General features: G+C 46.2%; 2 protein-coding genes across 5 annotated transcripts; one reads left to right on the top strand and one right to left on the bottom strand.

The window, feature by feature from the left end:
- Positions 1-11,766: 11,766 nt before the first annotated feature.
- On the top strand, positions 11,767-18,035 carry LOC135551482 (tetraspanin-3-like). Of its 2 annotated transcripts, XM_064982700.1 has the most exons (7): positions 11,767-11,977; positions 13,710-13,901; positions 14,017-14,091; positions 14,230-14,331; positions 14,454-14,606; positions 15,437-15,520; positions 16,484-18,035. In XM_064982700.1, exons 1-7 carry the CDS (start codon positions 11,915-11,917, stop codon positions 16,574-16,576), a joined length of 762 nt encoding a protein of 253 aa, XP_064838772.1. In that variant the 5' UTR covers positions 11,767-11,914; the 3' UTR covers positions 16,577-18,035. The 2 variants fall into 2 exon arrangements, with proteins under 2 accessions (XP_064838772.1, XP_064838777.1); XM_064982705.1 differs by lacking the exon at positions 14,017-14,091.
- Positions 17,683-44,207, bottom strand: LOC135551464 (proline-serine-threonine phosphatase-interacting protein 1-like). 3 transcript variants are annotated; one of them, XM_064982682.1, is made up of 15 exons: positions 44,149-44,186; positions 43,964-44,041; positions 40,751-40,851; positions 40,518-40,592; positions 36,740-36,774; positions 36,555-36,661; positions 36,385-36,447; positions 30,604-30,702; positions 22,693-22,738; positions 22,398-22,477; positions 21,311-21,409; positions 20,989-21,085; positions 20,660-20,756; positions 20,183-20,414; positions 17,683-19,569 (listed from the first exon to the last, which is right to left on the bottom strand). In XM_064982682.1, the coding sequence occupies exons 2-15, from the start codon at positions 43,994-43,996 to the stop codon at positions 19,438-19,440; spliced, it is 1,296 nt and encodes a 431-aa protein (XP_064838754.1). In that variant the 5' UTR covers positions 43,997-44,041; positions 44,149-44,186; the 3' UTR covers positions 17,683-19,437. The 3 variants fall into 3 exon arrangements, with proteins under 3 accessions (XP_064838754.1, XP_064838749.1, XP_064838760.1); XM_064982677.1 differs by having other exon boundaries at positions 43,964-44,207; XM_064982688.1 differs by having other exon boundaries at positions 20,183-20,384; positions 43,964-44,206.
- Between the last annotated feature and the right edge of the window lie 26,909 nt (positions 44,208-71,116).

Genomic DNA, 71,116 nt, shown 5'->3' with positions numbered 1-71,116 from the left:
GGGGAGAATGGCCCTAGCCCTCACCCTCCGATCCAACAGGTTCCAGACGTGCTCAATGGGATTGAGATCTGGGCTCTTCGCCGGCCATGGCAGAACACTGTGTGATGACCCTCCCACTCTGTCTGGTATATTCTTTCCCTTTGCTCTTGTTTTCCTTATTAGGATTTCGGCGGACGGAGCTGGGAGGGTTGTCAGCGACATGGGACACACCTGGGCCCGGGTGTGTCCCGGGATAAATACACCTCTTCCCCATTCATTGAGGAGACTCTCCATGCAGACACACTGTTAGATTTTGGTTGTGTCCGTTTTGTTTGTTTGACTTAAATGTAAATGTAAATGTTTGCTTTGGCACCTTTCAACACCCCTCATTATCACATCTATGCACGCAACCACTCACTTACACTACTGATTACTGACACACACCATTGTTAATTGTATTTACGTTACTTCAGTTAATAAATATGTTTGCTATTCCTCATCTCCACATTGTCTCCCTTTTTGTTATGGACTTTGAGCCGGTTTGTGATAAGTGGGGGCTCTATCCAGGTTCCTGTAAACTGACAGTGTGGGGTTTAAGTAGTTTATGGACATTTACCGCACATAGCATCTAATACATGTAGATGTTATGAACAAATGGTGGCCAATAGCCACATTTCCCCATCTCACACTATGGGTGCTTGATCATTCAGTAAGGTCTGCACCCAGGATCTGCTCACTCCCACCACACATCTGCCACTTCAGTTCAGACCCACTTCAAATTTTCTGTTCACGCTTAAAAACACAGCTGAGAACACACCTGTTTAGGATTCCTTTTAAATAACCCAATGACGTTCTCTCTGATGTCTTTGTGTCCTCACCTGTCTGACTCCTCCCTCGTGTCTGATGTCTGATGTTCTATTGTTTTGCCTCTGTATTCGTCAGTTATCTCTCCACTGCTCTGTAACCAGGGTTGGGGTCAATTCCATTTACATTCCAGTCAATTCAGAAAGTAAGTCAAATGGGAATTTCAGAGTATTTCCTGAATTGACTGGAATGGACCCCTACCCTGGTCTGTACTGTCTGATGTTTGAACTCTTCATTTTTTAAATCATTATGTTAGGTGACCTCCTATGTCACAAATAAATGCCATATCCTCAGCACCCAATGTCTGAAAAGCATTCCTACAACCCAAGCCTATGTACATGCATGACACCTCTGAGGAAATGCTTTTACATTTAATTAGGCTGTCTCTTCAGAATGATATGCTAAATCTCAAATTGTCATCGTGATGTCATTTGTGGATACAGTAAACAAATAAACAAACAATCAACCGTTTGAATGGTCAGATGAGGTAACACCCACCCATGTATAGGCTACAGTGTAGCACATCATATCATAGTCTTAATTGTATTTCGCAATGAACAGTTGATTGAATCGAAATGTGATTATCTTTCCGTGACCAATAGCTCGCAGCCTCGCACACATCGCACCGAATGTGTATCTCGGGTTTGTCTGCTGATCGTCCCGTGTGCTGTGTTTTGACCAACCACTGTAGACGTCTGACTGCCCTCATTTTTCAAGCGGTTCCACAGGTAACATCGGTGCGCACTGCTTTCGCAAATTACGTTCCGAGGTGTTAAGTACTCTCCGCCAGCAAACGCTATTGGTGTGTCTGAGCCCTAAGAAGGACATAACTGTAATGTTTTCAGTGTTGGTCATTGAGTAAGTAGTAGGCGGCATCCCCAGTTAGAGTATGACGTGCTAGTCCAGCCCGCCGGCCCCCAACACCAGATCTCCACTGACATATGCTCCTTCTCTCCTTGGGGAAGAGAGATTGAATTTATCATCTCAATGGCCTTTCCTTGCTTCCCACTCACTCCAATACACAAGTCCCAGTTTTGCCTTCCTTGCGTGGTAGATGATACACAGTGATCTGTCTCCTCTAACAGTCACATACACATCTGCTGACATGTGTAGCTGGAGGCTGATAGGATATTAACCAGGTTAATGATGAGGAGGGCAACAGGCAGACAGACAGCCGAGGAAGCAGTCATTTGCTCTCATGGACGCACTAATGTTGATTGGGTGGACAGCTTCTTTATGAAGAAAGTAAACCATGTCCTTATATCACTTGATAGTGACACAGATATCACATTCATATATATAACTCAAAGATATCCTGTATGAAGCCAATTTTATTTGCTTTTGGAGTTGTTTTGAGGAAATCGTAATTTTGCAAAATTGGGTTGGCAGATGTTTTGTTTTTCTAAATTTACAGGGAGATATGAAATGGTTCAAATGTATTTTGGGGCAGTAACTCCCAGCACCACAAACTACCTAAACTTGTTAGTGTGTGTTAACCCTCTTCTGAATGGTTTAAATTACCCCCACAATAAAATTATACTGAAGGAACAGCCATTGCAAGGCTGATGGTGAGAGAGAATGAATCATTACACTTCTGTTTGTGACATTGGTATGATGAGTAGACTGATTCCAATATAACAACAATTGTTCCTGGTTGAAATGTATGTTTGTAAAACAAAGATTATAGCATATTCCTGGACAATTTGAATGAAATAGTAACAGTTTCTCTTGTTAGATAGGTCAAGATTTCCCGCCCTAAACGGATTTAAAAAAATACATTTGCTCTGAATACCAATGAAACTCTTGGTGAAAGTTAGAGACTTGTTATCACGATGCACAAATGCATTTGTCTCCCAGCTTATAATACCTATGGCTGACTGATAGATGGATCTAGGTAGCATTTAATAGCTCAATAAAGGAAAGGCGTTAGGCAAGGGTTATAGCCCACGTCCTCAGAGATAATGTAGACACTAAGGTATTCATCTGTCTAATTTCAAACCCTTGATGTTGGCTGTCAGGTAGAGGTAATGAATCAGTTTTATAATGCAAACTCACGAGACCATACCGGTATGTGGTTTTAACCATTTGAATATAATCAACACATAAACCCCAGTGGATCTGAGAAAGACATTGGGAACTGCGTGCTTTGAGAAACACACAATCCTCTCACAGGAGTTTTGTGTGTGTGTGTGCATCAATATTTTGTCTCCTATTGTGCAGAAATTGATGCAAGTCAAAGCTAACAACTGAGGGTGTATACTGTCACCTTCTGGTATGAATGATCATTTTCCTGTCTGTTTTTATAATCTTTTACTGCTTACTCACTGCCTATCAATTTTTATACCCTCATTTATGGTAGCTATTAGTATAGGCCTTGTATGTGTGTACTATGTACAGTGTGCGTGTGTGTGTGTGTGTCATATTTTGTGTTTGATTGATATATTTTGATAATTAAAAGCTACTAGGCATGTTGGAGTTAATTGAAACTAATCTGTCATCTATTTTAACAAAACAAGTTATACATTGTATCAATTCATAATGATAAAGTATCCAACAGTTTATTGTCTGCAGGTACTGCTGGATATTGGCAGGTCTTTATTTGCAGATGATGGCACCTTATGGAAGAGGGGAAGATATGTATCATACATAGTCAGGAAAGTACAGGAAGAAATTGATGAGGTAGAGCGGTGGGAATTAATGTGGGGATTCAGGTTCTCTGTAGAGAAACTCAGACAATGTTCTTTACCAGGAGGAAAGTGGGAGATGAGGTTGTACGGGAGAGAACTGGAGAGTGTGGGGGTCTTCAGGTTCCTTGGGGTATACTTTGACACTAGACTGACCTGGGTAGAACACATTGAGAGAGTGGTGGGAAAGTGTAAGAAGGTGCTGAATGTGATGCACTGTCTGACAGGGATGGAATGGGGGGCTGTGTATTCCTCACTGAGGACCATGTATGTTGCATTGATTCCATCTGTAATAGACTTTGAGCATATGGTTCGGCAGCCCGGACCTCACTGAAAAGATGTCATACAGGCACTAGGACTCAGAATATGTAGTTGGGCGTTTTGGACCTCCCCAGTGTCAGGTGGAGATGAGGGAGTTGCCATTACAGATTAGGAGACAGCAGCTGACAATTAACGATTGGCTCAACCTACAGGGACATGGGGTGTCTCATCCTGTGAAAGGGATGCTACAGGCATGCTGGGAACATGAACTTTGGGTGGTGGGTAGTTATTCCCTCTGTAAGGCAATCGAACAGGCAAAACGTCAGTACAGAGACAAAGTGGAGTCGCAATTCAACGGCTCAGACAGGAGACGTATGTGGCAGGATCTACAGACAATCACGGATTACAAAGGGAAAACCAGCCACACCGACGACTTGCTCTCAGACAAGCTAAGCTAGTTTTGGCAAGTCGGTTAGGACATCTACTTTGTGTAATTTTTACAACAATCGTTTACAGATTATTTCACTTATAATTCACTGTATCACAATTCCAGTGGGTCAGAATTTTACATTTACATTTTTACATTTAAGTCATTTAGCAGACGCTCTTATCCAGAGCGACTTACAAATTGGTGAATTCACCTTCTGACATCCAGTGGAACAGCCACTTTACAATAGTGCATCTAAATCATTAAGGGGGGGGGTGGTGAGAAGGATTACTTATCCTATCCTAGGTATTCCTTGAAGAGGTGGGGTTTCAGGTGTCTCCGGAAGGTGGTGATTGACTCCGCTGTCCTGGCGTCGTGAGGGAGTTTGTTCCACCATTGGGGGGCCAGAGCAGCGAACAGTTTTGACTGGGCTGAGCGGGAACTGTACTTCCTCAATGGTAGGGAGGCGAGCAGGCCAGAGGTGGATGAACGCAGTGCCCTTGCTTGGGTGTAGGGCCTGATCAGAGCCTGGAGGTACTGCGGTGCCGTTCCCCTCACAGCTCCGTAGGCAAGCACCATGGTCTTGTAGCGGATGCGAGCTTCAACTGGAAGCCAGTGGAGAGAGCGGAGGAGCGGGGTGACGTGAGAGAACTTGGGAAGGTTGAACACCAGACGGGCTGCGGCGTTCTGGATGAGTTGTAGGGGTTTAATGGCACAGGCAGGGAGCCCAGCCAACAGCGAGTTGCAGTAATCCAGACGGGAGATGACAAGTGCCTGGATTAGGACCTGCGCCGCTTCCTGTGTGAGGCAGGGTCGTACTCTGCGGATGTTGTAGAGCATGAACCTACAGGAACGGGCCACCGCCATGATGTTGGTTGAGAACGACAGGGTGTTGTCCAGGATCACGCCAAGGTTCTTAGCGCTCTGGGAGGAGGACACAATGGAGTTGTCAACCGTGATGGCGAGATCATGGAACGGGCAGTCCTTCCCCGGGAGGAAGAGCAGCTCCGTCTTGCCGAGGTTCAGCTTGAGGTGGTGATCCGTCATCCACACTGATATGTCTGCCAGACATGCAGAGATGCGATTCGCCACCTGGTCATCAGAAGGGGGAAAGGAGAAGATTAATTGTGTGTCGTCTGCATAGCAATGATAGGAGAGACCATGTGAGGTTATGACAGAGCCAAGTGACTTGGTGTATAGCGAGAATAGGAGAGGGCCTAGAACAGAGCCCTGGGGGACACCAGTGGTGAGAGCGCGTGGCGAGGAGACAGATTCTCGCCACGCCACCTGGTAGGAGCGACCTGTCAGGTAGGACGCAATCCAAGCGTGGGCCGCGCCGGAGATGCCCAACTCGGAGAGGGTGGAGAGGAGGATCTGATGGTTCACAGTATCGAAGGCAGCCGATAGGTCTAGAAGGATGAGAGCAGAGGAGAGAGAGTTAGCTTTAGCAGTGCGGAGCGCCTCCGTGATACAGAAAAGAGCAGTCTCAGTTGAATGACTAGTCTTGAAACCTGACTGATTTGGATCAAGAAGGTCATTCTGAGAGAGATAGCGGGAGAGCTGGCCAAGGACGGCACGTTCAAGAGTTTTGGAGAGAAAAGAAAGAAGAGATACTGGTCTGTAGTTGTTGACATCGGAGGGATCGAGTGTAGGTTTTTTCAGAAGGGGTGCAACTCTCGCTCTCTTGAAGACGGAAGGGACGTAGCCAGCGGTCAGGGATGAGTTGATGAGCGAGGTGAGGTAAGGGAGAAGGTCTCCGGAAATGGTCTGGAGAAGAGAGGAGGGGATAGGGTCAAGCGGGCAGGTTGTTGGGCGGCCGGCCGTCACAAGAAGCGAGATTTCATCTGGAGAGAGAGGGGAGAAAGAGGTCAGAGCACAGGGTAGGGCAGTGTGAGCAGAACCAGCGGTGTCGTTTGACTTAGCAAACGAGGATCGGATGTCGTCGACCTTCTTTTCAAAATGGTTGACGAAGTCATCTGCAGAGAGGGAGGAGGGGGGGGAGGGGGAGGGGGAGGAGGATTCAGGAGGGAGGAGAAGGTGGCAAAGAGCTTCCTAGGGTTAGAGGCAGATGCTTGGAATTTAGAGTGGTAGAAAGTGGCTTTAGCAGCAGAGACAGAGGAGGAAAATGTAGAGAGGAGGGAGTGAAAGGATGCCAGGTCCGCAGGGAGGCGAGTTTTCCTCCATTTCCGCTCGGCTGCCCGGAGCTCTGTTCTGTGAGCTCGCAATGAGTCATCGAGCCACGGAGCGGGAGGGGAGGACCGAGCCGGCCTGGAGGATAGGGGACATAGAGAGTCAAAGGATGCAGAAAGGGAAGAGAGGAGGGTTGAGGAGGCAGAATCAGGAGAAAGGTTGGAGAAGGTATGAGCAGAGGGAAGAGATGATAGGATGGAAGAGGAGAGAGTAGCGGGGGAGAGAGAGCGAAGGTTGGGACGGCGCGATACCATCCGAGTAGGGGCAGTGAGGGAAGTGTTGGATGAGAGCGAGAGGGAAAAGGATACAAGGTAGTGGTCGGAGACTTGGAGGGGAGTTGCAATGAGGTTAGTGGAAGAACAGCATCTAGTAAAGATGAGGTCGAGCGTATTGCCTGCCTTGTGAGTAGGGGGGAAGGTGAGAGGGTGAGGTCAAAAGAGGAGAGGAGTGGAAAGAAGGAGGCAGAGAGGAATGAGTCAAAGGTAGACGTGGGGAGGTTAAAGTCGCCCAGGACTGTGAGAGGTGAGCCGTCCTCAGGAAAGGAGCTTATCAAGGCATCAAGCTCATTGATGAACTCTCAGAGGGAACCTGGAGGGCGATAAATGATAAGGATGTTAAGCTTGAAAGGGCTGGTAACTGTGACAGCATGGAATTCAAAGGAGGCGATAGATAGATGGGTAAGGGGAGAGAGAGAGAATGACCACTTGGGAGAGATGAGGATCCCGGTGCCACCACCCCGCTGACCAGAAGCTCTCTTACATACACTATGTTGACTGTGCCTTTAAACAACTTGGAAACAACTTGGAAAATTCCAGAAAAGGATGTCATGACTTTAGAAGCTTCTGATAGGCTAATTGACATCATTTGAGTCAATTGGAGGTGTACCTGTGGATGTATTTCAAGGCCTACCTTCAAACCCAGTGCCTCTTTGCTTGACATCATGGGAAAATCAAAAGAAATCAGCCAAGACCTCAGAAAAAAAATTGTCGACCTCCACAAGCCTGGTTCATCTTTGGGAGCAATTTCCAAATGCATGAAGGTACCACGTTCATCTGTACAAACAATAGTACACAAGTATAAACACCATGTGACCACACAGCCGTTATCTATATCCACAGTAATATGAGTCCTATATCGACATAACCTGAAAAGCCGCTCAGCAAGGAAGAAGGCACTGCCCCTAAACCACCATAAAAAAGCCAGACTACAGTTTGCAACTGCACATGGGGATAAAGATTGTACTTTTTGGAGAAATGTCCTCTGGTCTGATGAAACAAAAATAGAACTGTTTGGCCATAATGATCATCCATCGTTATGTTTGGAGGAAAAAAGGGGAGGCTTGCAAGCGGAATAACACCACCCCAAACGTGAAGCACTGGGGTGGCAGCATCATGTTGTGGGGGTGCTTTGCTGCAGAAGGGACTGGTGCACTTCACAAAATAGATGGCATCATGAGGTAGGAAAATTATGTGGATATATTGAAGCAACATCACAAGACATCAGTCAGGAAGTTAAAGCTTGGTCGCAAATGTGTCTTCCAAATGAACAATGACCCCAAGCATACTTTCAAAGTTGTGGCAAAATGGCTTAAGGACAACAAAGTCAAGGTGTTGGAGTGGCCATCACAAAGCCCTGACCTCAATTCTATAGAAATTGTGTGGGCAGAACTGAAAAAGCGTGTGCGATCAATGAGACCTACAATCCTGACTCCATTATGCCAGCTCTGTCAGGAGGAATGGGCCAAAATTCACCCAACTTATTGTTGGAAGCTTGTGGAAGGCTACGCGACATGTTTGACCCAAGTTAAACAATTTAAAGGTGATGTTACCAAATACTAATTGAGTGTATGTAAACTTCTGACCCACTGGGAATATGATGAAAGAAATAAGCTGAAATAAATAAATCTTTCTACTATTATTTTGACATTTCACATTCTTAAATAGAGTGGTGATCCAAACTGAACTAAGACAGAGAATAGAATTTTTTACTACCATTAAATAATAGGAATTGTGAAAATCTGAGTTTAAATGTATGCGGCTAAGGTGTATGTAAACTTCCGACTTCAACTGTACACATAAATATACGGATGAGCAATGACAGAGCGGCATAGCCAAGATGCAATAGATGGTATAAAATACAGTATATACTTCTGTACATATGTGGTGTGAGTAATGCAAGATATGTAAACATTATTAAAGTGACCAGTGATCCATTTATTAAAGTGGCCAATGATTTCAAGTCTGTATGTAAGCAGTAGCCTCTCTGTGTTAGTGACGGCTGTTTAACAGTCTGGTGGCCTTGAGATAGAAGCTGTTTTTCAGTATCTCGGTCCCAGCTTTGATGCACCTGTACTGACCTCGCCTTCTGGATGATAGCGGGGTGAACAGACAGTGGCTCAGGTGGTTGTTGTTCTTGATGATCTTTTTGGCCTTCCTGTGACATCGGGTGCTGTAGGTGTCCTGGAGGGCAGGTAGTTTTCCCCCGGTGATGCGCACCACCCTCTGGAGAGACTTGCGGTTGTAGGAGGTGCAGTTGCCGTACCAGGCGGTGATGCAGCCCGACAGGATGCTCTCAATTGTGCATCTGTAAAAGTTTGAGGGTTTAAGGTAACAAGCCAAATTTCTTCAGCCTCCTGAGGATGAAGAGGCACTGTTGAGCCTTGCTCACCACACTGTCTGTGTGGGTGTACCACTTCAGTTTGTCTGTGATGTGTACACCAAGGAACTTAACTTTCAACCTTTTCCACTGCTGTCCTGTCGATGAGGATAGGGGAGGTGCTCCCTCTGCTGTTTCCTGAAGTCCATGATCACCTCTTTTGTTTTGTTGACGTTGAGTGAGAGGTTGTTTTGCTAACACCACACTCCGAGTGCTCTCACCTCCCTGTTGGTTGTCTTGGTGTTGTTTGTAATCAAGCCAAGTACTGTTGTGTCGTCTGCAAACTTGATGATTGAGTTGGAGGCAACGCTGTCATTGGTGAACAAGGAGTAAGGAGGGGGCTGAGCACGCACCCTTGTGGGGCCCCAGTGTTGAGGATCAGCGAAGTGGAGATGTTGTTTCCTACCTTCACCACCTGGGGGCGGCCCGTCAGGAAGTCCAGGACCCAATTGCACAGGGATGGAGTTGAGACCCAGGGCCTCGAGCTTAATGATGAGCTTGGAGGGTACTATGTTGTTGAATGCTGAGCTATAGTCAATGAACAGCTTTCTTATTTGTCTAAATGGTTTAGGGCAGTGTGCAGTGTTAAGGCAATTGCATCGTCAGTGGACCTATTGGTGCGGTATGCAAATTGAAGTGGGTTTAGGGTGACAGATAAGGTGGAGGTCATATGATCCTTGACTAGCCTCTCAAAGCACTTCATAATGGCAGAAGTGAGTGCTACGGGGCGATAGTCATTTAGTTCAGTTACCTTTGCCTACTTGGGTACAGGAACAATGGTGGGCATCTTGAAGCATGTGGGGACACCAGACTGGGTTAGGGAGAGATTGAATATGGCCGTAAACACACCAGCCAGCTGGTCTGCACATGCTCTGAGGACACGGCTAGTCATGCCATCTGGGGCGGCAGCCTTGCGAGGGTTAACACGTTTAAATGTCTTACTCACGTTGGCCACGGAGAAGCAGAGCCCACAGTCCTTGGTAGCGGGCCGCATCAGTGGCACTGTATTATCCTCAAAGCAGGCAAAGAAGGTGTTTAGTTTCTGGAAGCAAGATGTCGGTGTCCGTGACATGGCTGGTTTATTTTTGTAGGTCAAGATTGTCTGTAGACCCTGCCACATACGTCTCGTGTCTGAGCTGTTGAATTGCGACTCCACTTTGTCTCTAAACTGACATTTTGCTTGTTTGATACCTTGTGGGGGGAATAACTACACTGTTTGTTTTCGGCTATAATCCCAGTTATGGTTAAATGCCGTGGTTTGTGCTTTCAGTTTTGCTCGAATTCCGCCATCTATCCAAGGTTTCTGGTTAGAGTAGGTTTTCAATAGTCACAGTGGGTACAACATCTCCTATACACTTCCTTATAAACTCACTCACCGAATCAGCATATACGTTGATATTATTCTCTGAGGCCACCCGTAACATGTCCCAGTCCGCATGATCAATACAATCTTGAAGCGTGGTTTCCGATTGGTCAGACCAGCGTTGAATAGTTCTTAACACAGGTACATCCTGTTTGAGTTTTTGCCTAAAGGAAGGGAGCAGCAAAATGTAGTCGTGGTCAGATTTGCCAAAAGGAGGGCGCGCCTTGTATACATTGCGGAAGTTGGAGTAGCAGTGATCCAGAGTTTTGCCAGTGCGAGTACTACAGTCAATATGCTGATAGAATTTAGGAAGCCTTGTTCTCAAATTTTCTTTGTTAAAATCCACAGCAACAATAAATGCAGCCTCAGGATATATGGTTTCCAGTTTGCATAAAGTCCAGTGAAGTTCCTTGAGGGCCTTCGTGGTATCGGCTAGATATACACGGCTGTGACCATAACCGAGGAGAATTCTCTTGGGAGATAATACAGTCAGTATTTGACTATGAGGAATTCTAGGTAAGGTGAACAAAAGGACTTGAATTCCTGTGTTGTTACAATTACACCATGAATCGTTAATCATGAAACACCCCCCGCCCTTCTTCTTCCCGGAGAGATGTTTATTCCCGTCGGCGCGACGTACAAAGAATCCAGGTGGCATTATCGACTCCTACAGCATATCCCAAGCAAATCAAGTTTCTGTGAAACAGAGTATGTTACAATCCCTGATGTCTCTCTGGAAAGCAACCCTTGCCCTAATGTAATCTACCTTATTATCTAGAGACTGGACATTAGCGAGTAATATACTTGGAAGCGGTGGGTGGTGTGCGCGCCTCAGAAGTCTGACCATAGGATCGCTCCGTCTCCCTCTTCTCTGGTGGCGTTGTTTTGGGTCAGCCTCTGGAATCAGCTCAAATTCCCTGGGTAGTTCATACAAAGGGTCCGGGTTCTTGGTCGTGGTGCTGGTAAATTGATGCCACTATGATATCTTATAGTTCTTCCTGGCTGTATGTAATAACACTTAAGATTTTCTGAGCTAACAAAGTAAGAAATAATACAAAAAAAAACTAAATACTACAACATTTCCTAAGGACTAGAAATGAGGCAGCCCTCTCTGTCAGCACCATTTTTTAAAACATTAGATACAGTATAATTATTTTTATTTTTTATTGGAGAAACAGGGTTGGCAGGTAGGATTTATGTAGGATTCCACTCCCTCACACTTCAGTGCAGTAGGTGGCAGTAATGACCCATAACAGTGGATGCCATCCGCCGATAAACCCCACAGAAGAAGTTTGCCGTCGGGTTGTTTTGACGATCTCATCTGCACACGTGACATATCCGCTCGTTTGGCGATTTTGTAGAAGGCAGTGGGGCAGAACCTACCACTGCACTGAGGTATAATAAGAACGGACAGGACAGCCATTTTATTATCATAACAACATCCATGATCCATCCGAAATTCCAGTAACATATTTGGATTCCAGCGCAACCATGGGCCAGTGTGGGATTACTTCATCAAAGACAGTCCTGGTGTTTCTGAATCTAATATTCTGGGTAAAATATCACGAACTTGTTTCAAAACACGTATTTGACGCTAGGTAGTCAAGGTTGGGAACAGAAATTGCTAACGTTAGCTGCAGCAAAGGGAGGCGTCTGCTAACATTAGCTAGCTCACGTTAATTCTCTACTAAATGAATATGTGGAGCTTTCCAACCATCTTGCCTAGGTTGTTTTTAAAATATACATTATTTCTGAAATTTATACTTTGCTGTTATTGCAAGCACGGGTAGAACAAGGACAGGTAGCCAGCAGATCCGACCCGTTGGTGGATAGGACAGCATTCCTGTGTATAGAAGACACTTTCCGTAAATGGCTGCTGTTGCCACATGCTAGCTAACATGAGGAAGAGAACGACTACTAGTTTTAATTATACAATCTTCTCAGTGTAACAGTTGGGAAATGTGACAATTCAGAGTACAACGCATTTCCCATCTATGGATTAAAGTACATTTAACGAGTCATATCCCGGGCCGGTTTTGCGGTGTCAGAGACTAATGCAGCTGTGAGCAAGCGTGTCGGATCTGCTGGCTAGCGCCGGACAGGCATTTGCCATTGTTGTTAGCTCTAGCTTTTAGCTTGCTAACCGTCTGACATTTACTGCTGCAATTTGTTGCATGAAAACCAGCGAGATTTAATGAGAGAGTGCATAACGGTAGGCAAGACTATATGCACGATTGTAGTTTGTGCCAGTCAGTTTAGCATAAAACGTACCACCACAGAGAACAATGACAAACATATTTGTTATCACTGTGAGAAACCTAGCTAGCCTGCTAGCTAACGCCTAGCCATGCGCCGATGTCCCCGGCATTTCATTGCAGTATCAGTGTTTTAACAAGTTAGGCCTAAACAATATGAAATACTATCACCCAATCTCATCTGATAGTAGCCTGACGACTCACTAAATTATTACGCTGCTCTGTCGTTCGCGATATACTTTAATTACCGAGAAGAAATTAACGGGCGTAGAGTTTGGTCCGGCAGCATCTGATAGTGCTTGGTAATACAGTGTGCTGTCGCCCCACTTTACATGACTGAGGATTCCCTTTTTCTCTCCTTTTTTTTCAATTGTAATATAATAGCAAAAAAACATAGGACATCACTACACGTGTATATTTCTCTGAATAAACATTAAATAGCATTAAAGTAAAAATAATAAACAAATAAAAATTCCTATACATGAATTGCCAGTGACAACAGTTATAAACGTTAAAGTAGCTCAAATTAAATAGAATGTCAGGGGTTACAATTGTAAGAATACATCGTTTTTTAAAATATTGACTAATTGTAGATATTTTATTAAATATTGGATTTCAAAAAAAAAAGTGCATTAAGAGACAGATTTCAAGTAGTTTTTTTAATTTGAATAATAAGATATTACCTCATTGTAAATACATGGGTCATATTAATGAAATACAAAAAATGTAATTACTTAACTCCAGAGTCACACTTTATCACAAAAATGGCATATGTCTAAATTCTTAGACTTAAGAGGACAAGTTATTGCAAGGGTATATTTTGTGCAAGTTTTTAGTGAAACTGAGTATACCCTTGCTACACACCAGCAGCTAGTCAGTGACCACATACCAACATTGTTTTAACAAACACACATAAAGACATGTCTGTCTGCACACAATATTGGGGTTTCTTTCTGATAAGCAAAAAAACTTTGGATGTTACATACCACACTCTTTCTTGCCCTGTCTCCCTCTCACTGCCCCCTCTCTAGGCTGCAGCTGGAATTCTGTGTTACATTGGAGCCTATGTGTTCATCACATATGATGACTATGACCACTTCTTTGAGGATGTGTACACCTTGATCCCAGCGTCCATTATAATAGCAGTCGGAACTCTGCTGTTTATCATTGGGCTGATTGGATGCTGTGCCACAATACGGGAAAGCTCCTGCGGACTAACTGCTGTATGTATTGAAAAGCACATGGATACAAATGTCATTTGTATAATGCAAGTGAATGTAATTTCTTATCTTTGGACTAGATATTGAATTGATCATATATCTTCTCTTTGCTCTGCAGTTTACTGTCATTCTCCTGCTGGTGTTTGTCACAGAAGTTGTTGTGGTTGTTATTGGCTATATCTACAGAGCTAGGGTTAGTATTGGCCTACTGTCTAGTGTCTTATCACACAAAAGCAATAGAAAAGGGTGAATGGGAATGCAGTTTGTTAGAATTTAATATGAATGTTACAATTCTTACACAGATGACATTGACGTTGTTGCTTGTACTCAGGTGGAAGATCAGGTGAACCACTCCATTCAGAAGGTGTATGATGAATACAATGGCACCAACACAGATGCCCCCAGCCGAGCCATCGACTATGTGCAGAGACAGGTGAGAACAACGCCACTGGATTTATTATTTAAAAAAAAATATGACTATAGGTGAGTTTGCAGGTGCCTATAGAAGTCTCACTCTCTCTCCCCATCTCTCTCCTACCCTCTCCCCCGTCATAGCTCCACTGCTGTGGCATTCACAACTACTCTGACTGGAGGAATACTCGCTGGTTCAAGGAGTCCAGAAACAACAGTGTTCCAGTCAGCTGCTGTAAACCCAACATCAGCAACTGTACTGGAACCATGAGCCGGCCTGGCGACCTCTACCCAGAGGTAAGGGAGAACACGCACACCCAAGAGTGAAAGTAAATATGGTCTATAATTGGCCCTTTGTAGCTCAGTTGGTAGAGCATGGTGCTTTTTACACCAAGGTAGTGGGTTTGAATCCCAGGACCACACCAACGTAAAATGTATGCACGCATGACTGTAAGTCACTTTGGATAAAAGTGTCAGCTAAGTTGCATTTATTACAAATCCCATTGGCTATGAATGGTGATTGGTTCAGGTTGTCTTTCAATTGCATCATATCTCTACTATGCCTGGTTGTCTTGAAATTGCTCTCTCACTAGTGAGCTTACAGCATTGTATCAACTGGTACCGGCCCACAAGCTTTCCTGCGCCAGTGAGTCTGAATAGTGTTTACTGTATTTTAAAGAGAATTTACAGACGTCATACAAGTCCACCAAGGAGGAATATTTAGATGAAGTCCTTTTGCTTCCCTCTTCCTCCTAATCTAATGTCTAGTCAAGTCGCTTACAAATGCTGGATACCGTGCAAATCAAGTTAGCTAGATGGCTAACTAGCTACCGTACCAAGGATGGAGGCACAGAATGTCTTTTTAAATTAACACTGAAACAGGATATTGTGCAAGGAGCCAACGTTCACTTCGTAGGCCCTCATTTCTCCTTGCATTTTATTGTAGTCACTTGCATGTGGTATCAATGAATTGTCAGTGGGCACTCCTAGAACACCATTACCTAACACATGACGGCATTCACATGGGAATCTATTTGATTTGGTTGGACATTCGACCCGCACATGTCTTTCCTAAAGAAAATACTGACATACACACACGTTTTTAATATTTGTCTTTTTTCCTCTAGGGCTGTGAAGCTCTTGTTGTGAAAAAGCTGAAAGAAATCATGATGTATGTCATTTGGGCTGCTCTGACCTTCGCTGCAATACAGGTAAACAAGATCGAATCTCCGAGTTGACAAGGTAAAAATCTGTGGTTCTTCCCCCGAACAAGGCAGTTAACCCACTGTTCCTAGGCCGATATTTGAGTCCTTCTGTAATAACATCTGAACCATGTGTACCAGGTGCATGTTAACTAGAGCTGCAGTAATGTCCTCCTGCAGTGGGAGTCTCTAGCCTAGTCGGCTGCTGCTGCTGAGAAGCTGACCTGATTGTGTCAAATTGCTTTTTCAATGTTTCAACCCTACCTTACGGGGACATCACAACAAGAGTTCTGCTGACCAGTCACTTCCCTTCTCCTTATGAGGATAACTTGATGTATTTGTGGAGTCACTGGATCTATAGTAATTATGAAATGGATGTTCAAATGCAGTCTCATGAGTCATAACAATGTAGAACGCTTCAGGTATCCCAAACAGCCACGGTTGCCTCTGTAATGGGGGAGATCAGGAAGAAACATATCCACCAAATAGGAGTAAAGTGGTAGAAAACTCAAGGTTGAAGCACTCTAGTGGGTTTTAATATAGTGAGCCTTTATTCTCCAGGCATGAAGAGCATTTAAAAACCAGCCCTGACGAAGGCATGTGTCACATTGTGCAGGTGTTAATGCTCAATGTACCCGGTTAATGAAGACTAGAGTGCCTCGACCTGTGTTTTATTTCTACCTTTTTTGTAGGTATGATTCTTCTGGTTCTCCTTTTTGTTCGCCTTCATTCGAAGAACTTCACTTCACACACCAAGTTCTCTTCAAATAATCGAATCACGTGTGATGGCATGGCACAAGGCTGGGACAGAAACCCTGCACTACTGTCGCTCTAGGAGCAGGACTCCTGGAAATTCTAGTCTTTCACAACAAGACTGAGTAGCTGGCCAGTGCACGTGAAATTTTATTCTGGGTGCAGCGATGATGATGATGCTAACTATGCGTATTTTTGTACTCCTCCATCTGCCCGTAGATGCTGGGGATGCTGTGTGCCTGTGTGGTGCTGTGCAGGAGGGGGCACGACCCGGCCTATGAGCTACTGGTCACTGGCGCAACCTACGCATGAGGAGGACACAGGCCCCGCCCGCACCAAGGGCTCCACCAATAAGAATGAAGAAAAGAAGCCTCACCTGACATGTCCACAATTTGTAGTTTTCAGCAGTAGTAAGCTCATGCACACCTTGCACAGGATAACTATTGGTATACACTGGTGAGGGGGGGGGTCTGTAAAAATAATTATTTATTGAACATGCTTTGTAACTTTATTTTAATTTTAAATGTTGTTTTTTAGACACTATGGAACACCTAAGGCCAAAGATGTTAAATGGTGAATTGATATTGTTTTTCTTTTGCTCAAGAAATGCAGCCTTGCCTATTTTCTTTTCCCTTTTGGGGCACAAGGGATGATTAGGGGCTCTTTATAGAAGAACTACTGCTCAGTGCAATATGTAGAATGTACTCCTGTCTCATGTGTCATTTTGCACCATGACTAGAGCTCTGGAGGTATTTAATGAATATTTAATCATGTGAATATTAGTACCTTTTATCTATGAGGGACCCTGTAGTTTACCACTAAATTGTAAGTCAGTCAACCCGTCTCCATTCATAGGTAGTGTAGAGGGACTTTACCAGTGTTATCTAAGACCCATGTGTGGATAGAGCTTTGTGTTACAACTTGGTACATATGTAGGTGTTTTCCGACGCACACGTTCTAATACCAAGTATGAAAGGGAAGGGGTGAATCTCAATTGTATTTTCTTGATTCCTCTCTCCTTGCCTCCTTTTTAAAATGCATTGGAGGAGAAGATCCTAGTGGGGAAACCTCAGATCTGTGCATTGAGAAGCTGAGGAGGGAGGACATGAGGAATACAATTGAGATTCAACTCTGCCTGGGAATTTGATGTAAACCACCAAAGAATTGGGGCTGGGACTGAGGGAGTCGCGTTTGTTTTGTGTTTTTGTGGCATTGTGTATTATTTTTCAAACGGAAGTTGATATTTAGACTTGTAGCATTGTAGAAAATAATGTGAAACAAAATCATGTAAATACATTGGGGAGAGGAAAGAACTTTGATTGAAATAAACCTCCTAAATTTAAACTAAAACACGTTTTATTGTTCACTGATGAACTGAAGCGGCACTTCAATGTATCCAAACTAAGGAAACTTCAAAGTAAACATTACATTTTATTAATCAAATATCACATCAAATACAGTACAGCTGTTGGTCTTGATTCACATACTCTTCTACTTTCTCTTGTAGATCACTTCTCAGGTTGGTGTAGACCAGTGCAGTTATTTACAATTGATACAGTTTAAAGTTTGACTCGTTTTCTGTATGGTATCTGAGATTCTCTACAGTGCAGAGAAAGTATTTGCACCCTTATTTTTATGTTTTCATATTTTTGATACTGAATCTTTTCAGATCTTCAACCAAAACCTAATTTTAGATTAAAGGGCCGGAGATTACAAATGACGACATTAATATTTATTTTACTTATTTAATTAATAAAGTTATTCAATTCCCTGTGTGAAAAAGTAATTGCTCCCCAACGCTCAATAACTGTTTGTGCCACCTGTAGCTACAATGACTGCAACCAAATGCTTCCTGTAGTTGATCAGTCTCACATCGCTGTGGAGGAATGTTGGCCCACTCTTGCATGCAGTACTGCTTTAACTCAGTGACATTTGTGGGTTTTCAAGCATGAATTGCTTGTTTCAAGTCCTGCCACAACATCAAAATTGGGATTAGGTCTGGACTTTGACTAGGCAATTCCAAAACAAAAAAATGGGATCCATATCATCCAAAAAGTTGATTCGAGTTTGCAAAAAAGCACACGCATGATCATCAAGACTCTTGAATGTTCTATGGACAGATGAGTCAAAAGTATAACGTTTTGGATAACATGGGTTCCATTATGTCTAGCGAAATCCAACAGTCAGTCAACAGTAAGAACCTTGTACCCACTGTCAAGTATGGTAGTAGTGTGATGGTTTGGGTATGTTTTGCTGCCTCAGGACCTGGACGAGTTGACTAAATAGAAGGAACCATGAGTTCTGGTCTGTATCAGAATTCTACAGGAGAATGTCAGGCCATCTGTCTGTGAGCTGCATCTGGGTTATGCATCAAGACAACGATCCAAAACTCACAAGTCGACATGAAAAGAGCTAAAAAGCAACAAATGTGTTTTGGAATGGCCTAGTCAAAGTCCAAACCTAATCCCAATTGAGATGTTGTGGCAGGTCTTGAAACGAGAAGTTCATGCTTGAAAACCCACACGTCTCTGAGTTAAAGCAGTTCTGCATGGACGAGTGGGACAAAATTCCCCCACAGCAACGTGAGAGACTGATCAACAACGACAGGAAGCTTTTGGTTGGAGTCATTGCAGCTAAATGTGGCACAACTAGTTATTGAGTGTAAGGGGGCAATTACTTTTTCACACAGGGGCATAACTTTGTTTATGAAATAAATGAAATAAGTATACAATTGTTGTTATTTGTTCACTCAGGTTCCCTTTATCTAATATTTGGTTTTGGTTGAAAATCTGATAAAATTCAGTATAAAAAATGTGTAAAAGTAGAGAAAATCTGAAAGGGGGCGAATACTTTTTCACATCACTGTATGTATGCAGTAGGCCTGTTGGGTGAAAAGACTGACAATCTCTGGTGCAGCATAGCCTAATAGTTAATGGGGAACACACAGTCATGACTCATGTTCCAAGTCAGTTCAGTGAGTCATCTCTACTGCTGGAGAATCTATTACTCCGAAGTCTTGAACGAAGGATCAGAACATCTGAGTAAGAAGCAGAAAGGGGTTCTCATAGTAAGGTTTTGAAGACTACAGTATGTATGGGTGAGTGTGCATGAGTATGTGTGTGTGTGTGTGTGTGTCCATGCATGTCCATGCATGAATGTGTGTGTGACTATGTCTAGACTTTGGCCAGGTAGGAGCCAGGTACCAGCCCAACCTGTCCGTTTCTCTCCACTGTCCACCAGCCGTCTTCACTCTGTTCTATCACCAACACCACATCCCCTTTAGACACTGACAGCTCATCTGGGTCCTGGGAGCACAGGGAACACATTGTTAGTAACAGAAGTATGAAGATTTGAATTACAGTATGGCTCATATACAGTACATACATACAGTATAATACAGAGCAGTGGAATAGTTTATGTAAGCATGATCCATCAATATCTCAACTAGTTAGATTTCATGTCAGCCGCATCACAGAGTTTTGTAATGACGTCTGTAACTTGACACCTGTAACTGTGTGTGCAGGTTTCACCTGTAACTTGACACCTGTAACTGTGTGTGCAGGTTTCACCTGTAACTTGACACCTGTAACTGTGTGCAGGTTTCACCTGTAACTTGACACCTGTAACTGTGTGTGCAGGTTTCACCTGTAACTTGACACCTGTAACTGTGTGTGCAGGTTTCACCTGTAACTTGACACCTGTAACTGTGTGTGCAGGTTTCACCTGTAACTTGACACCTGTAACTGTGTGTGCAGGTTTCACCTGTAACTTGACACCTGTAACTGTGTGTGCAGGTTTCACCTGTAACTTGACACCTGTAACTGTGTGTGCAGGTTTCACCTGTAACTTGACACCTGTAACTGTGTGTGCAGGTTTCACCTGTAACTTGACACCTGTAACTGTGTGTGCAGGTTTCACCTGTGCAGAGTAGTCATAGAACACCATGAAGGTATCATCATCATCATCCTCATCAGTTGTCACTGCAGGCAGGGCAGCTGCAGCTGCAGACTGGAAGCCAGGTATGGATGCATACACTCCATCTGAACTCTCAGGCACTGTTTGACCAACAGGTGGCGCCGCTGGCTCGGAAGTTGAACCCTCACTCATACTCATCTTTGAACTAGAGTTTCGTGGCAGAAGATTGGAGATTCTGCACAAATATTTTTCATGTCACATTCTCAAATATATATGAATGTGTTGATGTATAGCTATGAGAATGTAGTGATACAATGTCCATATTAGAATTCCTATGCATTCAACTGTTATTCCAGTGTTACAAAGTGATAGAGCTTGTTTCACAGAAACACTATGGGGTGTTTCCTGGACACAATTTAGCCTACTCCTCGATTGTCTTCAGGAAACTGCCCCTACGAGTCCCAAGTTCTGCCAGCTGACCTTTTCCTGACCCCTCCCCCTCCGAAGCGAGCGCTGCTGTTGTTGTCGCCTGTTGGTGATGGCTCCCTCTCATAGTAGTTCTCAAACACAATGGGGTCTAGAGAGAAGAGGATGGAAGTCCACAGAAATTAAGCATAGCCAATAGAGGTGTATTGCATATAATATTTCAAATGGCAAATGTTATTCAGAGGAAAAGTTACACTTGAAAAGCAGAGACACACACAGTACAAACCCGTTATAATTACTCTAAGAAGTGTTCGCCATTGGTGCCAATGTTGACAGCAACCCTGGCCCTTCACGCCCTGTCCTGTAATTCAGTGAGCTTTTACCTGGTGGATTTGAACCTGTTGTCTTCATCTCTATGAAACAGTTGTTATCTGCTGTGATGTCACACGTCTCCAGAATATTCCTCACCTCCTCGTAAAACTGCAGAAAAACATTTCTCATATTCATGCTCAGTCTTCAAAGAGGCTTCATTGATTTAAAATTGTTCTGGTTGACAAATAGGATGCATTTTGGTTGATCACCAGATACATTGCACGTTAGGCAGTGTAGTACTGGTACTAATAGAGTTTAATGTAGACAGTAGTTCATGGACCCATCCATAACCCATTTGCCTATCGTCTGAAGTGTGGTCATTGTTGAGCTCACCTCGTCATCTTTGACACATTGCACAGAGAAGTGATTACAGTGGTCCCAGAGGGCACACCTCAGGATAGTGATGCGGTCCACCTCCTGCTGCTGAAACACCTGGAACAGCAGAGACACACATACAGTACAAACCCTTAACCATCTATCCCTATATATACACACTGAACAAAAATATACATGTAACGTAAAGAGTTGGTCCCATGTTTCATGAGATCCCAGAAATGTTCCAAACACACAAAAAAACGTATTTCTCTAAAATTTTGAGCACAAATTTGTTAACATCCCTGTTAGTGAGCATTTGTCCTTTGCCAAGATAATCCATCCACTTGACAGGTGTGGCATATCAAGAAGCTGATTAATTAGCATGCTTGTTACATAGGTGCACCTTGTGCCGGGGACAATAAAAGGCCACTCTAAAACGTGTAGTGTTCCACAGATCCATAGATTAGTGCCTAATCAATTTATTTAAATTGACTAATTTCCTTATATGAACTGTAACTCCGTAAAATAATTAAATTGTTGCATGTTACGTTTATATTTTTGTTAAGTAATCAATCTGGCTCAAAAGCGACTGCATATATTAAGGAGGCTAACCAGGCATAACCAGGCTCTAAATAGCTTTACAAGCTACTGTAATAGCGGATTCATCAGGCTTACCTGCTCAATCGGTAACATTCAATATTGTGCTTTGAGAGGCATAGACTACACTGTTAGAACAGAAAGGTGCTTTCTAGAACCTCAAAGGGATCTTCGGCTGACCTCATAGGATAACCTTTTTTGGTTCTGTGTAAAGGGTTCTACATGGAACCCAAAAGGGTTCTACCTAGAACCAAAAAAGCATCTTCAAAGGGTTCTCCTACGGGGAAAGCCGATAGAACCCTTTTAGGTTCTAGATAGCACCTTTTTGCTCTAACAGTGTAGTCTATTCTGGATGTATGTACATAAGCCACGGGGGGGGGGGGTGTTATACTGAGAAATGCAGGCCTACTCAGACATACTGCGGAAGGGGGCGTGGTGTGAGGTCGTAGTTGAGCTAATAACAGTTGTGGGTGTGAAAAGTTGTTGCTGTGTAACAGAGAGCTCTAACCTCACACGTGCCCTTGTGTGTTCCCTCCCAGTCCTGACGAACTTTCTCCAGCTGTTCTACGTTCAACATGTATTGTTTCTCTGTACAGGTGGGGCACAATAGAGGTTAGGGAATACTTTACATTTATTGCATCCTAAGCAGTCTTCTTTACTTGGATTACCATAATAAATACATTTAAATAATCAGATCAATGATAATAAATTCGTAATGGATTTACATATTCATTGATTCATTCATCCATTGATATTATCACCAATACAGAAAAGTACAGTATATTGTATGGTATGATTCAGACCTGCTTCAGCGACGGCTTGTCTGCATTGCTTGGCCTTGTGTTGTACCTGAGAAAGACAGCAGTAGAGGAACTGGTCATGCTCTGAATCAAAACGGGACTGCTCAACAAACAAATAAAAGAGACAGTTCTCCTTTAGAAGAAAATATCAGGATATGTTCTCTTTACCCTCCTGACTCTGTTCCTCTACAGACCTCCATTTTCAGAACGCACACAGAACAAGCATTTCTAGTAAATAGATAACTCAATTCCAGGAATTGCCAGCATTTCATTGGACCTTCAATTGTAAATTACTTGCATTATAACCAACCCATAGACTCACAGAACCAGTCTAGTTAACATAAAAAAAGAGGTGGGTAAACTCTGCTCGTTGGTCGTGGTGAAAACAGTAACACTTCCTATTCTTTCAATGAATTTTTCTGCAAAAGGTGGATGAACTGTTGGGCAAAAGAAAAAAGTGGGTAGACTGTGTTTAGTCGCGTTTTCCTCCACTATACCACTGTTTTACTTGTAGTAGGAAAAGAGTAGCAAAGGGAACTGTTTCATAGCCTTCTCTGATACTGAGAAATTGAGTTGCAGTAGCACAACAATAACGACAGTGCATTCGGAGAGTATTCAGAATTTCCACATTTTGTTACGTTACAGCCTCATTCTAAAATGTATTACATTGTTTTTTTGTGTCATCAATCTACACACAATACCCCATAATGACAAAGCAAAACAGGTTTTTACACTTTTTTGCAAATTTATAAAAAACATTTTCTTTTTAAATATTACATTTACATGACTATTCAGATCCTTTACTCAGGATTTTGTTGCAGCACCTTTGGTAGTGATCACAGACTCAGAGTCTTCTTGGGTATGACGCTACAAGCTTGGCACACTTGTATTTGGGGAGTTTCTCCCATTCTTCTCTGCAGATCCTCTCAAGCTCTGTCAGGTTAGATGGGGAGCATCGCTGTACAGCTATTTCCAGGTCTCTCCAGAGATGTTCGATTGGGTTCAAGTCCGGGCTCTGGCTGGGCCACTCAAGGACATTCAGAGACTTGTCCCGAAGCCACTCCTGCATTATCTTGGCTGTGGGCTTAGGATTGTCCTGTTCGAAGGTGAACCTTTGCCCCAGTCTGAGGTCCTGAGCACTCTGGAGCAGGTTATCATCAAGTATCTCTCTGTACTTTGCTCTGCCACTCGACCATAAAGGCCTGCTTGGGGGAGTGCTACAGAGCTGCTTGTCCTTCTGGAAGGTTCTCCCACCTCCACAGAGGAACTCTGGAGCTCTGTCAGCGTGACCATCGGGTTCTTGGTCACCTCCTTGACCAAGGCCTTTCTCCCTCGATTGCTCAGTTTGGCTGGGCGGCCAGCTCTAGCAAGAGTCTTGGTGGTTCCAAACTTCTTTCATTTAAGAAGGATGGAGGCCACTGTGTTCTTGGGGACCGTCAATGCTGCAGAAATGTTTTTGTACCCTTCCCCAGATCTGTGCCTCGACACAATCCTGTCTCAGAGCTCTATGGAAAAATCCTTCGACCTCATGGCTTGGCTTTTGCTCTGACATACACTGTCAACTGTGGGACCTTATATAGACAGGTGTGTGCCTTTCCAAATCATGTCCAATCAATCAATTGAATTTACCACAGGTGAACTCCAATCTAGTTGTAGGAACATCTCAATGGATGATCAACGGAAACATGATGCACTTGAGCACAATTTTGGGTCTCATAGCAAAGGGTCTGAATATTTATTAAAATAAGGTATTTCTATTGTTATTTTTAATACATTTGCAAACATTTTTTGCAAACTGTTTTCGCTTTGTCATTATGGGTTATTGTGTAGAGAATGAGGAGTAAAAAATATATATAATTGAATCAATTTTAGAATAAGGTTGTAACGTAACTAAATGTGGAAAAAGTGAAAGGGTTTGAATACTTTCTGAATGCACTGAATAACGAGGCGTATTACATGTGTATAATTGCAGGGTTGGCAGTGGTGTTACCTTCTCAGACTGTTTGGGGGCTGTGTGTGTGTATAGTTCCAAAGTTTGGGGAGGTGGTGTTACCTTCTCAGACTGTTTGGGGGCTGTGTGTGTGTATAGTTCCAGGGTTTGGGGAGGTGGTGTTACCTTCTCAGACTGTTTGGGGGCTGTGTGTGTGTATAGTTCCAGGGTTTGGGGAGGTGGTGTTACCTTCTCAGACTGTTTGGGGGCTGTGTGTGTGTATAGTTCCAGGGTTTGGGGAGGTGGTGTTATCTTCTCAGACTGTTTGGGGGCTGTGTGTGTGTATAGTTCCAAAGTTTGGGGAGGTGGTGTTACCTTCTCAGACTGGTTTGGGGTTGTGGCTGTGTGTGTGTATAGTTCCAGGGTTTGGGGTTGTGGCTGTGTGTGTGTATAGTTCCAGGGTTTGGGGTTGTGGCTGTGTGTGTGTATAGTTCCAGGGTTTGGGGAGGTGGCTGTGTGTGTGTATAGTTCCAAAGTTTGGGGAGGTGGTGTTACCTTCTCAGACTGGTTTGGGGTTGTGGCTGTGTGTGTGTATAGTTCCAGGGTTTGGGGAGGTGGTGTTACCTTCTCAGACTGTTTGGGGGCTGTGTGTGTGTGTATAGTTCCAGGGTTTGGTGAGGTGGTGTTACCTTCTCAGACTGTTTGGGGGCTGTGTGTGTGTATAGTTCCAGGGTTTGGGGAGGTGGTGTTACCTTCTCAGACTGTTTGGGGGCTGTGTGTGTGTATAGTTCCAGGGTTTGGGGAGGTGGTGTTATCTTCTCAGACTGTTTGGGGGCTGTGTGTGTGTATAGTTCCAGGGTTTGGTGTTGTGGCTGTGTGTGTGTATAGTTCCAGGGTTTGGGGTTGTGGCTGTGTGTGTGTATAGTTCCAGGGTTTGGGGTTGTGGCTGTGTGTGTGTATAGTTCCAAAGTTTGGGGAGGTGGTGTTACCTTCTCAGACTGGTTTGGGGGCTGTGTGTGTGTATAGTTCCAGGGTTTGGGGTTGTGGCTGTGTGTGTGTATAGTTCCAGGGTTTGGGGTTGTGGCTGTGTGTGTGTATAGTTCCAGGGTTTGGGGTTGTGGCTGTGTGTGTGTATAGTTCCAGGGTTTGGGGTTGTGGCTGTGTGTGTGTATAGTTCCAGGGTTTGGGGAGGTGGTGTTACCTTCTCAGACTGGTTTGGGGTTGTGGCTGTGTGTGTGTATAGTTCCAAAGTTTGGGGAGGTGGTGTTACCTTCTCAGACTGTTTGGGGGCTGTGTGTGTGTATAGTTCCAGGGTTTGGGGTTGTGGCTGTGTGTGTGTATAGTTCCAGGGTTTGGTGAGGTGGTGTTACCTTCTCAGACTGTTTGGGGGCTGTGTGTGTGTATAGTTCCAGGGTTTGGGGTTGTGGCTGTGTGTGTGTATAGTTCCAGGGTTTGGTGTTGTGGCTGTGTGTGTGTATAGTTCCAGGGTTTGGGGAGGTGGTGTTACCTTCTCAGACTGGTTTGGTGTTGTGGCTGTGTGTGTGTATAGTTCCAGGGTTTGGTGTTGTGGCTGTGTGTGTGTAATTCCAGGTATGGGGGATTACAATACTTTCTCAGACTGTTTGGGGGCTGTGTGTGTGTATAGTTCCAGGGTTTGGGGAGGTGGTGTTACCTTCTCAGACTGTTTGGGGGCTGTGTGTGTGTATAGTTCCAGGGTTTGGGGAGGTGGTGTTACCTTCTCAGACTGGTTTGGGGTTGTGGCTGTGTGTGTGTATAGTTCCAGGGTTTGGTGTTGTGGCTGTGTGTGTGTATAGTTCCAAAGTTTGGGGAGGTGGTGTTACCTTCTCAGACTGTTTGGGGGCTGTGTGTGTGTATAGTTCCAGGGTTTGGGGTTGTGGCTGTGTGTGTGTATAGTTCCAGGGTTTGGTGAGGTGGTGTTACCTTCTCAGACTGTTTGGGGGCTGTGTGTGTGTATAGTTCCAGGGTTTGGGGTTGTGGCTGTGTGTGTGTATAGTTCCAGGGTTTGGTGTTGTGGCTGTGTGTGTGTATAGTTCCAGGGTTTGGGGAGGTGGTGTTACCTTCTCAGACTGGTTTGGTGTTGTGGCTGTGTGTGTGTATAGTTCCAAAGTTTGGGGAGGTGGTGTTACCTTCTCAGACTGTTTGGGGGCTGTGTGTGTGTATAGTTCCAGGGTTTGGGGTTGTGGCTGTGTGTGTGTATAGTTCCAGGGTTTGGTGAGGTGGTGTTACCTTCTCAGACTGTTTGGGGGCTGTGTGTGTGTATAGTTCCAGGGTTTGGGGTTGTGGCTGTGTGTGTGTATAGTTCCAGGGTTTGGTGTTGTGGCTGTGTGTGTGTATAGTTCCAGGGTTTGGGGAGGTGGTGTTACCTTCTCAGACTGGTTTGGTGTTGTGGCTGTGTGTGTGTATAGTTCCAGGGTTTGGTGTTGTGGCTGTGTGTGTGTAATTCCAGGTATGGGGGATTACAATACTTTCTCAGACTGTTTGGGGGCTGTGTGTGTGTATAGTTCCAGGGTTTGGGGAGGTGGTGTTACCTTCTCAGACTGTTTGGGGGCTGTGTGTGTGTATAGTTCCAGGGTTTGGGGAGGTGGTGTTACCTTCTCAGACTGGTTTGGGGTTGTGGCTGTGTGTGTGTATAGTTCCAGGGTTTGGTGTTGTGGCTGTGTGTGTGTATAGTTCCAGGGTTTGGTGTTGTGGCTGTGTGTGTGTATAGTTCCAGGGTTTGGTGTTGTGGCTGTGTGTGTGTAATTCCAGGTATGGGGGATTACAATACTTTCTCAGACTGTTTGGGGGCTGTGTGTGTGTATAGTTCCAGGGTTTGGGGTTGTGGCTGTGTGTGTGTATAGTTCCAGGGTTTGGGGAGGTGGTGTTACCTTCTCAGACTGGTTTGGTGTTGTGGCTGTGTGTGTTTATAGTTCCAGGGTTTGGTGTTGTGGCTGTGTGTGTGTAATTCCAGGTATGGGGGATTACAATACTTTCTCAGACTGTTTGGGGGCTGTGTGTGTGTATAGTTCCAGGGTTTGGGGAGGTGGTGTTACCTTCTCAGACTGTTTGGGGGCTGTGTGTGTGTATAGTTCCAGGGTTTGGTGTTGTGGCTGTGTGTGTGTATAGTTCCAGGGTTTGGTGTTGTGGCTGTGTGTGTGTATAGTTCCAGGGTTTGGTGTTGTGGCTGTGTGTGTGTAATTCCAGGTATGGGGGATTACAATACTTTCTCAGACTGTTTGGGGGCTGTGTGTGTGTATAGTTCCAGGGTTTGGGGTTGTGGCTGTGTGTGTGTATAGTTCCAGGGTTTGGGGAGGTGGTGTTACCTTCTCAGACTGGTTTGGTGTTGTGGCTGTGTGTGTGTATAGTTCCAGGGTTTGGTGAGGTGGTGTTACCTTCTCAGACTGTTTGGGGGCTGTGTGTGTGTATAGTTCCAGGGTTTGGTGTTGTGGCTGTGTGTGTGTATAGTTCCAGGGTTTGGTGTTGTGGCTGTGTGTGTGTAATTCCAGGTATGGGGGATTACAATACTTTCTCAGACTGTTTGGGGGCTGTGTGTGTGTATAGTTCCAGGGTTTGGGGTTGTGGCTGTGTGTGTGTATAGTTCCAGGGTTTGGGGAGGTGGTGTTACCTTCTCAGACTGGTTTGGTGTTGTGGCTGTGTGTGTTTATAGTTCCAGGGTTTGGTGTTGTGGCTGTGTGTGTGTAATTCCAGGTATGGGGGATTACAATACTTTCTCAGACTGTTTGGGGGCTGTGTGTGTGTATAGTTCCAGGGTTTGGGGAGGTGGTGTTACCTTCTCAGACTGTTTGGGGGCTGTGTGTGTGTATAGTTCCAGGGTTTGGGGAGGTGGTGTTACCTTCTCAGACTGTTTGGGGGCTGTGTGTGTGTATAGTTCCAGGGTTTGGGGAGGTGGTGTTACCTTCTCAGACTGTTTGGGGGCTGTGTGTGTGTATAGTTCCAGGGTTTGGTGTTGTGGCTGTGTGTGTGTATAGTTCCAGGGTTTGGTGTTGTGGCTGTGTGTGTGTAATTCCAGGTATGGGGGATTACAATACTTTCTCAGACTGTTTGGGGGCTGTGTGTGTGTATAGTTCCAGGGTTTGGGGAGGTGGTGTTACCTTCTCAGACTGTTTGGGGGCTGTGTGTGTGTATAGTTCCAGGGTTTGGGGAGGTGGTGTTACCTTCTCAGACTGTTTGGGGGCTGTGTGTGTGTATAGTTCCAGGGTTTGGTGAGGTGGTGTTACCTTCTCAGACTGTTTGGGGGCTGTGTGTGTGTATAGTTCCAGGGTTTGGGGAGGTGGTGTTACCTTCTCAGACTGTTTGGGGGCTGTGTGTGTGTATAGTTCCAGGGTTTGGGGAGGTGGTGTTACCTTCTCAGACTGTTTGGGGGCTGTGTGTGTGTATAGTTCCAGGGTTTGGTGAGGTGGTGTTACCTTCTCAGACTGTTTGGGGGCTGTGTGTGTGTATAGTTCCAGGGTTTGGGGAGGTGGTGTTACCTTCTCAGACTGTTTGGGGGCTGTGTGTGTGTATAGTTCCAGGGTTTGGTGTTGTGGCTGTGTATGTGTATAGTTCCAGGGTTTGGGGAGGTGGTGTTACCTTCTCAGACTGTTTGGGGGCTGTGTGTGTGTATAGTTCCAGGGTTTGGGGAGGTGGTGTTACCTTCTCAGACTGTTTGGGGGCTGTGTGTGTGTATAGTTCCAGGGTTTGGTGAGGTGGTGTTACCTTCTCAGACTGTTTGGGGGCTGTGTGTGTGTATAGTTCCAGGGTTTGGGGAGGTGGTGTTACCTTCTCAGACTGTTTGGGGGCTGTGTGTGTGTATAGTTCCAGGGTTTGGTGTTGTGGCTGTGTATGTGTATAGTTCCAGGGTTTGGGGAGGTGGTGTTACCTTCTCAGACTGTTTGGGGGCTGTGTGTGTGTATAGTTCCAGGGTTTGGGGAGGTGGTGTTACCTTCTCAGACTGTTTGGGGGCTGTGTGTGTGTATAGTTCCAGGGTTTGGTGAGGTGGTGTTACCTTCTCAGACTGTTTGGGGGCTGTGTGTGTGTATAGTTCCAGGGTTTGGGGAGGTGGTGTTACCTTCTCAGACTGTTTGGGGGCTGTGTGTGTGTATAGTTCCAGGGTTTGGTGTTGTGGCTGTGTGTGTGTATAGTTCCAGGGTTTGGGGAGGTGGTGTTATCTTCTCAGACTGTTTGGGGCTGTGTGTGTGTATAGTTCCAGGGTTTGGGGAGGTGGTGTTACCTTCTCAGACTGTTTGGGGGCTGTGTGTGTGTATAGTTCCAGGGTTTGGGGTTGTGGCTGTGTGTGTGTATAGTTCCAGGGTTTGGGGAGGTGGTGTTACCTTCTCAGACTGTTTGGGGGCTGTGTGTGTGTATAGTTCCAGGGTTTGGGGAGGTGGTGTTACCTTCTCAGACTGTTTGGGGGCTGTGTGTGTGTATAGTTCCAGGGTTTGGTGAGGTGGTGTTACCTTCTCAGACTGTTTGGGGGCTGTGTGTGTGTATAGTTCCAGGGTTTGGGGTTGTGGCTGTGTGTGTGTATAGTTCCAGGGTTTGGGGTTGTGGCTGTGTGTGTGTATAGTTCCAGGGTTTGGGGAGGTGGTGTTACCTTCTCAGACTGGTTTGGTGTTGTGGCTGTGTGTGTTTATAGTTCCAGGGTTTGGTGTTGTGGCTGTGTGTGTGTATAGTTCCAGGGTTTGGGGTTGTGGCTGTGTGTGTGTAATTCCAGGTATGGGGGATTACAATACTTTCTCAGACTGTTTGGGGGCTGTGTGTGTGTATAGTTCCAGGGTTTGGGGAGGTGGTGTTACTTTCTCAGACTGTTTGGGGGCTGTGTGTGTGTATAGTTCCAGGGTTTGGGGAGGTGGTGTTACTTTCTCAGACTGTTTGGGGGCTGTGTGTGTGTATAGTTCCAGGGTGTGGGGAGGTGGTGTTACCTTCTCAGACTGTTTGGGGGCTGTGTGTGTGTATAGTTCCAGGGTTTGGGGAGGTGGTGTTACCTTCTCAGACTGTTTTGTTGTTGTGGCTGTGGTGCTTCTGTCAGCAAGCTGCTCTGCCTCGTCTGCTTCTTTACATTTCTGCTCATAGGACTTCTTAGACTGGAGATGGACAGAAGAGACATTCAGGGAATCATCATTGAAGCAGCCATGTTTTATGTAACAATCAATTAAAATAGTAGCCATGTTGGATCTCTGTAAAACTGTATGCAACTCTATGCAATGTCAAAATGGTGAATGGTGCAGTCCTCACTTAGCAGTTTAAGCAAACATTTAGGTCAATATGTATTTCTGGCTTCAGATTGGTTGTTTCTTGTACAGGATAATCAGTCTTCACCACTTTAGCTCCATTTATGTCACTCTGCCATTGGCTGTTGTCACTTGTCTCACCACAGAGTAGCCTAACGATGTAGCTAATCTATTCAGTATGTAAATGCTCGCATAGTGTCACGCCCTGACCTGAGAGAGCCTTTTTATGTCTCTATTTTGGTTTGGTCAGAGTGCGATTTGGGTGGGCATTCTATGTTTTGTTTTCTAGGTTTCTTTATTTCTATGTTTTGACCGGGTATGGTTCTCAGTCAGGGACAGCTGTCTTTCGTTGTCTCTGATTGGGAATCATACTTAGGTAGCCCTTTTTCCCTCCTTTCAGTGTGGGTAGTTATCTTTGTTAGTGGCACTTAGCCCTGTAAGCTTCACGGTTGTTTCTTCGTTTGTTGTTTTGTTGGCGACATTTAACAAATAAAAGGAAAATGTACGCTCACCACGCTGCACCTTGGTGTCCTTCCAACGACGTCTGTGACAGAACTACCCACCACAAAAGGACCAAGCAGCGTGGTAAAAAAAGGAGGACTGGGCATGGATGACACCTTGAACGGCAAAGGATCCTGGACATGGGAGGAGATCCTGGCAGGAAGGGATCGCCTTCCATGGGAACAGGTGGAAGCTGCCAGGAAGGTGGAGGCAGCTGGCCCATCTTTACGAGGGAACACGGCTAGCAAAGCAGCCCCAAAAAATGTTTGAGGGGGGAACACGGGGAGATTGGCAGAGTAGGATTATAGACCTGAGCCAACTCCCCGTGCTTACCGTGGCGAGCATCATACTGGTCAGGCACCGTGTTATGCGGTGGAGCGCACGGTGTCTCCAGTGAGCGTTCACAGCCCGGTGCGCTACCTTCCAGCTCCCCGAATCGGCCGGGCTAGAGTGGGCATCCAGCCAGGTCGGAGGGTGTCGGCTCAGCGCATCTGGCCGCCAGTACGTCTCTACGGCCCAGGATATCCTGCGCCGGCTCTGCGCACTGTATCTCTGGTGCGTCTGCACAGCCCAGTGCGTCCTGTGCCTGCTCCCCGCACGTGCCGGGCCAAAGTAACCATCCAGCCAGGACGGGTTGTGCAGGCTCTACGCTCGAGACCTCCAGTGTGCCTCCACGGCCCAGTGTGCCCTGTGCCAGCTCCCAGAACCAGGCCTCCTGTATGTCCTGCATCCATGGCACGAAGCCTCCAGTGAGGATCCATGGCACGAAGCCTCCAGTGATAATCCATGGCACGAAGCCTCCAGTGATGATCCATGGCAAGAAGCCTCCAGTGATGATCCATGGCACGAAGCCTCCAGTGATGATCCATGGCAAGAAGCCTCCAGTGATGATCCAAGGCAAGAAGCCTCCAGTGATGATCCATGGCACAAAGCCTCCAGTGATGATCCATGGCACGAAGCCTCCATTGCTGATCCATGGCAAGAAGCCTCCAGTGAGGAGTCATGGCATGAAACCTCCAGTGAGGAGTCATGGCACGAAGCCTCCAGCGACGGCCTCCAGTCCGGAGCCTCCAGCGACGTCCTTCAATCCGGCGCCTCCAGCGGCGTCCTCCAGTCCGGAGCCTCCAGAGACGGTCTCCAGTCCGGAGCCTCCAGCGACATCCTTCAGTCCGGAGCCTCCAGCGACGGTCTCCAGTCCGGAGCCTCCAGAGACGGTCTCCAGTCCGGAGCCTCCAGCGACGACCTCCAGTCCGGGGCCCGCAGCGACGGCCTCCAGTCCGGGGCCCGCAACGAGGGTGCCCAGTCCGGGGCCCACAGAGAGGGTCCCTAGTCCAGGGTCGGCGGCGAGAGTCGCTACCAAAGTGGGGTGAGCCAGAGTTGGAGCGGGGTCTACGTCCCGCACCAGAGCCAGTCGCTGCACAGCAATTTTCAGTCTCCAGAGATGTTTGATTGGGTTCATGTCCGGGCTCTGGCTGGGCCACTCGTGCCTACTTTCGTGCCTTGCGAAAGTATTCGGCCCCCTTGAACTTTGCGACCTTCTGCCACATTTCAGGCTTCAAACATAAAGATATAAAACTGTATTGTTTTGTGAAGAATTAACAACAAGTGGGACACAATCATGAAGTGGAACGACATTTATTGGATATTTCAAACTTTTTTAACAAATCAAAAACTGAAAAATTGGGCATGCAAAATTATTCAGCCCCCTTAAGTTAATACTTTGTAGCGCCACCTTTTGCTGCGATTACAGCTGTAAGTCACTTGGGGTATGTCTCTATCAGTTTTGCACATCGAGAGACCGAAATTTTTTCCCATTCCTCCTTGCAAAACAGCTCGAGCTCAGTGAGGTTGGATGGAGAGCATTTGTGAACAGCAGTTTTCAGTTCTTTCCACAGATTCTTGATTGGATTCAGGTCTGGACTTTGACTTGGCCATTCTAACACCTGGGTATGTTTATTTTTGAACCATTCCATTGTAGATTTTGCTTTATGATTTGGATCATTGTCTTGTTGGAAGACAAATCTCCGTCCCAGTCTCAGGTCTTTTGCAGACTCCATCAGGTTTTCTTCCAGAATGGTCCTGTATTTGGCTCCATCCATCTTCCCATCAATTTTAACCATCTTCCCTGTCCCTGCTGAAGAAAAGCAGGCCCAAACCATGATGCTGCCACCACCATGTTTGTCAGTGGGTATGGTGTGTTCAGGGTGATGAGCTGTGTTGCTTTTACGCCAAACATAACGTTTTGCATTGTTGCCAAAAAGTTCAATTTTGGTTTCATCTGACCAGAGCACCTTCTTCCACATGTTTGGTGTGTCTCCCAGGTGGCTTGTGGCAAACTTTAAACAACACTTTTTATGGATATCTGTAAGAAATGGCTTCTTCTAGCCACTCTTCCATAAAGGCCAGATTTGTGCAATATACGACTGATTGTTGTCCTATGGACAGAGTCTCCCACCTCAGCTGTAGATCTCTGCAGTTCATCCAGAGTGATCATGGGCCTCTTGGCTGCATCTCTGATCAGTCTTTTCCTTGTATGAGCTGAAAGTTTAGAGGGACGGCCAGGTCTTGGTAGATTTGCAGTGGTCTGATACTCCTTCCATTTCAATAGTATCGCTTGCACAGTGCTCCTTGGGATGTTTAAAGCTTGGGAAATCTTTTTGTATCCAAATCCGGCTTTAAACTTCTTCACAACAGTATCTTGGACCTGCCTGGTGTGTTCCTTGTTCTTCATGATGCTTTCTGCGCTTTTAACGGACCTCTTAGAAAATCACAGTGCAGGTGCATTTATACGGAGACTTGATTACACACAGGTGGATTGTATTTATCATCATTAGTCATTTAGGTCAACATTGGATCATTCAGAGATCCTCACTGAACTTCTGGAGAGAGTTTGCTGCACTGAAAGTAAAGGGGCTGAATAATTTTGCACACCCAATTTTTCAGTTTTTGATTTGTTAAAAAAGTTTGAAATATCCAATAAATGTCGTTCCACTTCATGATTGTGTCCCACTTGTTGTTGATTCTTCACAAACAAATACAGTTTTATATCTTTATGTTTGAAGCCTGAAATGTGGCAGAAGGTCGCAAAGTTCAAGGGGGCCGAATACTTTCGCAAGGCACGAAAGTAGGCACGAGTGGCCCAGCCAGAGCCCGGACATGAACCCAATCAAACATCTCTGGAGACTGAAAATAGCTGTGCAGCGACTGCGGTTGAAAATTAGCCGGCTGGCTAAAACCGGCACTATTACTGAAACGTTGATTAATGTGGACTGTCCCTGTAAAAATGAATAAACTTAAACTCAAACTTCCCATCCAACCTGACAGAGCTTGAAAGGATCTGCTGAGAAGAATGGGAGAAACTCCCCAAATACAGGTGTGCCAAGCGTCATAGCCAAGAATACTCAAGGCTGTAATCAATGCCAAAGGTTCTTCCACAAAGTACTGACTAAAGGGTCTAAATGCTTATGTGAATGTAATATTTCAGATTTGTATTTTTAATACATTTGCAAATGTATTTGTCTTTGTCATTATGGGGTACTGTGTGTAGATTGATGAGGGAAAGAAAACAATTTAATCAATTTTAGAAGTCAAGGGTTCTACTTTCCGAAGGCACTGTATACAGGATGTTATACAGGGTGTAAGTATGATACTGTAATGATACTCACAAAAATAGGCCCAAGTTTATGTATATTTGAGCAATAAGGCCCGAGGAGATGTGATATGTGGACAATATACCACAGCTAAGGACTGTTCTTACCCTCTATGCAACGTGGAGTGCCTGGAATACAGCCCCTTAACTGTGATATATTGACCATATACCACAAACCCCCGAGGTGCCTTATTAATATTTTATAAACTGGTTACCAATGTAATTAGAGCATCTGGTTTATAATTGAGCATAAATCATGGGACTATGAGAGGTGAGATACGTATTGATGCAGACCAAAATGTTCATTTTCAAGGCCTGTGTTACCCTACCAGTTCCCCACTATAATAGGGCCAAAGTCTGTGGTTGGTGTGTGAGTGTGTGTGTCTATACTTTGTTTCCTACCCTCTTCCTCTTGCAGAACTGCACTGTGATGTATGTTCTCTCTTGGGTAGCTCACCAATCTCTGAGAGGTAGCTGGGTGTAATGTCAGCCTTCCTCTTTTCTGGGTATGAACTAACTCTACACTGCGCTCTTAGAAAAACGGGTTCCAAAAGGGTTCTTTGGCTCTCCGGATAGGAGAACCCTTTTTGGTTCCAGCTAGAACCCTTTTGGTTTTCAGGTGGAATTATTTTGGGTTCAATCTAGAACACTCTGTGGAAAGGGTTCTACATGGAAACCAAAAGGGTTCTACCAGGAACCAATAGGGGTTTTCAAAGGATTCTCATTTTACATTTAAGTCATTTAGCAGACGCTCTTATTCAGTGACTTACATGAGCAATTATGGTTAAGTGCTTTGCTCAAGGGCACGTAGGCAGATTTTTCACCTAGTCTGCTCTGAGATTCAAACCACTGACCTTTCAGTTACTGGCCCAATGCCCTTAAATGCTAGACTACCTGCCACCTGTCTCCTATCGGGACATCTGAAGCACCCTTAAATGCTAGACTACCTGCCACCTGTCTCCTATGGGGACATCTGAAGCACCCTTAAATGCTAGACAACCTGCCACCTGTCTCCTATGGGGACATCTGAAGCACCCTTAAATGCTAGACTACCTGCCACCTGTCTCCTATGGGGACATCTGAAGCACCCTTAAATGCTAGACAACCTGCCACCTGTCTCCTATGGGGACATCTGAAGCACCCTTAAATGCTAGACTACCTGCCACCTGTCTCCTATGGGGACATTTGAAGCACCCTTAAATGCTAGACTACCTGCCACCTGTCTCCTATGGGGACATCTGAAGCACCCTTAAATTCCATTTTTTCTAAGCGTGTGGATAAAGTCCCACTTTCAGACTGTTCTATTACCCTCTGTGTATGTACCTCTGTACTTAGGCTGACTTACTAAGTAAGCATGTAATTCCCTGAGTAAATAGAATGCCTACCTCCATGGTCTTCTTGTATAAGGACACCTTCATCTTCTGAACTTTCTCCATAATCCCCTCAAACTGAACGAGGATAAACAACATGGTTGAAATTTACTGGCACCTCATAAATACAGGTTTTCAAAATGTATTTTCAAAATGAAATAAGCACTCAATAACACATTTCAAACCTTCCTCCTCTGTTCTTTCTGCCGCTCTCTGAATATTTCCATCTTCTTGATCTCTTCCCGTAACGTTCCGGATAGCTGGATATGCAGATTCCCCATGTTTTCAATTTCTGTCAAAGAAAACAGTTATTTTAGTAAACTGTCATTGGGCTTTGTTGCGAGAGATGCAGTAGACAGGATAAACTTACGTGTTTTTAGTTGATCAAAGGAGGCTTTCAGGGTGCTGAAAAATAGGAATGATGCATTTATCAATAACAGGTAGTGTAGCATACTAAATACTAGTTAAACACAGTATGCATGAACACTGCCAAATCACTGCATTCAACTGTATCTAGATATCAATGACTTGTCATGGTTCCACCTGTCACCAGAGGGCAGCAGAGACCGTCCTATAGACATTAACGACACTCTGGTGTGTCCAATTTATTCATTATGATTTCCCTGTTAAAAGAGGTGTGTTTTCTGTTGTCCTTTGCAGAAGCTTGAATTGTTTACCGTGTGCGTTCATTTCCTGAGTGAGTTTTTGAGACTTAGTGTTTGTTGTTTTTTCATGTGTACTGTGATCCTACCGTTTCTCAATAAAGTATGTTAGTTCTTCCAGGGAACCTGCACCGGGAACCCAAGATCTCAGCCCCCGAGTGGTATGACGGCCACCCAGGAGGATGCAAGGGGTTCCTTCCTCATTCAGTGTTCTCTGGTGTTTGAGCTACAGTCCTCCTCGTTCCACACCGATCGGCCATGATCGCCTACATAATCTCTCTACTCTCGGGCAAGGCTCTGGCGTGGGAAATGGCGGTGTGGGAACAGCAGCCAGCATCCTGCAGCTCCAGATTAGCCTTCATTGCTGAGTTACAAATCTTCGACCACCCAGTCGGCGGAAGAGTAGCAGCCAGCCGACTGTTCAACATCTGCCAAGGGGCAGGACCATTTGCTGACTTCGGCATTGAGTTCCACAACCTTGCCTCCAAGAGTGTGTAGAATACAGAGGTCCTGGAAACTGCTTTCCATCAGGGTTTGTCTAACTCCAAGGATGAACTGGCCTCTCGGGAACTGGGAGAGGACCTTGAGTCCCTGATAATACTGGCAATCAGGATCGACAACCGCCTCGAATGCGTGAGACATCGCCTTTTTGACTCCACCCCAGTATTTCCTGAGCACCTCAAGCCACCCAAACTCAGAATTGAGAAGCCCATGCAGCTGTGACCCACACGTCAGAGTCCACAGGTGCGTGAACGGCGCATCTGCGACGGCTGCTGCCTCTACTGCGGAGGTCTCGGCCATCTCCGTGATATATGTCCAGAGCTGTCGGGAAACGCCAGGACAAGGGGAGACCCTGACGAGCTGTGCAGCTACCTCTCAGTCACCGTCTGCCACTACTCGCAACCCTCCACTGGGACAAGCGTCAGCACCAGAATCAATCCTTCATGGACTCCGGGGCCACAGATAATTTTATTGATCAGGACTACACCAGATAATTACCAATCACCTGCGTGAAGTGTCCCATCCCTCTGCAGATTCAAGCCCTCGATGCATGGCCCATTTGCTCCGGTCAGGTGGAATATCAGACCAAGCCCATTCTACTGCAGGCTGGGGTGAAACACTCAGACTCTTAGTTTTCTGCTCCCTAGAAACCCCCTTATCCTAGGGTACTCCTGGCTAGCACTACATAACCCACTATTATCCTGGTCCAAGGGACACCTACTAGACTGGGGTAAGGACTGCAAGACTAAATGTCTAAGACCCCCACCAAGAGCCTCGCCATGTCCTCCAGCATCCATTGAAGTCCAAGACTTCTCCACTCTCCCTCTTGAATACTTCGACCTCCCTGAGGCCTGCAGTAATAGGCAAGCCGCCACCCTTCTTCCACATCGTTCATACGACTGCCATAGAACTCCTACCCGGCTCCACACCTACCCAGAGCCATCTGTACTATCTCTCAACCCCTGAAGCAGCAGTCATGGACAATTACATCCGGGAGTCGCTAGAGGCAGGTTTCATTAGCCCCTCTACATCCCTAGCTGGTGCAGGCTTCTTCGTGGGTAAGAAGGATGGAGGCCTGCGTCCTTGCATCGATTATAGAGGGCTGAACTGGATTATGATCAAGAATCGTTACCCCCTACCACTGATGTCCTCCATCTTGGACTTGGCCCAATTCTTCACCAAATTGGACCTCCGCAATGCTTAAAATCTGGTGAGAATCGGGAAGATGAGTGGAAAACTGCCTTTAACACCCCTAGTGGACACTATGAGTATTTAATAATGCCCTTCGGATTATCGAACTCACCGGCAGTCTTTCAAGCATTGATCCATGACACTCAAATCATTTTCTCTTTGTTTACCTCAACAACATCCTGATCTTCTCCAAAACCTTCCAGAACACATACTGCACGTCCACCAAGTCCTGGGATGCCTCCTGCAGAATCAACTGTATGTCAAGATGGAGAAGTGTGAGTTCCACGTATCCCAGGTTTCCTTCTTGGGTCACATTATCTCTACCACAGGCATCCAAATTAACCCCGTAAAGATTGAGGCGGTCGCACACTGTTCCCGTCCCACCTCACTCAAGCAGGCCCAGCGGTTCCTCGGGTTAAACAATTTTTACAGGTGTTTCATAAGCAACTCTGGTGCAGTGGCAGCGCCTCTCACGGTCCTAACCCGCAAGTCAATTTGCCCAGTGTCGTCCGGGTTTGGCCGGGGTAGGCCGTCATTGTAAATAAGAATTTGTTCTTAACTGATTTGCCTAGTTAAATAAAGTTGACATTGTTTTTTTAAAGTCCCAGACCCGTTTTTGCTAGACTCCTGAGGTTGACAGGGCATTCATAGAGCTTAAGGGATGTTTCACCTCTGGACCCATCCTCGTTCATCCTGATCCTACTCTTTGTAGTAGAGGTGGACACCTCGGACACAGGAGCAGGGTGGTCCTTCCACAGCAGAATGAAGAGGACAAGAAACTGCACCCACGCGCCTTTCTCTCCAAGTGGTTCTCGCCAGCGGAACGAAACTACGATGTAGGCAACTGTGAGCTCTTGGCAGTTAAGTGGCCCTTAGGAACTTGGTCTCCATTCAAGAAGCCAAGAGGTTGAACGCTTGCCAGGCTAGGTGGGCTCTGTTTTTTAACAGGTTCGATTTCACACTAGCCTATCGCCCGGGATCCAAGGATCAGAAAGCAGACGCCCTGTCCCACCAACACGATGCCTCTAACGAGGAGAGGGACTCCGAGCCCAACATCCCCAGCTCCCGCATTGTGGACTCTGTGATATGGAGTATTGAGACCACGGTCCAACAAGCCCAGACACGAGAACCTGACCCAAGGCGATAATGATTTCCCTGTTTAGAGGTGTGTTTTCTGTTGTCCTTTGCAGAAGCTTGAATTGTTTACTGTGTGCATTTGTTTCCTGAGTGAGTTTTCAAGACTTGTTTGTGTTTGTTGCTTCAAGTGTACTGTGATCCTGCGGCTACTGTTTCTCAGTAAATTATGTTTATCCTTAACCACTCATTCCTTGTCTGGTCTCTTCTCTTCGTCCAACTTTACCATGTCACATGACTGGCTAATTAGCAATGGTGTAAAGAATAACTGTGTGAACAGGAAACTGGATTGAGGATGCACTCACACACACATTTTCTCTCTCTCACTCTGTTGGAAATGATTCCACGAGGGCTAGAATGTGTGACTTAATGGCATTGAAGCCTGACTATCATTATTATGTTCTAAAAGTACCACTATCTATTGATGACCTATTATATTGCCTGTGAAGTGGTTGTGGCATATCAGCAAGTAGCAGGCGCGCCACGCCAGGTTATGGCAAATTATTTAAAGAAAAAAAAGGAACATTACATTTGATTTGGGCCAATGTCCCCCCCAATGTTATTTGTATCTGTTATGACAGCATTTTGGCTAACTTGTGCATAGTAGGTATTATGGTCCAAACATATCATCTCTATATATGTACGTAACCAGCCATTTACCTGATCTCTGTCTGCCCCCCAGCTTTACGTGCTATTGTCACCAGATCCTTCCCATACCTCTCTTCTGCCATGGCCCTGTAGACAGACAAACAGGCAGACTTAAAAGTGCTGTGTTTTGTAGAGTGTAGACCAATCTTTGAGTTGTATGAACATTCCGATTTGGTGTGCAATCACTGCTGACCATCCCTGCGTGCATTTTGTATGAAGTTTGAATGACGTCAGAGAAACCCTACCTCATCTTCAGCAGTTCCTCCACATCTTTGCACATCCGCCTGCCATCACAGAGTCTCTGAATCAGAACCTCATAGCCCTGATGATTAGTGAAATCAACTCCCTACAGAGAGAGAAAGAGAGGTGTTGTAATCCAGTTACACAACAATAGTTACAAAATAAACGTTTGACTCAAACTGCCCAGTTGTTTGTCTCTGTATTTCGTGGCACATACTGAACAGTTAGATTCCACAGAAGTTGGAACTTGTTTAGGGATTGGTTCCCATAGAATGGGGTGTCTTTACAACATGGTATTTGAACCTGGTGAAATTCACAAAGCATTTAAGATTGATATTACATTTCACTGAAATGTGCATTGCGTCATAACTTGTTACAGTACTTACAAACAGGCAATATAGTCAGAGGACTGTCCAGAGGACCATAGAATATTCACTTTGAACAACTTTTAGTTGCAGACAGCATAATAGAAACCCATTTAATATGTTCTCTTTCATGTCTGAAGATGACAGGTAGATTATAAACTGTTGCCTTGGATGCAAATCTATCTGGACAATGAGAGGGCTAAATTCGTAACCACCGTGAGCAGGAAGGGAGCCATAGCAACCAACGCCTCAGGGAACATCTGTGCAAAAATACTATGATACCTCACAAGTTAAACAGAATATAACAGAGGTGGAAATTGTGGTGAAAGCACAGTGCCTATCCTACAGTGCCTATCCTACAGTGCCTATCCTACAGTGCATATCCTACAGTACCTATCCTACAGTACCTATCCTACAGTGCCTATCCTACAGTGCCTATCCTACAGTGCCTATCCTACAGTGCCTATCCTACAGTGCCTATCCTACAGTGCATATCCTACAGTACCTATCCTACAGTGCCTTTCCTACAGTGCCTATCCTACAGTGCCTATCCTACAGTGCCTATCCTACAGTACCTATCCTACAGTGCCTATCCTACAGTGCCTATCCTACAGTGCCTATCCTACAGTACCTATCCTACAGTGCCTATCCTATCCTACAGTGCCTATCCTACAGTGCCTATCCTACAGTGCCTATCCTACAGTACCTATCCTACAGTGCCTATCCTACAGTGCCTATCCTACAGTGCCTATCCTACAGTACCTATCCTACAGTACCTATCTTACAGTGCCTATGCTACAGTGCCTATCCTACAGTGCCTATCCTACAGTGCCTATCCTACAGTACCTATCCTACAGTACCTATCTTACAGTGCCTATGCTACAGTGCCTATCCTACAGTGCCTATCCTACAGTGCCTATCCTACAGTACCTATCCTACAGTACCTATCCTACAGTACCTATCTTACAGTGCCTATGCTACAGTGCCTATCCTACAGTGCCTATCCTACAGTGCCTATCCTACAGTACCTATCCTACAGTGCCTATCCTACAGTGCCTATCCTACAGTGCCTATCCTACAGTGCCTATCCTACAGTGCCTAACCTACAGTGCCTATCCTACAGTGCCTATCCTACAGTACCTATCCTACAGTGCCTATCCTACAGTGCCTATCCTACAGTGCCTATCTTACAGTGCCTATCCTACAGTGCATATCCTACAGTGCCTATCCTACAGTGCCTATCCTACAGCGCCTATCCTACAGTGCCTATCCTACAGTGCATATCCTACAGTGCCTATCCTACAGTACCTATCCTACAGTGCCTATCCTACAGTGCCTATCCTACAGTGCATATCCTACAGTGCCTATCCTACAGTACCTATCCTACAGTGCCTATCCTACAGTGCCTATCCTACAGTACCTATCCTACAGTGCCTATCCTACAGTGCCTATCCTACAGTGCCTATCCTACAGTACCTATCCTACAGTGCCTATCCTACAGTGCCTATCCTACAGTGCCTATCCTACAGTGCCTATCCTACAGTGCCTATCCTACAGTACCTATCCTACAGTGCCTATCCTGCAGTGCCTATCCTACAGTGCCTATCTTACAGTGCCTATCCTACAGTGCATATCCTACAGTGCCTATCCTACAGTACCTATCCTACAGTGCCTATCCTACAGTGCCTATCCTACAGTGCATATCCTACAGTGCCTTACCTACAGTGCATATCCTACAGTGCCTATCCTACAGTACCTATCCTACAGTGCCTATCCTACAGTGCCTATCCTACAGTGCCTATCTTACAGTGCCTATCCTACAGTGCATATCCTACAGTGCCTATCCTACAGTACCTATCCTACAGTGCCTATCCTACAGTGCCTATCCTACAGTGCATATCCTACAGTGCCTATCCTACAGTGCATATCCTACAGTGCCTATCCTACAGTGCCTATCCTACAGTGCATATCCTACAGTGCCTATCCTACAGTGCATATCCTACAGTACCTATCCTACAGTGCATATCATACAGTGCATATCCTACAGTGCCTATCCTACAGTGCCTATCCTACAGTGCCTATCCTACAGTGCCTATCCTACAGTACCTATCCTACAGTACCTATCCTACAGTGCATATCATACAGTGCATATCCTACAGTGCCTATCCTACAGTGCCTATCCTACAGTGCCTATCCTACAGTGCCTATCCTACAGTGCCTATCCTACAGTGCCTATCCTACAGTGCCTATCCTACAGTGCCTATCCTACAGTGCCTATCCTACAGTGCCTATCCTACAGTGCCTATCATACAGTGCCTATCCTACAGTGCCTATCCTACAGTGCCTATCATACAGTGCCTATCCTACAGTACCTATCCTACAGTGCCTATCCTACAGTGCCTATCCTACAGTGCCTATCCTACAGTACCTATCCTACAGTGCCTATCCTACAGTGCCTATCCTACAGTGCCTATCATACAGTGCCTATCCTACAGTGCCTATCATACAGTGCCTATCCTACAGTGCATATCCAAGGGGTTAGCAGTAAGAGTTGAACCCAGACCTTTCCAGTTTTCCCACAGCACTCAGTTCAGTTCCAAATTTCATTGGCATGTTATTACTGTGGACATCATGTTCTGTCAGACAATTGTCACATTTTAGAAACCTAATGCTGTTTGCTTTAAAAGGCTCACTACACTTTCAAGTCTGTAAATGGTTGAGAATGAACAAAATACGAATATTTCTGGATAGATAGATTTTAAATGAGTTATCAGTAGACTATCTAGTTATATCTAGTTACACACACCAACGCAGGACATCAAGAGACAATGGTAGTAGACTGAGGGAACTTACCCAAAAGGCATCTTTATACAGCAAGGGAGTCATTCTGTGTTATACATGCACTTCCTCAAAGTTGAATGTTAATATCCTCTTTATCAACGTTTACAAAAAACATAAACCACTTCAGTTTAACAGATTCCTTATTGAGATCCAAAAAAAGTATATATATATATATATGAAGGACAACTCCAGAATACCTCAGCTGTTATAACTGCAATATCACTGTTGAACTTTGCATTGGGCTTGAATGAGGAAGAAGTACCCTGTGATGTCACTATCCACAGACTCAGCCTCTTGCTGAGATATGTAGATAACTACAGTTTTGATTATTATTTGAATAATAGATTATATAGAATTTCAGACCTAAAACGGATTCACAGACTATATTGGGCACAGATTGTGCCCCTGTTCATGAAGAATAGCCATGGGTTTGATTATATCCAGGGTGTATCACATCTGACCGTGATCTGATTCCCATAGGGTGGCGCACAATTGGCCCAGCGTCGTCCGGGTTTGGCCGGGGCAGGCCGTCATTCTAAATAATAATTTGTTTTAAATTAAATGACTTGCCTATAAAGGTTAAACAAATACATTAAAATGTATTATAAATAATATCTGTATAAATATAGTTTTTTATTTATGTTTAATAATATGTTTGACATGCCTACACAGTACGTGCTTTCCAATTAACTGCTGCTTGTAAAAGCCATCATATCCACCTGTGAACATCAGACAACTAACTAAACTTTAACAGCTAACAAATACCGACCTCTAGTGGTGTACTCAGGGAGATACACGAACCATCACCTTGAAAGTTGAAACAACGTAGCAGTACAACTTTAAACATTAGGCCTACACGTTGTGGTTAAATATTCAAGTTCTTGAAAAGGACCATGCAGGTAAAATGCCATCAACGGGAAGGGAGGTAAACCAAAAGGCAGAATGATGTCGAGGTTCGATCCAATAATTGAGAGCGTTGATATTTATTTTCTGGTCATCTGATGTGTATTTTTTTAAACGACTTGCTAAATAGGCATCGCCTACGCTCGTAACTATGACAAGATGACTGCGTCATCCCTCAGAATGGACATCCCATGGACTGGACATAGTAAGGCATGTATACGTTTGATACATTTTTCAGTGGCACTGTTCTCAGTGCCGCCACTTGCCCATGGGTATAGGCCTTAGTATCACATTAAGGCACTGGTCCCCATAACTGTTTTTTTTTTGCATTTATACCCTGGAATATGGAGTATTGTTTTTCTAATTTCAAAGAGGGAGTGCAAATAAACATACTTTATTCAGATTAGGGCTAGAATAAATTAATGTTTCACAATATGACCACAAGAGGGAGACACAGACCTTTTCTGCTCTCCTCATGGCACTAAAGCATTAACCGACAATAAAATACTGTATAGGTCCACCAAATCCCACTAGACCGAAAATCGACCCAAAACCTAAATCTCAGTTTTATGTCGAAATTGTGCCCTGGGCATGTGTGACTGAAGACATGGTAACACATGGATGAACAAACACATGAAAGCCTATTGATTTTCAGAGTGAGAAAGGATAGCTGTGTGGTGTCTCAGTCTCTCACTGTCCTCCTGATCAATAAGATGTGTGAAAATCTGAAGGTTCTCTCTCTCTCTCTTAGCAGGGGAATCACCTAGTTACTGTTATCTACCCAGAGAGAGAGACCGGTTACAGAGGGCATTCCCATCAATACAGACAGTTCAGCACTAGAATTATAGCACTCTGTCTGACAGAACGATAGGCCTGAGGTATTGGACTTGCAAGTTAACATTTTCAACTACTCTGTATTGTTTGTCATCAACTAATTTATTACCAATAATGTCATCGGACCCTAAATAATGCCAAGGGCTTTATTGACTGAGTTTTGCCCCTTCTCTACACTCTTAGAAAAAAAGGTGCTATCTAGAACATTAAAGGGTTATTCGGCTGTCCCCATAGGACAAGGGGTGGCAAAGTATGGCCTGCCGGCCGTGTCCGGCCCAATGGGCACTTCAATCCGGCCCGCGAGACATTTACAAAAACATTTTTTCTCCCCAATTTCATGATGTTCAATTGGTAGTTACAGACTTGTCCCATCGCTGCAACTTCTGTACGGACTCTGGCGACCGTGTCAACGTGCGTGCGACTGGCCCGCCACAGGAGTTGCTAGTGTGCGATGGGACAAGGAAATCTCGGCCTGCCAAACCCTCTCCTAACCAGGATGATGCTGGGCCAATTGTGCACCGCCTCAGGGGTCTCCCAGTCACTGCCAGCTGTGACACTGTCACGAATCCCGCTTCCTGAGTCTGTGTTTGCCTGTGTTTCTGTCCTGGAGTGTGTTTCCGGTGTCCTGGAACGCACCCTGTCTGGTTGCCGGGCGAATTAGCTTGTTGGGAGATCGACGTTCACCCGCACCTGTATCCATTAGTAATCTGCACACCTCTCCTGATCATCACCTCTCCCCTTCAAAAGCTCTGACCTGACATCCATTCCCTGCCGGATCGTTAGCCATGAACAGTATGTTGTGCCCACGAACCAGCCTCCAGTTTATAGAGTTTGTTTTGTTTTATTGTTTTGTACGTCTTGCTTGCCTTTAACTTACTGCTGTTTGTTTTGTCTACAGCCATTCACCCAGAACCCATACCCCATCCCTGTCTGCTCGTTGACAGTGTGTTGTTATCCATTGGATCTGCCTATCCACTCCCATCAACCCACCTCCGCTGCCCGCTCCTCCACCCGGAACTATCTACCTCCATGTTCTCATTGATTAATAAACACTCACCATCTTTATACTCACCTTGTCCTGGTCTGCTTCTGGGTCCAATTCTGGTAAACCCTGACAGACACAGCCTGGAATTGAACCCGGGTCTGTAGTGATGCCTCAAGCACAGCGATGCAGTGCCTTAGACTGCTGCACCACTCGGGAGGCCCCCGCAAATTGATTTTAACAAATAATTGGTCCCACAAAAAATGCGGCCCTCCGTTGAATTTCAATATCCCAATGTGGCCCTGGAGCCAAAAAGCTTGCCCACCCCTGCCATAGGAGAACCCTTTGAAGGACCCTTTTTTTGGTTGGAGGTAGAACCCTTTTGCTTACAGGTAGAACCCTTTCTACAGATGGTTATACATGGAACCCAAAAGGGTTCTCCCATGGGTACAGCCTGAAGGACCCTTTTGGAAGGCTTTATTTTCTAACAGTGTACATCATCCTCAAACGTTTTGAATCCTTCCAGTCTGCATGAATAGGGGAATTGACATTTATCCAGCCTATTAGCTATGGCTACCGATTCCTGCAGCTCAGGGTCCGTGTGAGCAGGTCTGTCTGCGTGTGGGACCCCGTGTGAGGGCTCTAATGGAGGGCCAGGCAGCACTAGAAATCAGCTGTGTAGTCATGTCCTACCCAGGCCAATGGGTCCACAGACACACACAGCCTCCACACAGGGGCTCCCTGGAGTGGCAGTTATTGAACTGTGACAAACGAGCCGTGTCAGGGCCAGGAGGGCCAGGACAAGCCTCCTACCTGGGGGATTCTCTCTAAATGACCTTCCCATTAACCAACCACTGTTGTATTCCCCCTCCTCAGCCTCCTCAGACAGGGTTACACAGGGAGGCAGATCATTCACCACAGTCCATTGTCCCTACCGCCATAGAGTTTTTCCCAATGACTGTATGGAGTTTTCACCCGTTTCAACTTGTGAAGTTATTTTCCACTATTTTCATTTCCAGGTCCATATTGTCATGTCCATTCAGAATGTGTGTATTGGTATACAGTATGTAGGTGTGTGTGCTGTGCAACTGGGCATGCATATATTCCTGTGACTTGACCTGAGTGTGTTTGCCTGCCTGAGTGTGAGTGACTTCACTGCTTTCACACGTTCTCCATCCCTCCATCCCTCCTTCCCTCCATCCTCTGTAATCCCCAATTGACTATTGGCACCAGCCCTTCATCTCTACCTCCCCTCCGATGCCCTGGGTACATGTCTGCAGAGTGTTGTGTGTGTGTGTGCATGTGTGCATGTGTGCACTGTGTATCCCCTTCTCTGACTCTGGTGAATAGGAATGCAGTGAAGTGAGCATTGATTGGCCACGTTAGTGCAGACCTGTTAGTATCCTGACAGATGGATGGCTAATGATGTGTAGGCAGCAGTGCAGGGGCCTGTAGTTGTTAGTGAGATGATCCGCTGTCATAATAATACAGTTCATAAAACCAACAGCTGGGGACCGTCCCACATGGCACCCTATTCCCTACATAGTGCACTGCTTTTAACCAAGGCCCTGGGCTCTGGTCAAAAGTAGTGCACTTTGTAGGGAATAGGGTGCCATTTTGGATGCTGATTATAACCCAGGACCCAAGACATTGAAGCCAATGACAAAGCAAGCTGAAGGCCTTTGGCTTTCTCACATTTGATCTAAATCTGCCTTCAAATGAAACATTAAGTAGCAGGTTAATCTGCCGTATCAGTCCTAAAATCACTTAATCAATCTGATCCTCCTCGTCCATTACTCCCTGTTGTGTTCCCTATGGCTACTGGGGTCTGTGCAGCAGGGCCGGGGAAGCTCTCTTCCTCCCTCTTTCACACACACACACACACACACACACACACACACACACACGCACACACGCACACACGCACACACACACACACACACACACACACACACACACACACACACACACACACACACACACACACACACACACACACACACACACACACACACACACACACACATTTTGGATCCTTTAGTTGTTGTTTTCAACATCCTGTGGTCTGGTCCTATAAAGGATAGTTGAGTTCTCCTGAAAGGGGATAAATAGATGTTCAGAAGAACTAGAGGGGGTGTAGCAGGCTGCTAGGTGACCCCAATGAGAGGGTGCATGCCAGGGGCAGAACCTGCCCCCTGCCTGGGTCCCACTGACCGACTGGATGCTGGTTTGGCCTAATTTGCCCCACGGCTGGTCCCTCCATTGGGGACCCCTGTCCTCTACATCTGCTCCCAGGGCTCTCCATACTGCCTTGCCCTCCCACACACCCCACTTTCTGTCTTCTCCTCCCTCTCCGCTTAGGCCTCTACATGTTTCTAGCACCCCTTGTGAGGCTCTCAGGGCCTGGCCTTTTGCCATCCCGGCCGCTGTGTGTGTGTGTGTGTTGTGTGTGTGTGTGTGTGTGTGTGTGTGTGTGTGTGTGTGTGTGTGTGTGTGTGTGTGTGTGTGTGTGTGTGTGTGTGTGTGTGTGTGTGTGTGTGTGTGTGTGTCCGGAGAGATAGGGGCAAGGCTGCTAATTTGCTAAGTGGGTTCATCCATTTGACAGAGGACAGGGATTCTGCTTGGTTACACACCTTACAGCCCACACAGAGAGCTGACCAGACATACTAACATGTTACACACCTCACAGCCCACACAGAGAGCTGACCAGGCATACTAACATGTTACACACCTCAGAGCCCACACAGAGAGCTGACCAGACATACTAACATGTTACTCACCTCACAGCCCACACAGAGAGCTGACCAGATACACTAACATGTTACACATCTCACAGCCCACACAGAGAGCTGACCAGGCATACTAACATGTTACACACCTCACAGCCCACACAGAGAGCTGACCAGATACACTAACATGTTACACATCTCACAGCCCACACAGAGAGCTGACCAGACATACTAACATGTTACACACCTCACAGCCCACACAGAGAGCTGACCAGATACACTAACATGTTACACACCTCACAGCCCACACAGAGAGCTGACCAGACATACTAACATGTTACACATCTCACAGCCCACACAGAGAGCTGACCAGGCATACTAACATGTTACTCACCTCACAGCCCACACAGAGAGCTGACCAGACATACTAACATGTTACACACCTCACAGCCCACACAGAGAGCTGACCAGACATACTAACATGTTACACACCTCACAGCCCACACAGAGAGCTGACCAGATACACTAACATGTTACACACCTCACAGCCCACACAGAGAGCTGACCAGATACACTAACATGTTACACATCTCACAGCCCACACAGAGAGCTGACCAGGCATACTAACATGTTACTCACCTCACAGCCCACACAGAGAGCTGACCAGACATACTAACATGTTACTCACCTCACAGCCCACACAGAGAGCTGACCAGACATACTAACATGTTACACACCTCACAGCCCACACAGAGAGCTGACCAGACATACTAACATGTTACACACCTCACAGCCCACACAGAGAGCTGACCAGATATACTAACATGTTTACACACCTCACAGCCCACACAGAGAGCTGACCAGGCATACTAACATGTTACACACCTCACAGCCCACACAGAGAGCTGACCAGGCATACTAACATGTTACTCACCTCACAGCCCACACAGAGAGCTGACCAGACATACTAACATGTTACTCACCTCACAGCCCACACAGAGAGCTGACCAGACATACTAACATGTTACACACCTCACAGCCCACACAGAGAGCTGACCAGACATACTAACATGTTATACACACCTCACAGCCCACACAGAGAGCTGACCAGGCATACTAACATGTTACTCACCTCACAGCCCACACAGAGAGCTGACCAGACATACTAACATGTAGAAGTTGTTGCTTTTTTCTTCTCTTTCAGTGATCGCATCCATTATTTAGACAATTACAGTGGCAATGTGGCTGTTATCTGAGGCAATACCCCAGAATGACAGCATCAAATCTTAGATGAAATACAGTCCGCTGAAACAGTTCTGGCTTCTCTACTATAGTGCTACTTCTAAGGATGTCTGTCGAAAACATTTTTAATAATAAGACGCAATTACATATTTCCACCAGCAGGCGGAGGTGTTGAGAGTTTTCCTTTTCTTAACTTTTCCTCTGACATTCTTTTTATTTTCTGGTTAGTATCACAATGCTGTGATGGCTCCTGGTGAGAGAATTATCACTGGCCATTGCCCTGGTCATCCTGCACAGACCAGCGATTGATGACAGAGGGTTAACACTCACTGTGTGTAGCTGAAAGGTGAGGGACAGACCGTCTAAAGGTGCCATTGTGTGTGTGCGTGCGTGTGTGTTTCCGTGCCTGCGTGCTGAATGCATACGTATATGAGCAGGGAGGAAGGACCTTCCACCCGTGACTTGCTCTGTCTATGTGACTCAGAGTTCCCCAGCCAGCCTTAGTAGTTTAGCAGAGTTCCCCAGCCAGCCTCAGTAGTTTAGCAGAGTTCCCCAGCCAGCCTCAGTAGTTTAACAGAGTTCCCCCAGCCAGTAGTTTAACAGAGTTCCCCAGCCAGCCTCAGTAGTTAACAGAGTTCCCCAGCCAGCCTCAGTAGTTTAACAGAGTTCCCCAGCCAGCCTCAGTAGTTTAACAGAGTTCCCCAGCCAGCCTCAGTAGTTTAACAGAGTTCCCCAGCCAGCCTCAGTAGTTTAACAGAGTTCCCCAGCCAGCCTCAGTAGTTTAACAGAGTTCCCCAGCCAGCCTCAGTAGTTTAACAGAGTTCCCCAGCCAGCCTCAGTAGTTTAACAGAGTTCCCCAGCCAGCCTCAGTAGTTTAACAGAGTTCCCCAGCCAGCCTCAGTAGTTTAACAGAGTTCCCCAGCCAGCCTCAGTAGTTTAACAGAGTTCCCCAGCCAGCAGAGTTCTCAGTAGTTTAACAGAGTTCCCCAGCCAGCCTCAGTAGCCAGCCTTTTTAACAGAGTTCCCCAGCCAGCCTCAGTAGTTTAACAGAGTTCCCCAGCCAGCCTCAGTAGTTTAACAGAGTTCCCCAGCCAGCCAGTCAACAGTAGTTAGTAACAGAGTTCCCCAGCCAGCCTCAGTAGTTTAACAGAGTTCCCCAGCCAGTAGTTTAACAGAGTTCCCCAGCCAGCCTCAGTAGTTTAACAGAGTTCCCCAGCCAGCCTCAGTAGTTTAACAGAGTTCCCCAGCCAGCCTCAGTAGTTTAACAGAGTTCCCCAGCCAGCCTCAGTAGTTTAACAGAGTTCCCCCAGCCAGCCTCAGCCAGCCTCAGTAGTTTAACAGAGTTCCCCAGCCAGCCTCAGTAGTTTAACAGAGTTCCCCAGCCAGCCTCAGTAGTTTAACAGAGTTCCCCAGCCAGCCTCAGTAGTTTAACAGAGTTCCCCAGCCAGCCTCAGTAGTTTAACAGAGTTCCCCAGCCAGCCTCAGTAGTTTAACAGAGTTCCCCAGCCAGCCTCAGTAGTTTAACAGAGTTCCCCAGCCAGCCTCAGTAGTTTAACAGAGTTCCCCAGCCAGCCGTAGTAGATTAACAGAGTTCCCCAGCCAGCCTCAGTAGTTTAACAGAGTTCCCCAGCCAGCCTCAGTAGTTTAACAGAGTTCCCCAGCCAGCCTCAGTAGTTTAACAGAGTTCCCCAGCCAGCCTCAGTAGTTTAACAGAGTTCCCCAGCCAGCCTCAGTTTAACAGAGTTCCCCAGCCAGCCTCAGTAGTTTAACAGAGTTCCCCAGCCAGCCTCAGTAGTTTAACAGAGTTCCCCAGCCAGCCTCAGTAGTTTAACAGAGTTCCCCAGCCAGCCTCAGCCAGCCTAGTTTAACAGAGTTCCCCAGCCAGCCAGCCTCAGTAGTTTAACAGAGTTCCCCAGCCAGCCTCAGTTTAACAGAGTTCCCCAGCCAGCCTCAGTAGTTTAACAGAGTTCCCCAGCCAGCCTCAGTAGTTTAACAGAGTTCCCCAGCCAGCCTCAGTAGTTTAACAGAGTTCCCCAGCCAGCCTCAGTAGTTTAACAGAGTTCCCCAGCCAGCCTCAGTAGTTTAACAGAGTTCCCCAGCCAGCCTCAGTAGTTTAACAGAGTTCCCCAGCCAGCCTCAGTAGTTTAACAGAGTTCCCCAGCCAGCCTCAGTAGTTTAGTTTAACAGAGTTCCCCAGCCAGCCTCAGTAGTTTAACAGAGTTCCCCAGCCAGCCTAGTAGTAGTTAACAGAGTTCCCCAGCCAGCCTCAGTAGTTTAACAGAGTTCCCCAGCCAGCCTCAGTAGTTTAACAGAGTTCCCCAGCCAGCCTCAGTAGTTTAACAGAGTTCCCCAGCCAGAGTTCCCCAGCCAGCCTCAGTAGTTTAACAGAGTTCCCCAGCCAGCCTCAGTAGTTTAACAGAGTTCCCCAGCCAGCCTCAGTAGTTTAACAGAGTTCCCCAGCCAGCCTCAGTAGTTTAACAGAGTTCCCCAGCCAGCCTCAGTAGTTTAACAGAGTTCCCCAGCCAGCCTCAGTAGTTTAACAGAGTTCCCCAGCCAGCCTCAGTAGTTTAACAGAGTTCCCCAGCCAGCCTCAGTAGTTTAACAGAGTTCCCCAGCCAGTAGTCAGTAGTTTAACAGAGTTCCCCAGCCAGCCTCAGTAGTTTAACAGAGTTCCCCAGCCAGCCTCAGTAGTTTAACAGAGTTCCCCAGCCAGCCTCAGTAGTTTAACAGAGTTCCCCAGCCAGCCTCAGTAGTTTAAGCAGAGTTCCCCAGCCAGCCTCAGTAGTTTAACAGAGTTCCCCAGCCAGCCTCAGTAGTTTAACAGAGTTCCCCAGCCAGCCTCAGTAGTTTAACAGAGTTCCCCAGCCTCAGCCAGTTCCCCAGCCAGCCTCAGTAGTTTAACAGAGTTCCCCAGCCAGCCTCAGTAGTTTAACAGAGTTCCCCAGCCAGCCTCAGTAGTTTAACAGAGTTCCCCAGCCAGCCTCAGTAGTTTCCCCAGCCAGCCTCAGTAGTTTAACAGAGTTCCCCAGCCAGCCTCAGTAGTTTAACAGAGTTCCCCAGCCAGCCTCAGTAGTTTAACAGAGTTCCCCAGCCAGCCTCAGTAGTTTAACAGAGTTCCCCAGCCAGCCTCAGTAGTTTAACAGAGTTCCCCAGCCAGCCTCAGTAGTTTAACAGAGTTCCCCAGCCAGCCTCAGTAGTTTAACAGAGTTCCCCAGCCAGCCTCAGTAGTTTAACAGAGTTCCCCAGCCAGCCTCAGTAGTTTAACAGAGTTCCCCAGCCAGCCTCAGTAGTTTAACAGAGTTCCCCAGCCAGCCTCAGAGTTCCCCAGCCAGCCTCAGTAGTTTAACAGAGTTCCCCAGCCAGCCTCAGTAGTTTAACAGAGTTCCCCAGCCAGCCTCAGTAGTTTAACAGAGTTCCCCAGCCAGCCTCAGTAGTTTAACAGAGTTCCCCAGCCAGCCTCAGTAGTTTAACAGAGTTCCCCAGCCAGCCTCAGTAGTTTAACAGAGTTCCCCAGCCAGCCTCAGTAGTTTAACAGAGTTCAGAGTTCCCAGCCAGCCTCAGTAGTTTAACAGAGTTCCCCAGCCAGCCTCAGTAGTTTAACAGAGTTCCCCAGCCAGCCTCAGTAGTTTAACAGAGTTCCCCAGCCAGCCTCAGTAGTTTAACAGAGTTCCCAGCCAGCCTCAGTAGTTTAACAGAGTTCCCCAGCCAGCCTCAGTAGTTTAACAGAGTTCCCCAGCCAGCCTCAGTAGTTTAACAGAGTTCCCCAGCCAGCCTCAGTAGTTTAACAGAGTTCCCCAGCCAGCCCAGAGTTCCCCAGCCAGCCTCAGTAGTTTAACAGAGTTCCCCAGCCAGCCTCAGTAGTTTAACAGAGTTCCCCAGCCAGCCTCAGTAGTTTAACAGAGTTCCCCAGCCAGCCTCAGTAGTTTAACAGAGTTCCCCAGCCAGCCTCAGTAGTTTAACAGAGTTCCCAGCCAGCCTCAGTAGTTTAACAGAGTTCCCAGCCAGCCTCAGTAGTTTAACAGAGTTCCCCAGCCAGCCTCAGTAGTTTAACAGAGTTCCCCAGCCAGCCTCAGTAGTTTAACAGAGTTCCCCAGCCAGCCTCAGTAGTTTAACAGAGTTCCCCAGCCAGCCTCAGTAGTTTAACCAGTAGTTCCCCAGCCAGCCTCAGTAGTTTAACAGAGTTCCCCAGCCAGCCTCAGTAGTTTAACAGAGTTCCCCAGCCAGCCTCAGTAGTTTAACAGAGTTCCCCAGCCAGCCTCAGTAGTTTAACAGAGTTCCCCAGCCAGCCTCAGTAGTTTAACAGAGTTCCCCAGCCAGCCTCAGTAGTTTAACAGAGTTCCCCAGCCAGCCTCAGTAGTTTAACAGAGTTCCCCAGCCAGCCTCAGTAGTTTAACAGAGTTCCCCAGCCAGCCTCAGTAGTTTAACAGTTTAACAGAGTTCCCCAGCCAGCCTCAGTAGTTTAACAGCCAGCCTCAGTAGTTTAACAGAGTTCCCCAGCCAGCCTCAGTAGTTTAACAGAGTTCCCCAGCCAGCCTCAGTAGTTTAACAGAGTTCCCCAGCCAGCCTTCAGTAGTTTAACAGAGTTCCCCCAGCCAGCCTCAGTAGTTTAACAGAGTTCCCCAGCCAGCCTCAGTAGTTTAACAGAGTTCCCCAGCCAGCCTCAGTAGTTTAACAGAGTTCCCCAGCCAGCCTCAGTAGTTTAACAGAGTTCCCCAGCCAGCCTCAGTAGTTTAACAGAGTTCCCCAGCCAGCCTCAGTAGTTTAACAGAGTTCCCCAGCCAGCCTCAGTAGTTTAACAGAGTTCCCCAGCCAGCCTCAGTAGTTTAACAGAGTTCCCCAGCCAGCCTCAGAGTTCCCCAGCCAGCCTCAGTAGTTTAACAGAGTTCCCAGAGTTCCCCAGCCAGCCTCAGTAGTTTAACAGAGTTCCCCAGCCAGCCTCAGTAGTTTAACAGAGTTCAGAGTTCCCAGCCAGCCTCAGTAGTTTAACAGAGTTCCCCAGCCAGCCTCAGTAGTTTAACAGAGTTCCCCAGCCAGCCTCAGTAGTTTAACAGAGTTCCCCAGCCAGCCTCAGTAGTTTTCCCCACCAGAGTTCCCCAGCCAGCCTCAGTAGTTTAACAGAGTTCCCCAGCCAGCCTCAGTAGTTTAACAGAGTTCCCCAGCCAGCCTCAGTAGTTTAACAGAGTTCCCCAGCCAGCCTCAGTAGTTTAACAGAGTTCCCCAGCCAGCCTCAGTAGTTTAACAGAGTTCCCCAGCCAGCCTCAGTAGTTTAACAGAGTTCCCCAGCCAGCCTCAGTAGTTTAACAGAGTTCCCCAGCCAGCCTCAGTAGTTTAACAGAGTTCCCCAGCCAGCCTCAGTAGTTTAACAGAGTTCCCCAGCCAGCCTCAGTAGTTTAACAGAGTTCCCCAGCCAGCCTCAGTAGTTTAACAGAGTTCCCCAGCCAGCCTCAGTAGTTTAACAGAGTTCCCCAGCCAGCCTCAGTAGTTTAACAGAGTTCCCCAGCCAGCCTCAGTAGTTTAACAGAGTTCCCCAGCCAGCCTCAGTAGTTTAACCCCCAGCCAGCCTCAGTAGTTTAACAGAGTTCCCCAGCCAGCCTCAGTAGTTTAACAGAGTTCCCCAGCCAGCCTCAGTAGTTTAACAGAGTTCCCAGCCAGCCTCAGTAGTTTAACAGAGTTCCCCAGCCAGCCTCAGTAGTTTAACAGAGTTCCCCAGCCAGCCTCAGTAGTTTAACAGAGTTCCCCAGCCAGCCTCAGTAGTTTAACAGAGTTCCCCAGCCAGCCTCAGTAGTTTAACAGAGTTCCCCAGCCAGCCTCAGTAGTTTAACAGAGTTCCCCAGCCAGCCTCAGTAGTTTAACAGAGTTCCCCAGCCAGCCTCAGTAGTTTAACAGAGTTCCCCAGCCAGCCTCAGTAGTTTAACAGAGTTCCCCAGCCAGCCTCAGTAGTTTAACAGAGTTCCCCAGCCAGCCTCAGTAGTTTAACAGAGTTCCCCAGCCAGCCTCAGTAGTTTAACAGAGTTCCCCAGCCAGCCTCAGTAGTTTCCCCAGCCAGCCTCAGTAGTTTAACAGAGTTCCCCAGCCAGTAGCCAGCCTCAGTAGTTTAACAGAGTTCCCAGCCAGCCTCAGTAGTTTAACAGAGTTCCCCAGCCAGCCTCAGAGTTCCCCAGCCAGCCTCAGTAGTTTAACAGTCAGTAGTTTAACAGAGTTCCCCAGCCAGCCTCAGTAGTTTAACAGAGTTCCCCAGCCAGCCTCAGTAGTTTAACAGAGTTCCCCAGCCAGCCTCAGTAGTTTAACAGAGTTCCCCAGCCAGCCTCAGTAGTTTAACAGAGTTCCCCAGCCAGCCTCAGTAGTTTAACCCCCAGCCAGCCTCAGTAGTTTAACAGAGTTCCCCAGCCAGCCTCAGTAGTTTAACAGTAGTTTAACAGAGTTCCCCAGCCAGCCTCAGTAGTTTAACAGAGTTCCCCAGCCAGCCTCAGTAGTTTAACAGAGTTCCCCAGCCAGCCTCAGTAGTTTAACAGAGTTCCCCAGTTCCCCAGCCAGCCTCAGTAGTTTAACAGAGTTCCCCAGCCAGCCTCAGTAGTTTAACAGAGTTCCCCAGCCAGCCTCAGTAGTTTAACAGAGTTCCCCAGCCAGCCTCAGTAGTTTAACAGAGTTCCCCAGCCAGCCTCAGTAGTTTAACAGAGTTCCCCAGCCAGCCTCAGTAGTTTAACAGAGTTCCCCAGCCAGCCTCAGTAGTTTAACAGAGTTCCCCAGCCAGCCTCAGTAGTTTAACAGAGTTCCCCAGCCAGCCTCAGTAGTTTAACAGAGTTCCCCAGCCAGCCTCAGTTCCCCAGCCAGCCTCAGTAGTTTAACAGAGTTCCCCAGCCAGCCTCAGTAGTTTAACAGAGTTCCCCAGCCAGCCTCAGTAGTTTAACAGAGTTCCCCAGCCTCAGTAGTTTAACAGAGTTCTCAGCCAGCCTCAGTAGTTTCCCCAGCCAGCCTCAGTAGTTTAACCCCAGCCAGCCTCAGTAGTTTAACAGAGTTCCCCAGCCAGTAGTTTAACAGAGTTCCTCAGCCAGCCTCAGTAGTTTAACAGAGTTCCCCAGCCAGCCTCAGTAGTTTAACAGAGTTCCCCCAGCCTCAGTAGTTTAACCAGCCAGCCTCAGTAGTTTAACAGAGTTCCCCAGCCAGCCTCAGTAGTTTAACAGAGTTCCCCAGCCAGCCTCAGTAGTTTAGTTTAACAGAGTTCCCCAGCCAGCCTCAGTAGTTTAACAGAGTTCCCCCAGCCAGCCTCAGTAGTTTAACAGAGTTCCCCAGCCAGCCTCAGTAGTTTAACAGAGTTCCCCAGCCAGCCTCAGTAGTTTAACAGAGTTCCCCAGCCAGCCTCAGTAGTTTAACAGAGTTCCCCAGCCAGCCTCAGTAGTTTAACAGAGTTCCCCAGCCAGCCTCAGTAGTTTAACAGAGTTCCCCAACAGAGTTCCCAGCCAGCCTCAGTAGTTTAACAGAGTTCCCCAGCCAGCCTCAGTAGTTTAACAGAGTTCCCCAGCCAGCCTCAGTAGTTTAACAGAGTTCCCCAGCCAGCCTAGTAGTTTAACAGAGTTCCCAGCCAGCCTCAGTAGTTTAACAGAGTTCCCCAGCCAGCCTCAGTAGTTTAACAGAGTTCCCCAGCCAGCCTCAGTAGTTTAACAGAGTTCCCCAGCCAGCCTCAGTAGTTTAACAGAGTTCCCCAGCCAGCCTCAGTAGTTTAACAGAGTTCCCCAGCCAGCCTCAGTAGTTTAACAGAGTTCCCCAGCCAGCCTCAGTAGTTTAACAGAGTTCCCCAGCCAGCCCCAGTAGTTTAGCAGTTTCCCAGCCAGCCTCGGTAATTTATATGTGACAGGCTGTCTTTGATCGTATGCAGATCATACCTCAGAGCTGTGCATTGTATGCATTTTTTCTTCACATTAACATATTATTCCCTATAAAGTACTCTACTTTTGACCAGGGCCCAGGCCAAACCTAGTTCACTTTATAGGAAATAGGGTGCCATTTGGGACTGAGGTCGCAACATCACTAGTTTTATTACCCTGATTAAACTTAACACAGCCATTCATATCAATGCTATGGGTCATCAGTGTTTGACATACAGACATGACATAGCAACCTGGCATAGCTGACCAGACAGAGCATTCCTGACATAGGAGACCAGGCATAGCAGCCCTGACATAGCAGACCTGACATATCAAACCTGGTATAGCAGACCAGACATAGCAGACCTGAAATAGCAGACCTGGCATACTGTAGCAGACCTGGCATTGCAGACCAGACTTAGCAGACCTGAAATAGCAGACCTGGCATACTGTAGCAGACCTGGCATTGCAGACCTGACATTGCAGACCGGATATAGCAGACCTGGCATACTGGAGCAGACCTGGCATTGCAGACCTGACATAGCAGACCTGAAATAGCAGACCTGATATAGCAGACCTGAAATAGCAGACCTGATATAGCAGACCTGAAATAGCAGACCTGAAATAGCAGACCTGATATAGCAGACCTGAAATAGCAGACCTGAAATAGCAGACCTGATATAGCAGACCTGATATAGCAGACCTGAAATAGCAGACCTGATATAGCAGACCTGATATAGCAGACCTGAAATAGCAGACCTGAAATAGCAGACCTGATATAGCAGACCTGATATAGCAGACCTGATATAGCAGACCTGATATAGCAGACCTGGCATACTGTAGCAGACCTGATATAGCAGACCTGAAATAGCAGACCTGATATAGCAGACCTGATATAGCAGACCTGATATAGCAGACCTGATATAGCAGACCTGAAATAGCAGACCTGAAATAGCAGACCTGATATAGCAGACCTGATATAGCAGACCTGATATAGCAGACCTGATATAGCAGACCTGATATAGCAGACCTGACATAGCAGACCTGGCATACTGTAGCAGACCTGGCATACTGTAGCAGACCTGGCATTGCAGACCTGACATAGTAGACCTGACATAGCAGACCTGGCATAGCAAACCTGATATAGCAGACCTGAAATAGCAGACCTGATATAGCAGACCTGAAATAGCAGACCTGATATAGCAGACCTGAAATAGCAGACCTGATATAGCAGACCTGATATAGCAGACCTGAAATAGCAGACCTGATATAGCAGACCTGAAAGAGCAGACCTGATATAGCAGACCTGATATAGCAGACCTGAAATAGCAGACCTGAAATAGCAGACCTGATATAGCAGACCTGGCATTGCAGACCTGGCATACCAGACCTGCTATAGCAGCCCTGAAATAGCAGACCTGACATAGCAGACCTGGCATAGCAGCCCTGAAGTAGAAGACCTAACATAGCAGTGTAGCTCCTTCCACACTGTCTATGCAGTAGGCTCAGCCAGGCCAGACGGAGGTAGGTATCCCCATCGCAGTGGTGTGTGTTGTGCTATGCAATGATAGGTATCAGTGGTTTTGTGCTATGCAGTGGTGTGCATGATTATCGACCGGCCTGGCGGCGCTGTGCTGTGGTGTGTCGTGCAGGATAATGGCCGTGGCAGCGTGGCACTGTTGACTGCTCTGCGGTCAGATCATCAGCTCAGTGCTGCAGGGAGGAGGCTTGTGGTTAGACTGCAGACACACAGATACAAAGAGAGCAGGCCAGGCCGTGTAAGAGGAGCAGCTGCTGGAATAGGATGCCCTATTGCTTTGTCTCTCTCTATATATCTATATCTCATTCTGTCTGTCTTCTGTCTGTCTGTCTGTCTGTCTGTCTGTCTGTCTGTCCGTCCGTCTGTCTCTTTCTCTCTCTCTCTCTCTTCTTCCCTCTCTTCACCCAAACCTCCTTTCTCGTCATTCCTTCCCCCCCACCTGTCCTTCGCCCTCCAGCATGTTGGGGCAGCGTCTCAGACATCACCCTGGCCACCTGTCCTAATGGTATCCACTGTGAGAGAGTACAGACAGACACACACACACACACACACACACATACACACACACACACACACACACACACACACACAACACACACACACACACACACACACACACACACACACACACACATACACACACACACACACACACACACACACACACACACACACACACACACACACACACACACATACACACACACACACACACACACACACACACACAAACACACACACACACACACACACACACACACACACACACACACACACACACACACACACACACACACACACACACACACACACACACACACACACACATACACATACACATACACATACACATACACACACAACATGCAACCACACATGCATCCCAGCCGAGTGCCTGGAGCTAATGCAGCAGTCTGATAAATGGTGGAATCAGCCTGAGAGGAAGCGGGGAGTACTGCGTGCAGCCGGGCACAGCGCTCTGATTCAGCCCTGCTGCCGACGATACCCACATGGTTTCATCAATTCTGCATGGGCTTCAACACACAACACAAACACTATCTGGCTGAGGTTTGCCACAAGCACACCCACAGTTTCACATGCACCTTTCAGTATATTTGGCAATGTGGCGATATTTTGACATCATTCTAATAGTTTTGGGACATGAAATATATTGATTTATATGATGTTTGATTGCTATAGAAACATACTGGCCATTGATCTTGGTCCAAGTGACAGTAAGATTGGTTTCAGGTACACCAGTGGTTATATGAGTGTGAAGATTAATTGAATTCACTATTATCTCCAATGATCGATCGATCTATCTATCGATCTATCTATCGATCTATCTATCTATCTATCTATCTATCTATCTATCTATCTATCTATCTATCTATCTATCTATCTATCTATCTATCTATCTATCTATCTATCTATCTATCTATCTATCTATCTATCAGTGAGGAGTGGGATGAGACAGTTGATATATGATTTTAATTGAATAACAGCCAAACCTCTGTAACCAAGAAAAGCCTAATTAGTTATATTCAAGCGTTTGTTGCGGCCCGCCTTGATTTATACCAGCTCATACATTATAAGTACCAGAGGCTCCCATCTCATGTCCTGGTATAACACCATTAGCATAATTTGTGTCTAACCGTGAAAGAGATTGGATTGACAGTTTGTATAATTGAGAGAATTTCATGTCATTGCCTTTGCTTGGTTTTCTATGGTAGGCAAGTACAATGGTTATTGAAACCACAAGAGTAGTTAGTTAAATTAGTTTCTTGAGTTTCAGAAAATGGCTATTGAAATGACAAGTTAGATTAGTTAGCTTGTCAATTATGATAAGATCATTTCCATGTAAAAGGACTCATGAGCACCAACATGTGAAGCTCATAGGAGCATGTCAAATTGGGTGTCAAATGAAAGCTAAGAGTCTATATTTTTGAGAAATTAAGGCATAGGTATATCAATTTTCCAATCTAAAAATTAGGATGGAAAAACTTACTGTATATTTACTTTTGGAGACATTTTTCTGCCTTCTGTAAGTTTAAAAACATCGCTTTGTGCCTTGAAATTCTGATACCAAAAATGCACATCTTTAAGATATTTTCTCATTTATTTCCCTCATGAGGATGATTTAAGTCCAGAGAAATAACAAGTAAAGGTAGACCTATCAATTAGTTGTAATGTTTTTACTGATATCAATTTAGTTTATTTCTTTAAGTGGTTAAACTGGAATTACGTTACCAAATTGGTATCGGAATTTCCGAAAAATCAGTAACGGAATTTCTGCAATTGAATTGGCTACAATGGGAAATCATAGTAGTCACAAACCACAGTTTGGTTCACAAGTTTGAACAGCACAGTACACTACAGCACAGTAGAGTACAGTAAAGAAAAGTATAGTTCAGTACTGTAGAGTAGAGTAGAGTACACTATAAAGTACTGTACTGAACTATACTCTACTGTACTGTACTATACTGAACTATACTCTACTGTACTGAACTATACTCTACTGTACTGTACTATACTGTACTTTACTGAACTCTACTGTACTCTAGTGAACTATACTGGTCTGTGTTGTTGTGTCCTGTACTCTACTGTAGTCTAATGAGCCTTACTGTCCTGTACTTTGATGTCCAAATTTGTGAAACATAGACGTCTATGATTGGTTCAAATTTGTTTGGCGGCAGAGCACATAAAAAATATAACCAGTGTGTAGAATAATACCCAAATATGCAAAGGAGGATGTTGGATATTTATACCTTTGTGTACCTATTTAGGATACATAACCAAGAAGAGAACGACATTCATAACCATAATTATGCATTTCTGTGTAGTATAGATACGGGACCCATGATGAAGTCATCACAGATCATCCATCTATGTGTGTCCCAATTTCTCCCAAATCCTATTTCCTATATAGTGCACTCCTTTTTACCAAAGCCCCAGAGAATAGGGTTCCATTGGGGATGCAACCTATGTATATATGTTGGTCAGAGTTGATGAGAAGTGCACATTGAGATCAGAGATGTGTCTGTATGATGCATTTACTCACACAGAGTGGTCATTTCTCACGCCGAAGAACATAAAGTGTTGTATCCCAAATGACACACTATTTCCTATATAGCGCACAACTTCCCATAGTGTACTTGTCAAAAGTAGTGCACTATACATGTGTAGGGAATAGAGTACCATTTGGGACGCAGGCATAGCCTCTTGGCTTAAGATCTCTTCCACATCACAATACAGTGCTGCTTCATTGTTCTATCTTACTGTCACAGCCTGCCTATAGAACCAGGCTCATCCATTACCTGATGAGTGTAGAGCGCTATAGGCCTCGCCACTGTTAACCAGGTCTAATCCGGCTGGGTGCTGTCTGACATCTCTCACTAGTTGACTTGGGGCTTTACCATGGAGCTTTAATCCTTATTACCACTCCCCTCTCTGGTGAAATAAATCACACACGCAGACACACATCTGGGCAGCAGGGCTGGGGCAGCTCTCCCGCTCTCTCTGTTACACACACACACACACCCCCTCAGGGGACCAGGCTGAGAGCGGTGCACTCTGCTGTAACTGTAGCTGTACCTCTAACCTCAACCTGTCCCCTTTTATATCAAGTGCAATGGCTGTTTGATTGCCAGAGGTTTAGGCCCTGGAGCAACAATGGAAGGAAACTTCATCATTTAAACTGTTATGATCTTTTACTGTGTTCTATTGCTGCATTATTATCATAGCCTCAGTCCATTGCAGTAGCCTAGACACTTTCTTTGATATCACTTTCAATAGAAGGAGGCTAAGATCATTTGTATGGTATTTAAGTCATTTGGTGTTTGTGTGAGTGTGAAGGAGACAAACTGAATCCCAGACTTTTTTTTTTCTCCCCAATTTCGTAGTATCCAATTGTTTAGTAGCTACTATCTTGTCTCATCGCTACAACTCCCGTATGTCTCGGGAGAGACGAAGGTTGAAAGTCATGCGTCCTCCGATACACAACCCAAGACACCGTGTACCTGGCAACCTTGGTTAGCGCGCACTGTGCCCGTCCCGCCACAGGAGTCGCTGGTGCACGATGAGACAAGGACATCCCTACCGACCAAGCCCTCCCTAACCCGGACGACGCTAGGCCAATTGTGCATCGCCCCACGGACCTCCCGGTCGCGGCCGGTTACGACAAAGCCTGGGCGCGAACCCCGAGTCTCTGATGGCACAGCTGCCTGATGGCACAGCGCCCTTAACCACTGCGCCACCCTGGAGGCACCCAGACTATTTTCTGGTTCTTCCTCCTCCTCTCTCCTCCCCTCCTCTCCTAACGTCCCTCCTCCCTCCTCCTTCCCCTCCTCATCTTCTCGTTCCCCCTCCTCTTTCCTCCCTCCTCCCCCTCCCTCTTCTTCGTCCCCCTCCCCCCCCCCCCTCCCAGACTTGACTTTCAGCGTGGGAGGTATCACAGAGACATGTGACCTCCGCACTGGGCCGCTGCACTCTACAACACACACACACAAACACACGCACACACAGAGGGGGAAGGGGCCATGAGGAGAAGGTCATGGTTCCTGTTCTCTCTGTTTGTCGTCAGCACCTTCTCAGGTGGTTGAGGTTTCTCCCTCTCTCTCCAAACTCAGCTGAGTGCTGCCATAGGCCTGTGTGTCTCTGTGTGTGTGTGTTTCTGTGTGTGCGAGTCTCCGTCTCCGTGTGTGTGTGTGTGTGTGTGTGTGTGTGTGTGTGTGTGTGTGTGTGTGTGTGTGTGTGTGTGTGTGTGTGTGTGTGTGTGTGTGTGTGTGTGTGTGTGTGTGTGTGTGTGTGTGTGTGAGTCTGCGTGTGTGAGTCTGCGTGTGTGAGTCTGCGTGTGTGTGCATGAGTAGAGGCGCAGCTGTGTGTGTGTGAGGAAGGGGTTCTGCTGTGTGTGGAGCTGCAGGCAGGCAGGGGCCTGTATTGATGTCCGCTAGCTGCCTCCCCTGGGCAGGGCTCTGTGGGATAGTGTGTCAGTAGGACAAAGGGTTGGCGCCACCCGTCCTGCTCTATGCGCCACTAACTACAATTAATTACAAACCAATCGAATTTGTTGCAGCCAATTGGTAAACTAATTGGTCATTTCAGCTGGACATCTAGCCGTGGCGATTGCCGGGGTCCTGGGCCAGCCAATTTCTTTCTCTGAGGGACTTTTGTTCTCTCTGTGACTGTCCGTGGATCTGCCTGAACAAAATACATTTATTTTATAGCCCGCGGAGGCAGCCGGGGTTGGAGAAAGATGTGAACCAGTTACTCACGCACACACGCATACACACACGCATACACACACACTCCTCCAGCTGCTTGTCCTGTTTGTCTCTTCTAGGCTGTGGACAGAGGGGTGGACAGGGGATACGGAGGGTTCGGGTTACAACTATACCCCTCCTGAGTGGCCCTGGATGGGACGCGATAGAGGCACAGCCCTGGGCTCTGGGTCTTTCCAGACATTCCACTCAAATAGGGCCATTAGCTGGGAGCGAAGCCTTGTTCTCCTGGCCCATTCAGGGCTATTCTCTGCCTTTCAGACTTTCTGTAGGACTGGTAATGTGTCAGGTAGGTGGTGGGAAGGGATGCAGGAGGGGGGCAGACAGGATAACAAGCTTATTTTAAATAGTACCAAGACAGGATTTATTTTCATCAAAATCCTCCCTTGTGACTGTTTATTTCTCTTTCTCAGTTGGTCAATGCTAGGATAGTGGGTTTGATTCCATGTATATGTTATATTGTGTAATGTCCTTGGTTTTACATACACTGAATAACTCTCAAAGTGCAATTTCAGTCAGCCAGACGTCAATGTGTCTACTTGTCAGTCTTTCTGAGAGGAAGTGGATGAAAGGGAAGTGAAGGCATGTGGAGGTGATAGGGTTTCTGAGAAGCATCAATCTCCCAATTAGTCCTGAAATAACCTGACTGGGTCTGGAACAGCAGAGACAGGGGAGAGAGAGGGGTTAGAGGGGTGAGAAGGAAGACAGGGAGGAGGGGGATCGGAGCTCAGCTCACTGAGCCTGTCAGTAGTGGAACCAGAGAGGCCGGGAGGAGTGTGACGGAGAGGGAGAGGTAAAGAGAGAGAGAACGAGAGAGAGACACCTTTCTCTGACATCTCTACCTCCATTTGACTGAAATATTATCAAACTGTGAATGCCTGAGTCTCTGCTTCTTGGTAAAACAGCAGTCCAGCATTTCTTAGGAATGGTTGTGTTTCACAAGAAACTATTACAGTCCTGGGATTTCAAACTTGTTTGGGCTTCCAGTTAAGACGAACAGAGTTTGAACACAGATGCCCAGAATAGGTTGGTTTCCCTGGTTCATTGTGACCAATGTATACCAGTCCCAATGTCAAGAACCCTAAAACTGAAAAACAACTGGCATCATAAACAGAGAGGGTCAATGGGCTGAGCTGTAATTCAAGGTAATCCACCAGTTTATTGGCTCTAACAGAATGACCAGTACACCCATAAATTGATTAAGGCATAAAAGTGCAGGGCTTTTACACAGGACCACAATTTGTGCTTTTATCTCAGACTGTACATTGATTGGTTTACTAGTTGTTTGCATACATATGTTATATATGTGGCACATGGCTTTGTTTCCCATAAGGGTAATAACTCAGTTTACTGGATGGAGAAATGTATTTTACATGAGCTAGTTGGTAGTATTACACTGACTCCCCCACTGGGGGAGGTAGTAATGGTGAACTTCAGTAATCATGAGGGGAGGTAGTAATGGTGAACTTCAATCATCATCAGGGGAGGTAGTAATGGTGAACTTCAGTCATCATCAGGGGAGGTAGTAATTGTGAACTTCAGTCATCATCAGGGGAGGTAGTAATGGTGAACTTCAATCATCATCAGGGGAGGTATTAATGGTGAACTTCAGTCATCATCAGGGGAGGTAGTAATGGTGAACTTCAATCATCATCAGGGGAGGTGGTAATGGTGAACTTCAGTCATCATCAGGGGAGGTAGTAATGGTGAACTTCAGTCATCATCAGGGGAGGTAGTAATGGTGAACTTCAGTCATCATCAGGGGAGGTAGTAATGGTGAACTTCAATCATCATCAGGGGAGGTGGTAATGGTGAACTTCAATCATCATCAGGGGAGGTAGTAATGGTGAACTTCAGTCATCATCAGGGGAGGTAGTAATGGTGAACTTCAGTCATCATCAGGGGAGGTAGTAATGGTGAACTTCAGTCATCATCAGGGGAGGTAGTAATGGTGAACTTCAGTCATCATCAGGGGAGGTAGTAATTGTGAACTTCAGTCATCATCAGGGGAGGTAGTAATGGTGAACTTCAGTCATCATCAGGGGAGGTAGTAATGGTGAACTTCAGTCATCATCAGGGGAGGTAGTAATGGTGAACTTCAATCATCATCAGGGGAGGTAGTAATGGTGAACTTCAGTCATCATCATCGTAATGAAAACCTTAGAATCAAATGTAACCACCTCGGACCATAAAGGGTTATTTGGCTTGGCCCTGTGTAGAAAAACCGTTCATGGTTCTAGGTAGAACATTTTCAACCAACAAAAAACTGTTTTAGAACTTTTTTTGTTGGATGAACAAGGTTCCCTTGTCCTTGTTGGAGAACCCTTTTAGAACCCTTTTTTCTAAGAGTGATATCCAGTGCAGTTCTTATACTGGCTTTCAGTTTTCTGTGAGGTAAAGTTGCAGTATTTTAGAGCTTGATTTCCCTGAACTGATCTGCCATGAGACAATGTGACTTAGAGGTTTCACCTATTACATTAACACTGCTGATCCATGCAGGATAAACAGAAAGGCTAACCAGATTACAAGCACATTCCCTTCTCAAATACCCAGTCTCCATTGCCAGGATCCTATGCCCCCATTGGACTAAAACTAGAGGATCAATCGCTGCCCGAAAATCATTTGTTTAATTTGATTTGTGTGGATTTTCTCTCCTTAAGCACGGAAACAGTGGAAAGAAAAATACAAGTGTAAAAAGTGTGGTTAGAGTCTGAAACATTGATTCAATATGTACATTATTCTGCAACCCGACACAACAGGAAATAGATATTGATCATGATGACCATTTAGTCACTGTGGAAGCTAGTGGAGTGAGTGGGTGCCGGGCTGGACTCAGACAGTGTTAGGACCAAAGAAGAAGAACAAGAAGAACAAGAACAAGAAGCACAATAAGAAAAAGAAGTAGAAGAAGAACAAGAAGTAGAAGAAGTAGAAGAAAAATAAGTAGAAGAAGAACAAGAAGTAGAAGAAAAAGAAGTAGAAGAAGAAGAAGTAGAAGAGGTGTTACATGTGATGTATGTGTGATCCAGAAGAGCTGGTAGAAATGCACTTCAACCACTGCTGTGAAGTCTGGTTGTGCTGTTACTCACTTAGAGCTATTTGTGTCCTCCCTCTCTCTTTCTTTGGCGTTTGCATTATTCAGTCCCAGAAAACTGTCTTTCCGAGGCTTGGGTCACAGCTTGGCTCTCTGCTTGCTTCCGTTAGCATCAGTGTTTTCTCAGGCTGGCTGTACTGTACCTGCCACGTTGAAAAATGAATCAGTAACCAGTCATGCATGTGAGATGGAGTCAGAACAGTCTACATTCTAATGGGTCATGTGGGTGTGTTGGGCTCACCTCTCCTCCTCTTGGCTGATGTCATACTTCTGCCTGAAGTGGATAAATCTCAACATATTCCTTCCTGCTCCATATCCACAGGAGGACTTTCTTAGTGGGATTTTCCTGTAACAACTGAGCCCTTTCTATGCATTGAGCTATGCCTTGAATGTAACACATTATTTTACACACCAATACAGTCTATTTACTATGTTGAAAATATGAATGCCTATCTGATTTAGACAGTTTGCACTACTAACCTTGTGGTGAACCAAACTGTACCCCTAAAACAAGACAAAAGCTATGGTGTCGAATCGTTCTGGTTCTTAGTCCCTAACACTGATGTCACCAGTCAGTGAATTATTTATATGGAAATGTAGAGTTTTTATCAGCCTCCTCATCTGAGGAATTCCATCACCGTTGATTGGTTGACCAGACTAGCAGGACGTACAATACAGGATATTCAGTGTAGTGAAGGGTAAATGCTGTTTTGCTCCCCTTTTTTATTTAGTAAGAAAAGGCATTGAAAGTATAGCGTCTCTGATCACTACATCAATGAGGATGTAAGACAGTGAATCTAAGAAGTAGTCTAAACAGCAGGATAATTCTCTAATCCACCCAGCAAGGCATCTGGACCACTCCAAGACCAACGCCCAGGCCTCCTTTTGATCTGGCTTGAGATAGCAGCACTCCCCATATGCCATTAAAACTCCATTCATCTCAATATGTTAGGCAGGTCTTCATACAGCAGCCCTCGAGCTGCTGATCTTTATTTAACCCTGCAGATGCTCCTCATACCCCACAATGCTGCTAATATTACACTACCGAGGAGGAAGCTAAAGTATCAAACCCTTACTGTTATTGGTGTTGTCTGAGATGTTTGATTTGATTGGTGATCTCCTATTCTGCTACTGTCCATTAGCAATCCTCTAATCCTACAAGGCCTGCGTGTAAAATAATGATTCCTAAACTGACTATATATGCAATATATATGACACGCTCAGACGCAAAGGGGGGCTTTATATGAGTATGTCCAAAATAAGTCAAATTGAGAGGAGAGGTAGAGGAGAAAGGAGGGGAGAGGAGATGAGAGGAGCGGAGTGGTGGGGAGAGGAGGGAAGGGGAGAGGAGAGGAGATGAGAGGAGCGGAGCAGTGGGGAGAGGAGAGGAGTGGAGCGGTGGGGAGAGGAGAGGAGAGGAGATGAGAGGAGGGAAGGGAAGGGGAGAGGAGAGGAGAGGTGGGGAGGGAAGGGAAGGGAAGGGGAGAGGAGAGGAGAGGAGAGGAGGGGAGGGAAGGGAAGGGAAAGGGAGAGGAGAGGAGATGAGATGAGAGGAGGGAAGGGAAGGGGAGAGAAGAGGAGAGGTGGGGAGGGAAGGGAAGGGAAGGGGAGAGGAGAGGAGAGGAGAGGAGGGAAGAGGAGAGGAGAGAAGATGAGAGGAGAGGAGAGGCTCATATGACTTGAGTGGGAGCAGGTGGACTGAAGGATTTGTTGTGACTGCAGCAGAGAAAGAGAGAGGGAAAGAGAGACAAAGAGAGAAATGCATGGAGAAAGATATGGAGAGCGAGAGGTAGAGGGAAAGAGAAAGTGAGGGGAAGATGGATGGAGGGAGAGAGAGAGAGAGAGAGAGAGAGAGAGAGAGAGAGAGAGAGAGAGAGAGAGAGAGAGAGAGAGAGAGAGCAGGCATGGAGGGGGCCTGGAGTGTGCTGGGCCTGGCCCCAGTGGAGCCATCGATCCAGGCAGGCCTTACATCATAGACAGGAAATCTGAGCCATGGCTGCCTGCATGCTTCATCATCCCCACATCCCTTCTTTTCCATCTCTTTTCTCTCTCTTTTCTCTCTCTCTCTCTCTCTCTCTCTCTCTCTCTCTCTCTCTCTCTCTCTCTCTCTCTCTCTCTCTCTCTCTCTCTCTTTCTCTTTCCCCCCTCTGCAATGGCAGCTGGCAGGCCCCACACAGCCCCCCATCAAAATCCAAAACATGTACTCCCTCCAGGCAGGCAGCTACCGGGCCCGGGGTAGTGGGGAACCAGGGCTTTGCTGTCATCCTAACGGAGCTGCTGTCAATTTATCATCCAGCCCAGGCCTCAGTGTGTACAGCTCTAAGTGCACACAGCCATCAATTCACAGACTCTCATTCTTTATGTGTAAGTCTCTATGTGACAGTGAGAGTGACTGCCTGGCTGGCTGCTCAGGCTATTGTTTTGAAGGGGGCCGTGTATATGTGTAGCAAGGTCAGAGCAGTACGGCTGGAGGGTAAAGGGGTTAGATTGAATTTGTTTAGGCTTCAGGTGAGGCCCCAGTGGGACCCAACACCCCTTGCTCCCCCCTCCACTCACTTCTCCCCTCTTCCCCTCCACTCCTCCATCACTCAGCAGACTGAGTGCTCTGCTCTATGGGGTCTAGACAGCTCTCCAGCACTGAGGACATTTCAGGTCTGCTGAGCACAAACTTGAACGTTGTTAAAATTCTTCCAGCGCTGT

This window comes from Oncorhynchus masou, chromosome 1, assembly GCF_036934945.1.
Source record: "Oncorhynchus masou masou isolate Uvic2021 chromosome 1, UVic_Omas_1.1, whole genome shotgun sequence".
NCBI classification, from domain to species: domain Eukaryota; kingdom Metazoa; phylum Chordata; class Actinopteri; order Salmoniformes; family Salmonidae; genus Oncorhynchus; species Oncorhynchus masou.
This window is presented reverse-complemented; position numbering and strand designations above follow the sequence as displayed.

Bases quoted from the DNA above. Each gene is read 5' to 3' on its own strand.
- LOC135551464 (XM_064982677.1), bottom strand. From the start codon at position 43,996: ATGACTCCCTTGCTGTATAAAGATGCCTTTTGG. The intron at 30,703-36,384 runs GTAGGCATTCTA...GTCCATCTCCAG, and splicing joins TATACAAGAAGACCATGGAG to TCTAAGAAGTCCTATGAGCA. The intron at 20,757-20,988 runs GTAAAAGCTCAC...TCTTCTCTCTAG, and splicing joins AACAGGTTCAAATCCACCAG to ACCCCATTGTGTTTGAGAAC.
- LOC135551482 (XM_064982700.1), top strand. From the start codon at position 11,915: ATGGGCCAGTGTGGGATTACTTCATCAAAGACAGTCCTGGTGTTTCTG. The intron at 14,092-14,229 runs GTTAGTATTGGC...GCTTGTACTCAG, and splicing joins GCTATATCTACAGAGCTAGG to GTGGAAGATCAGGTGAACCA. The intron at 14,607-15,436 runs GTAAGGGAGAAC...TTTTTCCTCTAG, and splicing joins CTGGCGACCTCTACCCAGAG to GGCTGTGAAGCTCTTGTTGT.